Consider the following 50,967-nt stretch of genomic DNA (forward strand, 5'->3'; position numbering starts at 1 on the left):
TCCAGGGCTTCTGCCATCTGCCTGCGTAGGAAATTCTTCTCTGACCCCAAATATGGTGATCAGTTAAACCCTGAGCACGTGGGCAAGACTCACCAGCCAGCACCCAGGAAAATTCTCTATAATAACTCAGATCCCAACCCATCAACATCCATCACAGACCACTGGGCATACTCTTTTGCCCCCACTACTCCCCTCGGAAGGCTGTTCCAGAACTTCTCTCCTCTAATGTAAACAATTGTATAGGGTTGCAAGTGAGAATGAGTGCTATTAAAGTTTGGGAATCCTTGAGTTATATTATTTTTAATGTTACTTACACCAATAGTAGTAAAAGTGTTCAGACAGATGCAATGTTTCAGTTAACAGGGTCTCTAGACACTAGATTGCTAGGAATAAGAAATGGTTAATTACTGTAAATCCATTCCTCAAATTGTAAAAGATATGTCCCTATACTTATGTAGTCTGGATTAATTGTCTATTCTCATATTTTAATCTGACATTAGGCTTCTACCATTTCCCTTGATTGACAATAACATTAAGATATGTTAGATTGTGGAATAGTCTACAATACAATATACAGTCAATTTTTTCCCCTCAGTTTCATTACATCACTCATGAATCACTTTTAACCTCTTTAAATAATTTCATTTCCTCCTTGATGTTTACCCTTGTCACATGCTTGTAGACTTATGTTCTCTCCCACTACTTACCTATCAATTAGCCAACACACACCTAGCGCATTCCACATTTCCTCAAAACACTTCATCTCTCTTACTTTTATGCTCTTCTCTACAGTTTCTCAAATCTGTCTATCTTTTGGTAATGAAGTATCCAAGAATTAGTCACATTTAAAACTGGTGTAGATGATGCAAAATTGCTAGCATATTCCATCCCAGATGCAGATGTATTCAATGGAAGGTTAATATATGTAAAATGTTTAAGACTTATCTAGAGTTTCATAAATAGCATGCACATGCTTTAGGGACAAATGAAGATGAGACTCTATGCTGAATATCTTAAAATATGAGTTAAGACTAAAATTGTAAGTGATAAAGAAGGAGAGCTGAAAAGAAAAATAAAAGTGTAAAGTCATCTGCTTAACCAACCTTTGGGGTGATATCAAAATATCTGAAATACTATTCCCAACTAGTACAAGATTATTTTAATATTCTGGTTTTACTAGTTTAGTATAACACTGTGCAACTAAATCATCCCATGGACAAAGGGGACTTCAGCAACTGAAAAGTAGGAGAGCAGGGAAGAGACCAATGGTGCTGCAGGTGCTGGGAACACACAACCGTTACTCAGAGTAACAGAGGGGGACCCTGCCCAGCCTCTTGCCCCTAACTTTCGGAGGGGGAGCATTACAGAGCCTGTGGCTGGACGCTGGAGGGGAAGCTCAGCTACCTCCAGGCCCCACGCACACACTTTGCTCCCTTCGCAGGCGCTCTGCCGCTGCTGCTGATCTCTGTAGTGCAGCGATCACCCAGGCCCCCGCACAGGGCCCCAGATGCTCGGCGCGGTACAAATACACCGTCCTGCCCTAGGCCTGGCAAAGTAGTTCCCAGCTCTTCTTCGTCTGCAGGCCTTAGACCCATTTCCAAGGGCGGCGCGGCCCCGCGTCGGGACCGGCGGGAAGAGACAAGACGACGGGCGGGGGCGCGGCCCCCGCGNGTTAAGTTCTGGAAATGCACAGTAAGGCACTCAAATAACCTTAACTCTGCCCCCCAGTGACACCATGAAGGGGGTCAAACAAGAGAAAACGTAATGTGTCTTTAACAATCAATCAGTTTAATCCACTGGTTCTCAACCAGGGGTATTTGTACCCCTGGGAGTACATCAGCTCATCTAGATATTTGCCTAGTTTTACAATAGGCGACATAAAAAGCACTAGTGAAATTAGTACAAACTAAACTTTCGTACAGACAATGACTTGTTTATACTGCTCTATGTACTATACACTGAAATGTAAGTACAATATTTATATTCCAATCCATTTATTTTATCATTATATGGTAGAAATGAGAAAGTCAGCAGTTTTTCAGTAACAGTGGCTGTGACACTTTTGTATTTTTATGTCTGATTTTGTAATCAAGTAGTTTTTAAGTGGGTGAAACTTGGAGGTATGCAAGACAAATTAGACTCCCGAAAGGGATAGCTTTGTCTGGAAAGGTTGAGAGCCACTGATTTAATCTAATGTGTCATCTCAAGCATTAGAAGGCACTTATGAGAATGGTCTGATTATTGCATAGGGTCACTGCAGGGCAAAGTTAAAGTTGTGTTGGGACCCTACCTGTGCATTACCAGACCTTACCATGGTTGATGTTCTTTTATATGTAACCCTAACTCTGAACGTCTGAGTTTAGAGTGCCTGATTTGGGGCTAATTACAACATTATTGTGACATCTTTTGCCCTAAATTACTGATATTCAATCTCAACCTTAACTCAATTTTTGCATGCTTTTTGTCAGATAATCAGGGTGGATAAAAATCAATCCTTCCTTCAAAAAAAAATTAGTTTTGTTAGATTTTGCATTTAAATAGAGCTTTTCTTTTAAAAAATAAACCTATTAAAATTATGATAACATATATTGAGGACTAAACTTACAATAACCTACTCAAATAGTTTAGATTAAATAAAAAGCAGTCAAACAGTATCTGTTTGTTTGCTGCCGAAATGTTAAGGAAAGTTATTACTGAACTCGTAGGAGTCGCTGGCTAAGCATGGGGAACCAGAGTCTAATGCTAAACTAGCTTTTGACAGCAGCAGCCTCATCTACAGGTGCAGAGAGAATATTTTCTTCATTTCAGTTTATTCAGCTAGTTTAGTTCAGTGACTTCAAAGGTGAGCACCAGCTAGGAGTTGAACTGGCAAGAAAGTTTGTTTTCCTCATCCAGTCAATGAATAAAAATGAGATGTGAGTGAGTAAGAGCTACTGGTTCTGAAATCTTGAAGGCCAGATGCCCAGATCCTCAAGGTGTTTAGGTGCCTAGCTACCATTAGTTTTGTGGCAGGGAGGCCCCATGGGTGGAATTCACAATGGGACAGAGAGGTTGCAACACTCAGTGTCACGCTGCACAGGACCAACACTGCGATCTGTAGAGCTGAGTTAGGGGCGGGGGCCTCTATATAATCCCTGGGGTGAGAGGCCTAAGAACGGGAGCCCCAGAAGCCAGCACACCAGGCAGGGGGCTGCCTAAGGGAGCCAAAGGGAGATGCGCAAGAGTGTGTGCTAAGCCCCCCAATCTCTCTTTGGAGAAAGGTGCCTAAGCCCAGGCTGCAGCTAGCGAGCCATGAACAGAACCCTGCAGCCAGCAGCGTAGGTGCTGAAGGGGTTTCTTGCGGGAATGAGGTAGGCACCTCGCAGTGTCACGCAAAATGGAGACTGGTGGAGGACAAATACTGAAAGAGTGATCGGAGCAGGAGGAGTGGCCCAGGATCTGTTAGGTCTCTCATTCCCATGCTCTTGCTGGAGTACCGATAACGAGGTTAGTTCGATCAGGGAGGATGAGGCCCTGTTCTAGCAGTTGAGGTGTGAAAACCAAGAGAAGAGAAACTGGTTTTGTAGTTGGCAAGCCATTCACAGTCTTTGTTCAACCCTGAGCTGATGGTGTCAAATTTGCAGATGAACTGAAGCTCAGCAGTTTCTCTCATACTATTAATACCTGTGTATACATAGGCAACAGGGAATTTTACTTCAGAGCAACTATGTGCATTACCTATTCTTCACTCAAGGAAGGCCTGTTGTGTAATCACACTGTCAAGAGTACTATAGTTGCCTGGCAGAGATCTATACAAGAACTCTAGGACCTGGTCCTGTTATCTCAGGTCTGCTTAAGTTTGGACAGGGGAAGATTGAGTAGCAAGACTGAGGTCTCCAGCTCCAGTCTGGACCACCCTGATATTGAACATCAACTATAGTCCTATTTTGGACTATAACCTGATGAATTCATTCTGGAAATAATTTTTGCAGCTCATCATCTCTACTGTGAAACTGAGAACTCTATTCATAGCTGTATGTATAATGATCTTTTAATCACAATACTTGTTTATTGGTTGTAAGTGTGTATTAGGTTAAGATCTGAAATATTCATTGACCTGATGGATATATGTCTGATCTCTTGAGATTTTCAGTAATCCTCATTATATTTGACTTGTCTGCCTGGGTGGGAACACAAGGTTGGGTTTATTTAAGGGAGCTGTGGTTTTGGCTTCTGGGTAAACAGGAAGGTATTGTAGAATCTGTTTGTCACTGGGTTGGTAAATCTAAGTATTCGAATAACCACCGGTTTTGGGGATCATCTGCCTCATTCTCTGCAGTTTGCCCTGATTGAGCAATCTCAGTGTGCGGCCCCCAGTGACAATGGTCACATATATTTTATCTTTGGCTGATTCATGGTCCTCTCACCTCTATGCCTTGGAGACTCCCCTTCAAACTTCTGTGTACCAAGACGGTTGATAATGGGTTTGAGAGGTATTGTGATAGGGTGGGGAAATAGTGGTGGGGTAAAGATGGGGAGTTTGGAAGCATGAAGATTGGGAGGAAGAAGAGAGAAGTCTGTGACGATCTGAAGAACAGGCTGATAGGGAGGTTGAAGAGATGGAAGTAATGCTGAGGTGACAGGGTGATGATGGAGTAGTCAAGTTTAGTGAGTATGTGACTTAACAGGAGCAAGGGGTGGTTTGGAGTATGATGGATGAATGGGAGGTTTTGGTGTTAGGGGGTTATGTCTATTAAAGAAAGCATAAGGGGTGATGGGCGAATGGATGGGGTAGGGTAGGGTGGGGGGTAAGGGCGAGGGGATGGTGGATGCATGAGGGATGAGTGAGGGAGGTTTGGCAGGAAAGGGTGAGAAGAAGGGTGATGGGGGAATGGAGACATGATGTGAGGGGTTGTCAGGAAGGGATGAGAGAGGCCTGGATGGTGGGGTGCAGGGATTTGGATTGGTGGATGGATGGAGAACATGGGATGGATGAGGCGTGGCAGTGTAGGAGGATGAGTTGGGAGTGTCAATGGTGAGGGATATGTGGGTGGGGATGAGGCAGTGGGAGGTATGTGGGTGGTGGCATTGTGAAGGGGTGGAGGCTACATATGATGGAATGAGAGGCTGGGGACGTAAGTGATATATAGAGAGACTATGAAGGGCTGGGGGGTACATGGGCTGGGAGTCCACAGGTGGGGGTACATGGTTGGGGTGAGAAGGTGGGGGACATGAGGGGATACATGGGGGCTATGCAGGGTGGGTGAGGCTACATGGGTGGTGGGGGGGGCATGGTCAGGGGGTGCCCAGGTGGGGTATGAAGGGAGGAGGGTCCGGGTCGGAGTCCATGGGGGTGTATGGGCGGGGACACATGGCTGGGTGGGGTGAGAAAGTGGGGGATACATGGGAGCTATGCAGGGTGAGGGTACACGGAGGGGAGTCCACAGGTGAGTGTACTGGTGGGGTTCATCAGGGGGTGGGAGGTGCACGAGCGGGGGGTGCCCAGGTGGACGTACATGTCTGGGCGAGGACCGGGGGGAGGGGGCGATGCTGCCGCTTGGCCCCGCGCGCCCCTGGCCGCCCCGCCGTGCACTAGCGGCGCGCTCCCGCGCCGCCATCTTCCCTCCGTCTGTCTGTCCAGCCGGCCCCTTTGTCTGTCCGCAGCCCCGCCCGTCCCAGCAGTGGAGCCGGTAAGAGCTGGGCCCGGCCCGTCTGTTGGGGGGCGCTGGGCTGTCCCGGGGGGGGGCGCGCGGTGCTGGGCCGGTTCGGTCTGTGTCCCGGGGGGGGCGGGCGGTGCTGGCCCGGTTCGGTCTGTGTCCCGGGGGGGGCGCGCGGTGCTGGCCCGGTTCGGTCTGTGTCCCGGGGGGGGCACGGTGCTGGTCCCGTTTGGTCTGTTTCCCAGGAGGGCGGGGGGTGCACAGTGCTGGGCCGGTTCTGTCTGTGTCGCGGGGGGCGCGGGGCTGGGCCGATTCGATTCGATCTGTGTCCCGGCGGGGAGGGGGGTAGTGCTGGTGCGGTTCGGTCTGTGTCCCGGGGGGGCAGGGGGGTGGAGCTGGGCCGGTTCGGTCTGTGTCCCGGGGGGGGCGCGCGGTGCTGGCCCGGTTCGGTCTGTGTCCCGGGAGGCGCACGGTGCTGGTCCCGTTTGGTCTGTTTCCCAGGAGGGCGGGGGGTGCACAGTGCTGGGCCGGTTCTGTCTGTGTCGCGGGGGGCGCGGGGCTGGGCCGATTCGATTCGATCTGTGTCCCGGCGGGGAGGGGGGTAGTGCTGGTGCGGTTCGGTCTGTGTCCCGGGGGGGCAGGGGGGTGGAGCTGGGCCGGTTCGGTCTGTGTCCCGGGGGGGGCGCGCGGTGCTGGCCCGGTTCGGTCTGTGTCCCGGGAGGCGCACGGTGCTGGTCCCGTTTGGTCTGTTTCCCAGGAGGGCGGGGGGTGCACAGTGCTGGGCCGGTTCTGTCTGTGTCGCGGGGGGCGCGGGGCTGGGCCGATTCGATTCGATCTGTGTCCCGGCGGGGAGGGGGGTAGTGCTGGTGCGGTTCGGTCTGTGTCCCGGGGGGGCAGGGGGGTGGAGCTGGGCCGGTTCGGTCTGTGTCCCGGGGGGGGCGCGCGGTGCTGGCCCGGTTCGGTCTGTGTCCCGGGAGGCGCACGGTGCTGGTCCCGTTTGGTCTGTTTCCCAGGAGGGCGGGGGGTGCACAGTGCTGGGCCGGTTCTGTCTGTGTCGCGGGGGGCGCGGGGCTGGGCCGATTCGATTCGATCTGTGTCCCGGCGGGGAGGGGGGTAGTGCTGGTGCGGTTCGGTCTGTGTCCCGGGGGGGCAGGGGGGTGGAGCTGGGCCGGTTCGGTCTGTGTCCCGGGGGGGGCGCGCGGTGCTGGCCCGGTTCGGTCTGTGTCCCGGGAGGCGCACGGTGCTGGTCCCGTTTGGTCTGTTTCCCAGGAGGGCGGGGGGTGCACAGTGCTGGGCCGGTTCTGTCTGTGTCGCGGGGGGCGCGGGGCTGGGCCGATTCGATTCGATCTGTGTCCCGGCGGGGAGGGGGGTAGTGCTGGTGCGGTTCGGTCTGTGTCCCGGGGGGGCAGGGGGGTGGAGCTGGGCCGGTTCGGTCTGTGTCCCGGGGGGGGCGCGCGGTGCTGGCCCGGTTCGGTCTGTGTCCCGGGAGGCGCACGGTGCTGGTCCCGTTTGGTCTGTTTCCCAGGAGGGCGGGGGGTGCACAGTGCTGGGCCGGTTCTGTCTGTGTCGCGGGGGGCGCGGGGCTGGGCCGATTCGATTCGATCTGTGTCCCGGCGGGGAGGGGGGTAGTGCTGGTGCGGTTCGGTCTGTGTCCCGGGGGGGCAGGGGGGTGGAGCTGGGCCGGTTCGGTCTGTGTCCCGGGAGGGGCGCGCGGTGCTGGCCCGGTTCGGTCTGTGTCCTGGGGGGCGGGGGTGCGCACGGTGCTGGTCCCGTTCGGTCTGTTTCCCGGGAGGGCGGGGGGTGCACAGTGCTGGGCCGGTTCCGTCTGTGTCCCGGGGCGGGCGGTGCTGGGCCGGTTCGGTCTGTGTCCGGGGGAGGGGCACACGGTGCTGGGCCGGTTCGGTCTGTATTGCTTGGAAGGGGGTGGGGGTCGCACGGTGCTGGACTGGTTCTATACATATTGCTGTAGATGTCTTAGGGGTGCAGGATGCTGGCCAGGGTCAGGCTGTGTCGCTGGAGGGATGATGCTGGGCCTGTTCCTGTCTGTGTCGCTGGGGGTGCATGGCAGGCGCCCCATACCTCTTTGTTCCTGGAGGCCATGCAGGTGGCGCTTGGCCGGCTCTGTCTGTGTCACTGGGGAGCACTGGGCTGGCTCTGTGATGCTGGTGGGGGGGCGCATGGCACTGGGCTGGTTCCGTTTGTGTTGCTGGGGGAGGTGGTGGTGATGGAGCAGTTCTGTCCATGTTGCTGGGGGTGGGCGCAGGACGCTGGGCTGGTTCTGTCAGGGTTGCTGGGGTGGGGGTGTGCATGGCGCTGGGAGGTTCTGTCTGTGTCCCTGGAGGGTGATGGGCTGGTTCCCTGTATGTTGCTGGAGCGGGGAGGGATTGCTGCTTGTCCCAGCGAGCAGGGTCAGGTGTGCCGGGCTTGCTGGGCTGGTGAGTTCTCCTGCAGTCGGTCACTTAGCCAGTGGCCAGCTTTCAGCATGTGCATGCAGGGTTCATCCTGCAAAGCGGGGTTACCCTTACTCTGGGGTTAGCTTGGAAGACTGGGGCAAAGCCTAGCCACCTGAATGAGTTTGGCCGGGGACTTTGAGGGATTCAGTGGGTTTGTGTGATGGTTCTTCTTCTCCTTAGGTGAGCCCTCTGCCGAGGGAAGGACCCCTCTGCTCCTGGGCCAGGGAAACATGTCCCGTCGGAAACAGACCACTCCTAATAAAGTTCATTGTGAGTATTGTGCCCCATGCTATGGTGGCAGTCTTGCCTGGTCGCATTTCCTGGGAGTTGGGGGATGGCATGTGCAGATTGGGGGCAGGGGGGACAGATTGGGGGATGTAGAGTTGCAATGGTCAGACTGGTGCAGTTGTGCTGTGTGAGAGTGCGGAGTTAGGGCACTGGCTGCGCTCTGGCATGCGTGGCAAGGCTAGGGATGGACATGCAGCACACCTGAGTAGATATGTTTGTGCAGGGGATGCCAGCTGCACTGTCATCTCATTTCACAGGTGAAAGTGCCCTAGGAAATGCAGTGTTTGGCTTTTGGGCTCGGCTGGCGTTTTGGGCAGCAAAGGGAATTTTGGGCTGTGTGCTCTGAGAACATGGCTGGGTGCCAGGATCACCTGGTCTGGTCCTTGCTCTGCCACAGACTCACTGGGTGACCTTGGACAAGTCACCCGGGCCAGGTCTGCACTGCTGACCTATATCGGTATAACTAGGTCGCTCAGAGGTGTGAAAAATCCACACACCCCTAGGTTGTGGGAGAGCGTCTCCCGTGTCGACATAGCTACCATCTCTCGGGGAGGTGGATTAACGACACCAAGGGGAGGAGCTCTCCTGTAAGCATAGGAGAGTCTTCACTAAAGTGCTACAATGGCACCACTGTGGTATGTGAAGGCAAGGCTTTAGTCACTCTGTGCCTCAGTTTCCCTCCCTGCAGTAGTGATGATAATGAGATGGGTAGTTTAACTGGCTCATGGCCAGATAGATACTGCCTAGATTACACTCTCTGTTAGCTGAGAGGTCACCCTGTGTTTCTCGAGCAATGTCAGCACCCAGCATTTGGTTACTGTTGCAGTCACTGTGTGCGTCACCACTGACTGTAGGCAGACACGTAGTGCGCCGTCACTGGAGCTAGGAGACAGGCATACAAAGTTTCAGTGACAAAGGGGGCACTGCACAGCTCCAGCTTGTTTCTGCATGACTGCATCAGAGTGCGGGGAGTGGAGATGTGCTGTCACCCACCTAGAAGTATAGTTGGGTTTACATGCACCCCGGGGGCCTCGAGTGAGCTCATCGACGCGTGTTTCTCCTTTGAGAACTGTGAAGCGGGGGATGAGAGGCTGGAGTCCTTGCTAAGAATGGAATGACTGGTAGGAGTGCAAGCCTGAGAGCAGAATGCTGCAGCTAGAACAGGCCTACCAAACACCCCTCTTGGCTGATGCTATCACCTTGCGTGCATGTGTGTGTTTCTCTCTGCTGTCCTTATGTATGGATGAGACGGTAGAAATCTACACATGCTGCACTCTGCACAGCCAGTGGGTGTGTTTGGGGAGATTGTAACAGGGACCCTGAGACTGGGATTTGGAAAACACCAAGAGAGGCATGGGAGTGGGAGGAGGCTTCCATGGTGGCATTGCCGGAGGTGCTAGGGTGACTTTTGGCAGCTGCCCTGCAATTTGTACTGTCTGATTCCTATTCCTCTGTATTTGGCTTGGGACTGGACACAGTATAGCTGTGACTTGCTGCCTGGTGCATTAACTCTTGGGCCTTGTTTTCACAAGAGACGTTTGGGGCACTAACCACTGTGTGGTCTCTCCTAGCATGCCTGTAACACACCTTGCGTCCACACACACAGTTCACAGGCATTACAGCTATCATTTGGGTTAGATTTGCACATGTCAAGGGAGATCAGTGGATGAGAACAGTGACATAACAGCTCTCACAGTACAAATAGCCTTCCCCATCCTGTCCTACAATGCCTAGTTGGCCTGTCTGGTCTGTTTTGCTGCACCCCACTGCACAGGGGTGAAGTTATTCAGAAGCTAGTAATTTGTATTTATAGCACTGCACACACTGGAGTTCAGTTGTGCACTATTTTCACAGTGAACAAGATCTTCTATTTCTGCAATATCTGATTCTGTCACCATGTCTCAGAGGAGACCGTCATATGAACATGCTGCCAGCCGGTATGAAGCTAATATACAGGCTCTGGTATCCATCTAGGGAGAGGCGCTCTGGTACCAATTGAACTTCTTCACACACAACACGTTAATGTATGACCAGGTATCTGAGCAGCTGTTTGACGTGGGCATCACCAGGAGAAGCAAGTGGTGCCACAAGAAGAAAAAGGGACTGAAACGCCTATGCAACATGACCCAGGACAATAACAGTCTCTCCAGCTCAGGATGGAAAACTGACCCCTTTTATAATGAGCAGTACTGAACTGTCGGGACTCCCCCATCCACCCAGCCTGCGGAGAGCCCAGGAGTGCCATGCAGAGCACTTGTGACGGACGAGGAGCATCAGCTCCAAGAACTGGGTGAACTGTCGGTATGAGGAGTCAGAATGGGAGACAACAGGCATATTACTGGGATCTCTTCCTGGGGACGGAGATAGTTTGGGAGGAGGAGGAATTGGGCCACAGGTACGCAGCTTTTTATTGTACTATCTTCCACTCGGGTCTGATTTTGCAGGCTGGGGGCTGGACAACAGTTTTCTGAAATGTTCTGAACGCTGCCATTTATGATTGTAAATGGCCAGATACAGGCTCACAAGAGGGAAGAAGTGTTCACCTCTTCCCCACTCCACTAGTCCCTATTGTCTCCTCACTCAGCCACACTGGGACGTTTGGCAGTTGCATGTCCCTCTCTTTCCTGCCCAGTTCAATCCACCATTATTCCCTAAGTGTGGCACCCCCTCGTTGAAAGACCAGGGTTAGCTATGTGGTCTGTTCTTCCCAGTTAGCGCAGAACTACTAAGTTGTGTGGCTGCACTTAAATGGGTAGAATAGCAGGGGGGAAACTTCAGAAGAGTGCAGAAACCACAATAAAAGTGAGAATGTTGTTTCAAGTACAGTAACTCCTCACGTAACGTCCTCCCACTTAATGTTGTTTCGAAGTTGCGTTGCTGCTCCATTAGGGAACATACTCGTTTAAAGTTGTGCAGTGCTCCCTTATAGCGTCATTTGGTTGACTTTACAAGGGAGCATTGCACAAGTTCCTCTTCTCCGCCTCCTCTCATCCCTTCCTCCCTCCCTCCCAGCACTTCCCTCCCCCCCCGCCAAACAGCTGTTTGGCGGTGCTTAGGACTTTCTGGGAGGGAGGGAGCAAGTGGGGAAGCTGCCCCCCCCCCACCCTCTCGGCAGGCAGGACCACCCGGAACACAGAGTCTTTAGGGGCTGCAGGGCCCTGGGCTAAGAGGGCCCCAGGGCCCTGGCCTGCAGCTCTAAAGCCCCTTTCGGACTGCGGCCTTGCAAGCACAGGCCAGAGGACTTAGGAGGAGCTGGGGCAGCCGCGCAGCCAGTGGCCGGAGAGAAGCGTTGCTTCTCTCCAGCCACTGGCTGCATTTTTCAGGAACATAACTACAGTGTCAAGCGAGGAGTTACTATAGGCAAATATCAAGTACTATGGTCGTTGTATTTACATTTCATTGTATTGCTGCCCCTCCTGCAGGGCTATGGCAACTGATTAATACATGTTTCTTATATAATTCTGTTCTGCCATTTAATGCATGTAAAACAATCCTACCTTGCAAAGTGATGCAAAAATAATACAGGCCATGATGTTAGGGTACTGTAAGTACACAGCCTGTTTCCTGCTGATTTAAGATATGCAGTGCAATTCTTTTAATCCAGTGGGGATACCGGGGTAGTTCAGTTTAGCCTTTATTTTCTCCCAATCTTCAGGATTTATATCTGAAAACCTTTCCCAGCCATCATCCAACCCTGCAGTCAAGTGTGGCAGACATAACTGCCCTGAAGCTCACCCTCCCTCCGTTCAGAGAAGTCACCCTTCTCATCCACTCCAACAGTTCTGCAACAGAGCTCAGGCTTTTCCTCCTGCTTATATGTTGCTTTTCTTTTTGTGCCCAGGACCCTTTGCAAAATGGTATTTTTGACGTTCTGCAATAAGTAATCTTTGCTAGCTGAATTCCAGGGACCACTGGCCTCATTCCCTTCATTTCATTAGCACGTTAATCCTTCCTGCCCACCCACCCATATTCTTATAGCAGAATTCACACACCACTTACATCTTTTAACATCTCTGGGTGGAGGAAGAAAGCACCTCTCTTTCAGTTCCAAACTGAACATTAATTGTGACTTGTACCAAATCCTTTGATACCAGGAGAGCTAGATGGGCTATTGCTGTGGTTATTAACTTCCCTTTCTCTTTTTTCATTTCAGTGCCCTTACAGCCATATGGACATGCCTGAACAGGGATGGGCAGGTGCATTAGCTCCCCAGTGAGCAAGTTTCAGGTCCTGGAAAAGGAAGTGTGGAGAAGACCTGTGTGAACAGGGACTTTGGTCCCTCCTTGAACTTGTCCAAGTATTTAGAGGCTCCTCTCAGAACTCGTGTAGGCTGAGCCGGACAGGGGACTTATGTAAGGCTTTTGCCAAAGTGCGAGAGATGTGAATGGAGGAGGCAGGGTCCCAGAGGTACAGGGCTCAGGAAAAACTCCCTGCCAAGTTGACACCATCTGGTCTTAGCATCCATGCCTTCCCCTCCTGCCCAGCACCATGGGGGCCCTGTACCACCACAGCCATTCTCAGGCATCCCCCTCTTTTACAAGACTGCGGAAAGGATAACTGGAGCCCAAAAGAGAGGGACTATCAGGACCTCCGCATGCTCTCTCTCTAACTCTGGTGACTTGTTTTCGTATTGCAGCAACCTGCAGCCTTGTTTGTATTTAATAAAATTGTGGAAAAGCATCTGTGAGTTCAGTACCAAGCATACTGTCCTTTATCCCCACAAGCCACTCCTCGTGCTCCTTTGTCAAAGGGCGTGCAACACCACCAACGCAGGAGCTATATGAATGCATACAAACAACGAGAGGAAAATCCCACCACCCTGGACTGGTGCGTCTGGCCTATCTGTACCCCATCAGTCCCCTGAGAGGCTAGGTCAGTGTAATAGGGTAGAGCTTAATGAGCGTAACATTGAATTTCCTCCCCTCAGTTCCCCACAGGCACTCCTGGACTGTGTGATGTGGGTGGATGCTGAGCACCTCAGTGTAGCAGCCTGTCTGTCCAGCTGGGAGTGGTGCTGTTCCTTCCTCCACTGCTCCTGGAAGTAACCACCTTGGTTTCACATGTGATCTGCAGAAAGGCAGCTGTTAGCACATCACTCATGGAGACAGAGGTTGATATTATTGATAGGAAGAGCCCCCCTCTGCACACTCTTGCAAAGCCCTGTGCTTAGGAGAATCCTGATGTCACTCACTTGGTCCAGTCACACTATGTGTGTGTTCAGGAACCCACGGCAAGGCCCACATCCCGTGGACTAGGCTGGGAGGGACATGTCCCACCAATAGTGCCAGATTATAGGAATAGGAACCCTAATTATTTGACTCCTTTAGTGATCTCTGGTGCATTCTCCACCTTGCTGTCATAGCCTTGCCCCCCCCCCCCCCCCCCCCACAGACATACGAGTCTAGCATGGTTCCCTGCTCATTAGTAATAATCCAGGAAAGCAATTTACCACAGGAGAATGAGGATCTTATGCTCACAATCTGTTGGAACCAGCTCTCCACAAGTGCTGAAATTCTGCATTCTTTGCTGCTTGCCTCAGGTCTCTCGTACCTTGGTCCTGCCAGTCTGAGGTTGCGATGGGTACCCAAAGGACAGAAGCAGCAGTCCACCCAATGGAAATCATTCTCCAGCACTATTTGGAATCATCCACTGGGTGAGGGGATGTGTGACTGGGAACTGCTGCTTTCAGACACAGGCCTCACCACAATATCCTTTGCTACCTTGCCTCACACACATGGTAACTGCTTTCCAAAAGCTCCAGGAGAAACCGTCCTTGCTGAGCATGCAGCCTCAGCTCCATTTCTGACAAAAGAATTAGGAAATTGTGCTGGCAACCAGAGGCTTGTGGGAATTTACCAGGGGATTATGGGAATTTGACCTCCTTTCCCATAATTCCCCTGGAATTGCTGAAGGCTTTTTGAACTCTCACAACTCACGGCTTCGTCAAGCACGCCAGGGACTGTGGGATAGGTAGTGAGAAGGCAGGGCAAGTGTGGACGTGGGACAAAACTGTAAGTGAAACAGCTGCCTCATATGGACATGCTGTGTCATTGATACCTGTGCTGGTGGCTGTCCCAGTGAAGTTTTTTAACTATGGAGGCACCAGCCATAGCTTCAGATTTAAAGCAAGTTTTGCACTTAAATCGGGGATTTAATTTCTTTGTTATGTACAGTGCATCTTCTCCAAAATTACAGCATTTACAGGTCTGTCGCATCTTAGGTGTATTTAACATGCGCGATTTACGCAGTTGGCAAAAACAAGAAAAAAAACAAAAACGAGAAAAATAACAGTTTAAATACTGTTTCTGTAGTGTGGGCGATTTTGCCTGCCATTACACTCCGTGTAATTTTGACTATACGCGATTTTCGCTTTATGTGCTGACTGCGGAACGTAATCCCAGCGTAAGATGAGACAGACCAGTACTCTGAGTTGTTACTGAATTTCCTGAGAATTTACAAATAAAGCCAACAATTAGTTTGGGTTAAAATGGATTTAGAAATTAGTCCCTTGAAAAATGTAACACCTCATGTCAGGTTTTTGTTTATCCCAAACAATCTCAGCTCGAAATCTGCACAAGTTTGGCAGAGAGGTGAAGCGTGGTCTGGTGCAATAATGAATGTTCTCTGTATAGAGAGGCTGAGGAATCGAAGAGCTGCCCTATCTCGGCATAGTATGGGGAGTCACCATTTTCCTGGAGGGCAGGTTGGCTTCACTTCCATTGGGAACAAAGGATGGCAGTGATCATATTTGCTAAGGGCAGCCAGTGTCCTCAGTCCTGTTGAGAACTGGCCATTTTGAAAAAGGGAGCTGTGTATGAGTTTCTCAGCAAGATAATTTTTCAGGTATGAAGAATAACACACAGAATGACAGTATTTGTTTTCAGAAGCTTACCTGTTACATCAAATCTACTCAGCTGAGAGGCTAGGAATGAGAACTGATGAGGACAGGAAAACACAGGCATTTGGGCGCGGGGCATGTGCAGGGGAATGTGGTGAACTGCAGGGAAGGTGCATTTGGCATGTGTGGATAGGAGAATGTAGCAGACAGGATGGTGGGGACACTAGGGTGCACTCCAGCTGCTTTGTGCTGCTCTGACAAAGCAAAGAAGCTGTAAACGCAGCTTAACCAGCCACTATGCCCCAGCTGCTTTACACGGCTCCATCATGGAGTAAAGCAGCCTGATAGGTTAATTAGAAAAATAACAACAACTTCCAATCATTATAAATATCCCATGGTGGCATTTTTCTTGGGTTTGGAACTTCTTAATAATTTAACAAAGAAATTCACAGACAAAAGCTAGATTAAAATGGAGTTAAGGTCTCATGTTACGGTGCATGACAGTAATTTAGGGTGAAATACATATACAGGGATGTTGTAATTACCCTAAAATCAAGCATTATAAACCCAGGAAATTCAGACTTTTGGTTAAATTTAAGAGACAGCTACACATGTTAAGTTCTGGAAATGCACAGTAAGGCACTCAAATAACCTTAACTCTGCCCCCCAGTGACACCATGAAGGGGGTCAAACAAGAGAAAACGTAATGTGTCTTTAACAATCAATCAGTTTAATCCACTGGTTCTCAACCAGGGGTATTTGTACCCCTGGGAGTACATCAGCTCATCTAGATATTTGCCTAGTTTTACAATAGGCTACATAAAAAGCACTAGTGAAATTAGTACAAACTAAACTTTCGTACAGACAATGACTTGTTTATACTGCTCTATGTACTATACACTGAAATGTAAGTACAATATTTATATTCCAATCCATTTATTTTATCATTATATGGTAGAAATGAGAAAGTCAGCAGTTTTTCAGTAACAGTGGCTGTGACACTTTTGTATTTTTATGTCTGATTTTGTAATCAAGTAGTTTTTAAGTGGGTGAAACTTGGAGGTATGCAAGACAAATTAGACTCCCGAAAGGGATAGCTTTGTCTGGAAAGGTTGAGAGCCACTGATTTAATCTAATGTGTCATCTCAAGCATTAGAAGGCACTTATGAGAATGGTCTGATTATTGCATAGGGTCACTGCAGGGCAAAGTTAAAGTTGTGTTGGGACCCTACCTGTGCATTACCAGACCTTACCATGGTTGATGTTCTTTTATATGTAACCCTAACTCTGAACGTCTGAGTTTAGAGTGCCTGATTTGGGGCTAATTACAACATTATTGTGACATCTTTTGCCCTAAATTACTGATATTCAATCTCAACCTTAACTCAATTTTTGCATGCTTTTTGTCAGATAATCAGGGTGGATAAAAATCAATCCTTCCTTCAAAAAAAAATTAGTTTTGTTAGATTTTGCATTTAAATAGAGCTTTTCTTTTAAAAAATAAACCTATTAAAATTATGATAACATATATTGAGGACTAAACTTACAATAACCTACTCAAATAGTTTAGATTAAATAAAAAGCAGTCAAACAGTATCTGTTTGTTTGCTGCCGAAATGTTAAGGAAAGTTATTACTGAACTCGTAGGAGTCGCTGGCTAAGCATGGGGAACCAGAGTCTAATGCTAAACTAGCTTTTGACAGCAGCAGCCTCATCTACAGGTGCAGAGAGAATATTTTCTTCATTTCAGTTTATTCAGCTAGTTTAGTTCAGTGACTTCAAAGGTGAGCACCAGCTAGGAGTTGAACTGGCAAGAAAGTTTGTTTTCCTCATCCAGTCAATGAATAAAAATGAGATGTGAGTGAGTAAGAGCTACTGGTTCTGAAATCTTGAAGGCCAGATGCCCAGATCCTCAAGGTGTTTAGGTGCCTAGCTACCATTAGTTTTGTGGCAGGGAGGCCCCATGGGTGGAATTCACAATGGGACAGAGAGGTTGCAACACTCAGTGTCACGCTGCACAGGACCAACACTGCGATCTGTAGAGCTGAGTTAGGGGCGGGGGCCTCTATATAATCCCTGGGGTGAGAGGCCTAAGAACGGGAGCCCCAGAAGCCAGCACACCAGGCAGGGGGCTGCCTAAGGGAGCCAAAGGGAGATGCGCAAGAGTGTGTGCTAAGCCCCCCAATCTCTCTTTGGAGAAAGGTGCCTAAGCCCAGGCTGCAGCTAGCGAGCCATGAACAGAACCCTGCAGCCAGCAGCGTAGGTGCTGAAGGGGTTTCTTGCGGGAATGAGGTAGGCACCTCGCAGTGTCACGCAAAATGGAGACTGGTGGAGGACAAATACTGAAAGAGTGATCGGAGCAGGAGGAGTGGCCCAGGATCTGTTAGGTCTCTCATTCCCATGCTCTTGCTGGAGTACCAAGTCAGCTCCATATCAGAATAACCCATAGCTCAGCGGTGAGAGCACTCTCTGGAGAGGTGGCAGAGCCCTGTGGTGGCAGAGCCCTTTCTCTTCCCCTGGCTCGTGGAACGCCCTGGGGCTTGGTGTGAGACAGGCACCCAGACGCCTAGTGGGAGACAGCAGTGCACATGCCCCAAGGCAGAAACTTTGGTGTCAAGTGAGTTTAGGCACCTACAGAGTTGATGGGAGTTTTGTGGATCACAGTGGGGCCAAAGCTGGCACTTGGGCAGCTCCCCCTGAGGCTTAGGCATCTAAGTGCTTTTGTGGCCCTGGGCCCCGGTCAGGTCACTGCACTGACTGCCGCTAATACGGCCTTTCATAGACCCAGTGGAGATGCCAAACAGGGTTTGAGAAATTCATTTTTCCCAGTGTATCTAGCACACTTCATGTAGTTCTGTTTAGCTAATGAGAAATAATGGTCTTAGCCTCCAAGGCCAGAGGGGACCCCGGTGTTCAAGTAGTCTTACTGCCAGCATAACACAGGCCACAGCACTTCCCCAAAATAATCCCCCTGGACATACAATGTCACAATGCTGAGTCTGTTGCATTTTTAATTGGATTCCAATTTCCATCCAAATGCAGCTTGATACAGCTCACCCGGAAAACGGATCATCCAAGAAATGTAGCACTTGTCATTTGCTAACAAAATGTAAAACACGTAACCATTAAGAATCTGACTAAGCTGTGTAATTGCTTAAATGTGTGTAAATATAGCACATCCTGCTGCTCAGCACAAACCTGCCGAATCTAGTGGAACAGCTACATTTAACTGCAAATCAACATGTTTTAATGGTTACCAATACTGAGAACCTTTTAAAAAATGAATTACAAATACAAAACAAGATTAAAAACCAATTCTTAACATTAGTCCACCTTGCAGGCAGTGTGGCCATATGGTGAAAGCATACTCTGTCGGTCCCATCTGGCTGTGGCGTGAGCATATCTTGGACTAGAAGAGGGTTTCTTCTGGCTCTGTGTGCCAGGCAGGAGATGTAGGGAGAGAATGGGCAGGACGCAGTGTGTTTTTGGTGGGGAGGGGTGGCTGGGGTCAGGAGTTTGTCACTACCAGCTTCTAACAATTAGCCCCATGCTAAGCAGGCACAAGGGTGTTGGTGCCATGGGGCAGGACAGTGCAGAGCTTTCAACAGATTCTTGCTTGAGGCTGATAAGAGCGGGGACTCGTGTGTCTGAGCAGCTTGGTGCCTGAATGAGCTCCTGGAAGAACATGCTGAAGAGTACTATGGAAACGCAGCCATCTGACTGTTCTGTCTTTGTGGCTGTCAGGGGAGCAAGTCTTCGCAGGGCTGGAGGAGCAAGCCCGCCAGGCCATGATGAAAAGTGACTTTACTGGAGCCTTTGGAGACCAGCGGCCAACAATTCACCAGCTGCAGGATCAGGACTCCAGCAGCAGTGAGTTCAGCACCTTCGGGTAATGGATGGAGGAGACTGAGTGTGTGGATGGCTGGAGGGTGCAGGGTGTGTGTGTACACCTTGATGAGTCCTGTAGCTATTGACTCTTTTAGGGTTGGCCTTAAGCTGCTGCATAGGGCCTCGAATGATTGGTTTGTGTGTTCCAGGTGACAGTGAGGGTGAGGAAGAGGAGACCACGCAGGATGAAGTCTCTTCTCACACTTCTGAGGAGGATGGCACGATGGTGAAAGTGAAAAAGGAATTAGAAAATGCAGAGCAGCCTGTAGCTGGAAACCAGCGGATTGGAGAAAATGAGGCAAGCAATTCATTCCCTTGCAGTACGTTCTGGTACCTCCCCAGAATGGAGGTGCTTGGGCACCTACTCAGGTCTGGCTCAGTTTTCTTTATGGGGAGTGGTGCTATGTATCTTGCCTTCTCCAAACATGGGCCAAGGCATGTAAGATACTGGTTCTGGGGAACTCTCTGACTGCCAGGAGCAGCTGCTCTGGGGTAGGGGACAGAAGGGGTGGCAGAGGGAATCTGAGCTACATCTGCTCAAGTGAGCCACTCCCAGAACATGGCACTGGACACTGCTCCTGTCCCCACTCTGCTGTCTCTCTGATCCACTTCCATCCACCCTTGCTGTTGATTACCACCCAGGCCCATGCAGTGTAGTTATAGCCATGTGGGTTCCAGAATATTCAAGAGACAGGGTGGGTGAGGATATTACCTTGCTCACCTTGTCAGCCAGGCCCAAGTGTCTTCCGTGTCCAATTTTTCTGCCTTGTACCACCTGTCTGCCCGGCACAGGTCAGAAAACATGCCCTACCTCACTCCTCGCTGACCTAGGTCCTTGGCAGTGGGGAAACTGTTCCAATGGCTCCACCATGCAAACAGGAGGAAAGAGCCTACCCTATGCAGTGCCCACAAGACACCTGTGGACTCTATGGCGTTTCTGACTCTTCTGCCTTGTGGGCTATAGAAGCTCTGCATGAGGTCGGCTTTTTCCTCCTGTTTGCACAGAGGAGCTGGGAATAGTCCCGCACTGCCAAGGACCCAGGTTAGAACGGAGCGAGGTCGGACATATTGTCCGAGCTGTGCAGGCAGTGAGGTGATGTGAGGCAGAAGGGTTTATGGAGGGTCCTGCTGCAATGCACATGAGAGTGGGGTGGGCTGCGAGAAGGAAATCTCTTTTTCTGACTCTTACTGAACTGACTTCTCCTTGTTCTTAGGTGACTGAGGATTTGAGTACAGCGCCCATGCTGGGACTGTCGCAGTGCCCACTCTGCCAGCTGGAATGTGGGAGCAGAGAGCAGGTCATTGCTCACGTGTACCAGGTAGGAGATTTCTTTCCCAGGAGACATCTTCCTTATGAACTTAGATAACCAGGGCTCAGCCCTCTCTCGGGGTGAAAGGAACTGAAGAGATAGAAGGACCTGGAGGAGCCCTTTGCTGGCCCCACGTTCAGACTCGACACTGGAGGAGGGGCTGCAGGGTTATCCTGATTCTGATTTTGTCAGTAGCAAAGACACATTTCCAGCTGGAAAGTAATTGAAGGTGACTGTGGAGGCTGCAAACCAGAATGGTGGGTGAAGAAGCAGCCAAGCGCTCTGGAACGTGGCCTCTCTGCCACGCCCTGTCTCACAACTCCAGGGGCTGCCCTCTGCTAATTTTGGCCCCGGGTGGGAATCTCCAGCTGTTTTCAAACGAGGCATAGAAACAGCTTTGCAGTGTGCATTGGGGCAAGACCCATCCTGCTTGCCTAGCCAGTCCTGTCATGGGTCCCACCCATCGAAACAGCTGCTCTTTTACAGAGAGAGCTGCAGCTCTGCACCAGGCCAGCCCTTGCTGGGGCCTCCCAGAGCCCTTCTCTCCGCGCCTGCCCCCCACCAGGTTAGTGTTTGTACAACTAGTAATGAAACCCTTTCCTGCCCCAAACCAGCAGCCATCAAGGGTAGCCCTGTGGGTATGACCGAAAAGAGTCACCCCTTCTGTAGGCCGTTCATTCTAACCCATCTCAGTTCCCAGCTGCCATTTACAGTGAGGCTGCTTTTGCAGACACCTTCCCTAAGTGAGCATGATCGCGCTTTACACAGAGGAAGCGCTCCCTGAGCTGCAGCAGTGAATACTGCAAGTGGACTTGGTCCAGGCTCTTCCGTTCTAAGAGCCTGAGCCCTAACCGCCTCCCTGTGCACCGACATGAAGCTGTAAACAAGCTTCACCTCCCATAACCAACATGCCTACCACTGCAGTTCATTTTCAAGGGCTTGGGCTTTGCCCGGGAACCTACAGACAAAGGTTCTGGTGGTAGCAACAGAGGCAAGCCAAGTACCAAGCCCTGGGGAGGAGCTGAAAGATTCTCCATGCTCAGCGAGCGTTTAACAGGCAGAGCAGGCTTTCTGGGCAGGTTGGCTACTGAAAACCTAGGGCTTGTTTTGCAGCACACTGCAGCTGTGGTCAGCGCCAAGAGCTATATGTGTCCGGTGTGTGGCAGAGCCCTCAGCTCCCCAGGGTCTCTGGGGCGACACCTCCTGATCCACTCAGAGGATCAACTGTCAAACTGTGCAGTGTGTGGGGCACGCTTCACCAGCCATGCCACATTCAACAGGTGAGACTTTCCTCCCGCTTCGCTTGGGGTGGCATGCAGACACGTCAGGCCCCGAGAGTCACAGGACTGCTTCAGGTGAAGCCACCGGATTGATCACCTCAGCCTTTGGAGACTGGAGTAAAATGTTAACTACTGCTACCCTGCACTTGTGGGAGAGCTGGAACTATTCCCCAAGGGAGCCTGCTTCCAGCTGAACCTCGCCACAGGCAGATCCAGAGTCTATGCTCAGGGCTAGAACTCCCTGACCATGCTGTCTAGAACTGGCTCCCTAAGTCCTAGCCAAGCCATGCAGAACCCACTGGGATTTCCACCTACAGGAAAGCAGTGGTGTTTCCTTTACTCTAGAAATTCCAGTGTCTGGTGGAGCACTAGAGCCAAGCTCAGTCCCATGCTGTTCCCCTGCCCTTTGTCCTTCCTGGAGGGATCGTCGGGCCACCAAGTCTCCGGGAAGGGCAGGTGGCTCTGAGGCTCTGGTGGATGAGCTGTTCAGTAGCAGAATTACAACTGAAGCATGAAATCCAAAGGTGCCAGGGCTGGAGCATCTGAGTGGCTAACTGGGTAATTCCTGAATCCAGTCTCCTCAGCCTTAATTCATTGCTGACATTGCCCCCACATCCTTTATGTGGGTGCTTCTGGCAAATGTGTCCAGGTATGTTAACATCCCCAAAGCCCTTGATACGCACCACCATCGTGGGCTGTTAGTGGCTGGGCCATTGCCTCTCCCCTGTGCTGGGGGCTCCTTGCAGGGCACACTGTGTCAGCAGGAGATCCTTGATTCTGTTCTTTCTGCTTTCCAGTGAGAAACTGCCAGAAGTGCTTAGTGCAGATTCCTTGTCCACCCTGCACAGCGAGGGCCCTTCTGGTGCTGAGGAGAAGGACATTGCCTTTAACACCCCTGTGTATCCTGCGGGCATCCTCCTAGTGTGCAACAACTGTGCTGCCTATCGCAAACTGCTGGAGGCACAGGCTCCTGGCGTGCGCAAGTGGGCGCTTCGTCGGCAGAACGAGCCACTAGAAGTGCGGCTTCAGCGCCTGGAGCGGGAGCGCACGGCCAAGAAGAGCCGGCGGGACAATGAGACGCCAGAGGAGCGGGAGGTGAGGCGCATGCGGGACCGAGAGGCTAAACGCCTGCAGCGCATGCAAGAGACAGATGAACAGCGGGCGAGGCGGCTACAGAGGGACCGGGAGGCCATGAGACTGAAACGTGCTAATGAGACCCCGGAGAAGCGGCAGGCTCGGCTCATCCGGGAGCGCGAGGCCAAGAGGCTCAAGCGGCGCCTAGAGAAAATGGACATGATGCTTCGGGCCCAGTTTGGCCAGGACCCCTCTGCTGTGGCTGCTTTGGCAGCCGAGATGAACTTCTTCCAGCTGCCAGTGAGCAATGTGGAGCTGGAAGGCCAACTGCTGGGCAAGATGGCCTTCGAGGAGCAGAGCAACAGCACGCTGCATTGAGCTGCAGCCCAACCACCACCATGGCTCCACGTGGCCCACTGGACGCCAGCAGCCTGGCCTCTGCCGCTCCCTAGTGGGATGCTCACATATGGCACCTATCTGACCCTTCCCGCCCCCACTTCTCCCACAACAGGCAGATCTAGGCTGCTCCTGCACATGGGAATGGAGCTGGGAGGCGTCTGCTCAGGCAGCACTGGTGAGAGTGGGCTGTTGGGATACAGTCTGCTCCAGTGGCCGAGCCACAGCCGATGAACAGAGGGAAAATAAATTAATTTTTTGTGTAATGAGTCACCTTCCATGCTTCTTGCTTCCTCCGGGGCTTGGACCCTGGTAGTGTAGCTGGCTGCTGTGGTTCCTTTCTGCAGGTGGAAAGCCTTTCCCAAACGGAGGGCAGCCTGGGCCTCCATTCCCATCCCAAAATCCATCTGGCTAGTGTGGGGGGGTCTCTAGTAGCATGAGTAGTGGCATAGAGGACTTTGGCCACAGCACAGGGCAAGTCGTTCACCCGTGGGGTCTGTAAAAAGGATGGGATACTACCAACCTTCTGGGATGAGGACTGTAGCCGCACTAACCCCAGTAGTGTTGTGGCTGCCCTTTGGTTCCAGGAGCACTCATGACATGCTAGGAGAAAAGTCCATTCTGGCTCCTAGGAACTCATTTTAAGCAGACAGCCTCCCAGACAGGGTGGGGAAAGGGAACAACCCTGGGAAACCTGCTCCTCTGTAAGCAGCATGGCAAGAGTGGAGGGAGGCCTTGCTTGTGGACCGGGGAGGGGCTTGGGGGAGGAGTTCAGAGGCTGTGCCTTGCTTAGGGGTGGCCTTGGAGAAGCTGGCAGACATGGAGCACGGTGGAAACTTCAGGGTAATAGAGGGGGCTCCTGTTGCACTGACGGGGTACCACCTCCGAGGTGATGCTCTGCTCCAGTGGACCAGGCTAGGACCTAAACGTGAGACTTGGCTTCAAACCCTGGTTCTATACAATGAGATGCTGGGATCATGGGCAGGTCACCTCACCTCTGCACCACGATTTCCCCATCTATAAAATGGGCCCGATTAAGGTCTGTGAAGTGTGGTATGTGCAGACTAAGGCCAGTCAGCAGCAGGGGTAGGAACTGAGCTGAGGCCCTCCTGCTTCCTAACCCTGGGCTTCATCCATGAGAGCATGAGACTTTAGGGGAGCAATACCGCTACCTCTTTCTGTTATTTTCTGTTAGCATTTTTCTTTGTCACAAGCAGCTCACTTTTCCCAGTAGCCTCCCAGCACCATTAATGTGGTGTAATTTGTCATCTTGTACAAAATAAAGTGTTACACAGATTAGACAGGCACATTGTACAAACGATTCCTTCTGAACCTTTTACCAACTTTAGTGGAAAGTGTGCTAAATGTGTAGACACCACAAAGGACAGAGGATTGCTCTGTGCCCTTTTGGAGATTAAGAACATGGGCAGGAAATAACCAAATGAGATTTATCATAGAAAAATGCAGCTCATACATTTGGGGGAAATAATCTGAAACACAGGTACACCCTGGGAGGAAGAAAATGAGGAGCACTAATGCTGAGAGTGGGCAGAGATATAACTAAACACTATTATACAGCAACTGCAAAGGTTAAAGTCATTTTGGGCTGCACAGGGAAATGTACCACAGTAGAGCAGAGGAGCAAATGGTAACCCTCGTGTATCTGTTTTAGCGTTACTGTGCCTAGTTCTGGCAGGAAAGGGTTCCCTAGCCTCTGTCTGCCACAAGCTGGGAATGGGCAACAGTGGATGGATCACTTGATGATTCCGGGTCCTGTTCATTCTCTCTGGGGCATCTGGCAGTGGCCACTGTCAGTAGACAGGATATTGGGCTAAACGGACCTTTGGTATGACCCAGTAGGGTCATTGTTATGTTCTTATTCTTATGTACTTTAGGTTATATTGCAGGAGTGGTCAAACCACAGTGCTCCGTGCCACATGTGGCTCTTTTACAGTTAAAGTGCAGCTCACAGAGCCGCCCCCTCCCCCCACATCATTCTCCACCTATCAGCCTGGGAAGGGGGGAATGCGGGGCTTTTGCCTTGCAGCAGGTGTTGGGGCTAGGAGCATCTGCCAGAGGACGATTAGTGCCTGCTGTTACCAGGTGGCCCACAATCTAAAGTCCCCCCCCACCCAGCTTGAGTCATCCCCTCCCAGGCACACACCTCCTTTTACTCTCTAGGGACCCTCCCTGTAGCTCTCAGCTGTTAGCTCTGCATGAACAGGCAGCAGCAAATAGCTGGGGGCTGCTGCTTTAGCTCCATGAGGAGAGGCTACAGTAAAAGCAGCAGTTCTCCCTGCACCTCTCAGCTGTTTGCCGCTGCCTGGCCTCTCCCCAGGGCTGCAACTCCCAGCTTGCCGGCTCCAGCAGCTGCCATGTAGGAAGGACCCGACAGCGCATGGCCAGCAAACTCTGGCAAAAATCTGGGTGGGTATGTGACCACACATTCTCTGCCCACACATTGCCTCTGTGGGGAGGGGTTTTGGGGCTTCAGGCCTGCGGGGCATGCCTACCAGGCTCAGCCCTTCAGCAGAAGCCCCAAGCCTGGCAGGCGAGCCCAGGGTCTTGAACTTCTGAAGACTGCCATATGTAGCTTGGAGAGTCAGTAAGTTTGGGCACCCTGTTATATCCAGGGCTGCCCGGGGGGCTGGGGCAGGAAGTGAGGCAGTTTGCCCCAGGTCCCTACAAGAATATAGTATTCTGTAGTATTGCAACTTTTTTTTAATGGAAGGGGCCCCCAAAATTGCTTTACCCCAGGCCCCCTGAATCCTCTGGGTGGCCCTGATTATATCATATCTTGGCAACAAAAACTAAGATTTTTGTAAATGAAAATGTAGAAGTTGCATAGTTGAGCTAGAAGAGTTACAAGCATGACCCTTTTCTCATCCCGATTCCTTAGCCTGGTTAAGATTGATTGATTGTTTTTGAAGAGTTGGTGCATTTCATTCTCACACACACAAATGCACTACGAGGCCAACGGATCAGGAAAAGTCTTAAATGCTAGTCACTGTGCTCACAGATCTTTGCTTCATTAGCCCACTTCTCAACCACAGCTGGGGCTTTCCTCCACATGAGCACTAGGCAGCTGACAGATTTCAAGGTTCCACTGTCCCTGGGGGTGGGGGAAGAGAGAGAAAGGATGACAACACAGTAGTCAGAAAGACTTTCAGCATCAGCTCAGAGGGCAGAACTGGTTTTCCTCAACACTTTTCCAATAAATTGACCTTTTTGTAATGTTGAAGGTGAAAAGCCCCCACCCTTTTAGCACATGCTGCAAACCCCACTGCTGTTCCCCAGAACAGCAAAAACCTCAAGCAACTGCAGGTGATTGTAGCAACAGTAAAGAGCAGGCTTCTACAGGGACAAATTTGGTGAGTCTTAAAGAGGCATCAACTTGAAAGTCACATCTAGCTGAACATTTTGTACCCACTGTAGCTACACATAACACCCTCAATTACTGCAACAGGACCTAATGAGTTTTTAAGACGTTTCAGTCTGGGCTTTGACAGCAGTATAGTCACTCACCCTTCCTTGCCAAAAAGACTCAAACATCAAGGCCCTGATGCTGCAAGGACTGACTTGCTTATGCATCTGTCCAACGTTCCAGGCTGAGCAGCCTTACTGATTTCAGCGGGACTCCTCAGAGCAGAACATTCCACATGTTGAGTCAGTGCGGGGTCAGGATCCCCCCAGCTATCTAGCCTTGGTCCAATGCTACACACTGTCTTTATCTGTGATACTTATACAGCCTCCATCATTGTAGTATCTGAGCACCTTCCAGGCTTCAGGGTATTTAGTTTCACAAACACCTCTGTGAGGCAGGGCAGTGGAATCCCCTTTGTACAGAAGGGGACTGAGAACCAAAGTGACTGGCACAAGTTCATACAGGAAGTCTATGGTGGAGTGAGTCTCCCAGTCCAGGGGCTATGACAATAGCTTGGGCCCATGCATACACTCTCAGTGATCTGGAAGAACTAAATACAATCATTGCTGATGAAGTTTATGGATGACAAAAAGATTGGCGGAGGGTAAACAAAAAGGACAGACCAGTTCTACAGTACTATCTGGATCCCTCGGGAATCTAGGCTTATTTGAACAACATGCATTTTAATACAGCCCGAGGCAAGGTCAAACTTCTAGGAACAAGAATGTAGGTGACGTACAGAATGTGGGACTGTATCTAGAAAGCAGAGACTCTGAAGAGGACTGAAGAGTCATGGTGAAAACCAACTGAACAGAAAATTCCAGGGCAATTCAGTGGCCAAGAGAGCTAACACAACACAGATGTATAAGCAGAAAATATCCAATAGAGGGAGGTTTAATAACACACTGCATACAGCAGCAGTAAGACTATTATTAGACTCATGTAGACTATCCTGACAAATTCAAAAGGGCTCAGAAATGAGCTGCAAGAACGATCTGAGGTCTGGAAAAAACTGCCTTACAGCGAATCTTAAGAAGTTCAATTTCGCTTATCCAAGAGATTCATAGATTCTAGGACTGGAAGGGACCTCGAGAGGTCGAGTCCAGTCCCCTGCCCTCATGGCCAAATACAGTCTAGACCATCCCTGATAGACATTTATCTAACCTACTCTTAAATATCTCCAGAGATGGAGATTCCACAGCCTCCCTAGGCAGTTTATTCCAGTGTCCAACCACCTTGACAGTTAGGAACTTTCTCCTAGTGTCCAACCTAAACCTCCCTTGCTGCAGTTTAAGCCCATTGCTTCTTGTTCTATCCTTAGAGGCTAAGGTGAACAAGTTTTCTCCCACCTTCTTATGACACCCTTTTAGCAGTTTTCAGGTGTCTCTCATGTCCCCTCTCATTCTTCTCTTTTCCAAACTAAAGAAACCCAATTCTTTCAACCTTCCTTCATAGGTCAGATGGTTAAGAGGTGACTTGATCTTGGTGTGTAAATACCTACATGCAGAGAACATTCCTGATACTATAGGCCTCTTTAACCTGGCAGAGAGTGGTATAAAACACCCAGTGGTTGGAAGTCAAAGCTAGACCAACTCGGACTAGAGAGAAGGCACAAATTAACAGCGAGTGGGATTAACCAATGGATATGATGGAGTCTTCATCATTTGATGTCTTTCCAGCAAGACTGATGTTTTTCTAAATCACATACTCTCACTCAACCAGAACTGTCCCTGTCCCAGGAATCACGGGGGGATAAATTCTTTGGCCTGCATTATGCAGCTAGTCAGATGAAATAATCATAATGGTCCCTTGTGTCCCTGAAATCTAACTTTAACATAAAAAAAATCCAGACACAGCATTTAAAAGGAGCTTTCCCAGAAACAGGATTTTAATTTATTGAGAAATGTAAATAAACTAATTTGACAGTGTCCCTTAATTTTGGATTAGGCTCTTCAGATACAAGAGTGATAGATGCGTGGAAACCAATTATGAGAACTGTTTGGAGAGTTGCAAACAACAAAGTATTCGGGAGCCTGAGTGTTTGCTGCAACAAGCATTTAACCCTTCTCAAAGCTTTCTCAACAGTTTGCACCGATCATGGGTGTCACATCCTGCCAAAATGGTTATTTTCTTACCTTTAGCTGAGATATTTGCTTGTTCCATCATGTGTCACTGTGAGGGCTGACTTCCAGGAGCAAGCACTGCCTCTCTGGGCCTTGTCAGATGCACTTCATCCTGTGTTGTCGTTTAGTTCTTCCTTTGCTGTTGGTGCTGATCATCTTCTCTTCTTCCTCTGTTCTTACTGCTATCCCTTTTTACTCCTTTAACAGCCCCATGCACTGTGATGTTTGCCCTTCAAACGTTATTCCTGCTGCTCCACAGTGCATTAGGGGATTAGGCTTTGCTACCGATCAGGACTAGCCCAGGGGAATGGCTGTAGGAACCCGATATGCAGCGCAGAAGGCTTTGAATATAGACACTGATCATAAGCCATGTTTACTAAGAGGCTCTTGCCACTTACTTATCCTAGCGTTGTCAGCCTCCAGATCACTTTGTACAAGAGGGAGCCTGCATCCAAATGCCCAAAGGAGCATGGGTGCCATAGAGAAGCAAGAAGTCGCAAACGCAGAAGGAAAAACTATTGGTTTATATATAGATATAGATATATAGATATATACTGTGTTTACATAGTCAACAAGTTAAATGCAATATTCATAAGAGCATTAACAATAAAAATACAATCTGTGTGTAGCCAAGTACAGACTTAAAATGGTAAAACAGGAAAGGATCTCACCAAAAGTACAAATATACAGTACAAATTGATTTATTTAAAACAGTTACAAAAAAAGCACAACAAAATAGAGATTATCCTTAGAATTATTAATGCTTTGTTAAAGATCAGGTAGGAAGAGAGGGACTGGGACAAGGTTGGAGGGGAGCACCTGACTATTTCTAAGGCTTTAGATACAATGCAGTTGGTTACATGTCAATACAGCCATTACATAACTGGGGATTATAGTTGAGGGTTGAGTACTTATCTACAAGACCACCTAGCTGTGGGTCAGCCCGGCCCATTTTCCCAGCGTGGCACTTCCCTACTTCTTGAGACCCCGAAGCCATTTGTATGCAACAGTCCTTCCCCTGACTAAGGTGCTATGCAAGTGGAGAGAACCTAGGATGTCCACTGTCTGTCTGGAGGGGTCTAGCATGCCTGGGAAGGATGCTAGGGGCTAGCCATGCAGGCCTCACCCCTCAAAGCACACAAATATAAATGCAGCGGATGGGTCTCTACCATGAGCACATTCATGGCACCAAGACCACACCCTGGTTCAGACTCCCTGTACAGAATGCGCATTCAGAGCCATTTTAGCAGCTTCCTCTGCACAATTTCAGGCCCAAGAACAGCCCAAAAGACAGAGTGGTTGTGAGTTTGACACTAGGGAAAGGCACATGCGCTGCTGCAGGCAGGAACTGGTGTTCAGGCTGCTTGAGCTGCTGTGGTTAACAAACAGAACATTTGCTAAGTTATAGGGATTTTTACTTCTTTTCAGGGGAAAGAAGGGTATGAAATGGAACAAACACTTAATGTGAAAAGTGCATTTTACTAGTGCCCCTGCTAGGAAGGGCTGGCAGAGCTCCCCCTGCAGCACTCCTCCTTTCTAGCCAGGGCTTCATCTGCATAGTCTGGGAGTAACAGGAGCTCTACCACTCAGACCTAGTCCCCTGTTCCTGGGGAAACAGCATACACCCTAGCTGCCGGCCTGGCCTCTGCTGGGCGGCTGTCCCCTGGAATGTTTCAGGAGATGGAACAGATGGCTGCAGATCCCCATTATTGCATATTATAGAATCTTCCCAAAGCCCCACTGTGAGCCTGGCAGGGAAGATGTGCCTGAAGACCCCAGCGCCCTGGCCAGACCACCTACACTGGGTGAGGCTGAGACCAGCAGCTCTCCTTCCCTCTGTAGTGTAACAGCAGAAACACCTTATTGCTCTGGTAAGTCTATCCCTACTCTTGCCAACACAGAAGCCCCTGCGGACAGCTCATTCTGGACCCTCTTTCAGATCCTCCCTTCTTGCAAACCAGAGAACCCCAGCAGGCTCTTTCTTGGGCTCCCACACAGTCACTCCTCTCAGCTTCTCCCACACTTACTACCTCCAGACTTTCCTGAGACCAGCTGACACACAAACTACCACTACTACAGCATCCCATAACCAGCTAGGGGAGATTCTGCTGACTGTTGGGGGACCTGGCAGCTTCTGTGCTCCATTTCTGTTACCTGCCTCTGCGGCAGGGGTCCAGTGTTCTACATCCTTCATTCGGTACTACCCTTTGGATGTAGTCTGGGTGCTGCTGGAAGGGCCCAGAATAGAAGAGTGACAGCTGGAACTTACTTGCTGAACTGCGGGATTGTTCAGAGGGAGAGAAGAGGAAAAGCACTGAGAAAGGTCACACTCCTGCTGGCTTCCTCCATTGAGCTGATATCAGCACTGCTGACCATAGATATGCAAACAGGCAGCAGGACAGACTGGTAGACAGGTGGAGAAAGGTGACAGAGCAAACTGTGGGGAGCACAGAAGTTACACTTTAGTCTAGCTGTAGATGGCTTGGAAGGCATCCGCACCTACCCTTTTAGCTGGCTGAGAAAGTACAGTGAAGGGGGCAGGCACAGTAACATCCCCCACTATGAAGCAGACTCTTCAAAAACCCCTTTCTAAGAGTGACAAAGAGTCTCCTGTATTTAGTGAGGCACATGGCGGGGGGGGGGGGGGGGGGTCTGCACCATTCAGCTGCTCAAGTAATCTCCCTCCATGCACACAACCAGCCCCCTTACATTTCTACTCCAAGATGCATGTGTACCTGCCATAACCGTCTCCTCACCTATCAACCCACTACAGAAAACGACCCCTTGGCTCCTTTGCCCTGTGCCTACATCCAGCGTGCAGGCTACTCAGGACAAGCCAGTGTAACAACCAAGATCTTCATGCGGGACAGTCAAGCAAGAAGCAAGTAGGTGAAACAGCAGGGAAAAAGCGTGATGAGAGGCCATGCACCTAGAGCTTGGCCAATCCATTTAAAGCCAAAATGTGCTGTGCAAACATCTCTCTGCTGCTGCAACCAAGGAAGGCCAAAGTTTCCCAGGAAGAAACTGTCATTTTGGTTTTAGTCTTTCAAATTTACTAACGGGACTAACTAAAAATTGCTTATTGCAGAGGAAACTGCAGATCATGCATCCAGAGCCCAGAGAAAAGTGAAGGCAGCTAGAATCTCTGCTCTGGAAGAGACCTGGTGAGGCTACATTGCCACAGGTCCAGGCACCTTCCTGACATCAGAGCAATCCACGAGCAAGACAGGGAAAGTACCTGTTTGCCTTGGAGGGAGAGACAAGAGACATTTCAACGGTGGCGACAGGATAAACTGCCAAGAGTGTTCTGGGGATCCTGGCACTAGAGAGACAGGTAGATGTGCCAGGTGAAGGAACATTCTGGGGACTCTCTAAGCTTCTTAATGCCTAAAACACAGTGTTCCCACATAGTGCACATACACCAGTGCCAACTTGGTTAGGAGGCACGTCAAGGGGAATGTGGACAAACACTGATCTGTTAGGAGTCACAACTACTGCAAGCTGAACAGAATAAAGGTTGTGGAGGAAGATAAAAGGTGCAGAGATTGTTCACCAGCTGGAGGCATTGATACCCAAGCTACTCAGAGAGATGGAATAAAAATAGCGCCCAACAGCCAAGCACTCCAGGGAGCAGTGTTTGGGAAGACGGAAACTGAGGGAAAAAAACAAGAGAAAGAGAAAGCAAGAAGATGTGAAATAGAACTGGAGTGAGACACCATCAGGAACCCAGCTCGAAGCTTGAGGTGCATGCACTCCTCAAAGATACTAACACCTCTACGCAGGCATGTTCTGAATACAAAAACTGTTGACTGTAATACAAGGAGGAATACTTAAAAGTCAGGATATGCCAAAGTGAAGGTTCTCTCATTCTCACCACCTGGTTGGCCTATTCTGGATTTCTTCTTGTGCGGTCAGAGGTGACTTGATACTAAGAATGTCCAGAGTGAGCAAGTTAGTGTGAATATAAGTACTTTCACTTGGACGGAGTGTTATTACCATAATAATCTATTACACTGTTCTACACGTCATTGTTTAAGAAAAAGACTCATCTCTCAATTTCACTGTGTAGTTCTGCAGTGGAACTCCACAGCGAAGCACCAGAGCATCCAGTGTAAAAGGACACCTACGAAACTGCCCAAAGATACTGCGCGTGTTATTCCATAGTCCTGTGATCAGTAGACTCTGAACTTTGTAGAAATTTTGTACCGTGCCTGCACACACATTTTTCTCGTTTATAGTTGTTATACTTAAATAAATTACCCTGGAAGGAGCAATTAGCCACCTGGAAAGTTTTTGTCTGGAGTAGTTCAGCCAATTTTGATTTATTGATGCACACAAGTGTCAGTCTTTTCACAGTGGAAGAATACATTTTCATCCTCATCTAAAGAGCAACTTAAAAGCATTTTGGCTCAGTTTTCCTCTCAAAAATTCCGCTAGTCTGAATCCAAGAATGGAAAGTTTAAGCCCCAAAGGAGATTTTTTTTAAGAAAGTTATGACCATGTGAAGAAAACTTTAAAATGCAGTCTTCATATCACCTTTATTACAGCAATTACCACTAGGAAATGCTATAATTAGACTTAGCTTTGGTGACAAATAATTACATAGGTATCTGTATAGTGGGGAACCAACTACGACTCATACCCTATTCCAGCTGCTGTAGGCCCTTCCCCAGTTCCCTGTTCAATTACTCCCTACCCATCCTCTAGGACCTTCCTCTCCAATTTCTAATATTCACTGCAGTCTCTTTCTACAGATGCTTTGCTAGAAGAAAGCCCAATAGGATTCAGTGGAGGAGACACATCAAGCAGAGGCCACCAGAGCAGCACCTGCGTCTCCATCCCCACGTCACAAACAGCTCCATTTGTGAAGAAGTTTCCTTTTAAAGTGCATGTGTGAAGAAAGGGGGTGCTGAGAGCAGTGTCCTCTGAATCCCAGTGAGGACTCACCCCTTCCCACCATGAAAAGAGGAATAAGAACTTCAGACATTTTATCTGCTACCTTAAGCTGTGGCTTTTTGGGTCTGCTCTTCTTGACTCCCCCACCCATCCTGAATGCTCAGACTCTGCCCTGCAGGAAACTCGGGCACTAAGACAGATGTGTGAAAGTCCCAACCTCTGGAATGCTTCTAGTCACACGATCACAACCACATCCCCTGTCCTCCATCCTTAGTTAGCCCATTGCTGCTGCTCCCTGAGGACTGGAGCCCTCTAGATTCCTCAGTGATCAACAACTGAACTGGAACAAATCCAGCTCTGCACGGCAAAGAGCAGCTGGGCTGGTGAACCCACCACTCAATCTGTGCAAATTCTCCACCTGAAAAAAGCAAGGCTCACTCATGGGTGACATCCCAGGTCGTGGCCTCAAAGAGATCACTTCCCTGCATTAGAACGCCCTTCGATGGACAGCTTGACCTCCTGTGGAATGAAAGAGGGACGAAGCAGGGATAGATGAGACTCCTCCCCCTGCAAGCTATATCTTTGGAAGCCTGGGCCTGTCCAGCAGTGCTGAGCACTAGGGTCAGGCTGGGAGGACTCTGCACAGGAAATCTGGGCTGCACTGTCCCTTTCTGTCTGATTCTCTCTCTCACTGGCTGTGTCAGATGGCTCTCTGGGTCCCTGACCTGTTCTCTCGGGCCTCTCTCTGGTGGGCACCAGCTGGTCTGCAAGAGGGCAGTTAGCCTGAGAAGCAGAGTTGCCATTCAAGCTCTGTAAACTGATTGATATGCAGACATCGCCCACCTGCAGCCTGTGACAAGGCAGAGCAAAGAGCTGAGCGGTCTGCCCTGGGCTACAGGAGGACCAGCCCTGGCCATACACGAAGAAGGGATGCTCAGGGGGTACGTCAATGCTCACTTTACTCTGCTGCTCCCCAACCACAAAATGCAATGTGACAAACCCAGGCCACTGGCTCTCCTGGATATCCACCACCGTGCTGGAGTCAATCTTCAGGCCCCCGCTAACCTCAGCACTCCGGACAAAGTCCTGGGTCTGCAGGTCTTCCACCTTCTTCAGCTCCCCTGTGGCCAGCTGTATGATGGCTCCTTTCATGAAATGGGAGGGCAGATGTGAGGAGCTGGGGGGATGCAACTGGGTTAAGTCCTTGTCATGTGAGCTTCCACGGGTCTGTGCATCTGGACTCTGTCTCATCAGGACTTCTGAAGCAGAAGACCTGATGGGCTCAGACCCAATACGCACCAAGACTGGCTTGCCATTGGCTACCACCATTCCTTTGGGTAACTGTCTGTGTCTAACCGGTTCCTCAGGGGACATCACATATGGACTCCTGGCCTGGTTTTTCTCAGCTGTTTCCACTGGGTTCCTCAGCAAGCCCCTGGAGTCCCCCTGCTGATCAGGGATATTATGGCAAAGGTTTAAAGGGCTCAGGCCATCCTTTCTCTGGGCTGCCAGAATCGAGTAATCCTGAGAAGCCAACACCCCAACCACTCTCTGCACCTCCAAGTCAGTGTCTGGCGTGCTTCTGTGAGCTGGTACAGAGTCTTCTGTTCTCAGAGTCTGATAACCTGAAAAGAGCTGTCCATCCACCACACACTGCACTGCAGCTCCAGGCTGCGGGCCTTCAGCTTTATTGCTGGCAGAGGCCAAAGCCTCATTGGCCCTCCTCACCACACTATGCTCCAGATGTCTCTGTCCACCATTGGCAGAGGCTACCTCTGAACTCAGTTGACTTTCTTGCAGAGGAGGATCTGGGCTTTGTCCTACAGTGGAGGTCTCATATGCTGAATAACCTGGTGGGAGCCGAGACATCTGGTAATAGACAGGAACTCTACTCTGTGTGATGTCCAGTGGCTGGACTCCAGCATGGTGCTGCATTTGGCCTGAAGGGGAGATGACAGCGGCAGCTTTGCTGAAAGCATGGGAAGGAGAGGTAGTCTGAGAGGAAGGAGTGGCATCTTCTGTAAAAAGAGAGGCATATGGCACAAAACGGGGAACATGAGAGGCGGTGAGGCTGGTAGAAGGTGATAGAAGAGGACTAGGGAGGAAGCTGGGGGGCACAGCATAGGGCACTGTGTAATGTGACCCTATAAACTGAAGAGACGTAGAGGGAATCTGAGCATAGTGGATGGGGGGATATGGAATCCCTGGATGCTGAATCAGGGAAGAGGTTACATTAAAGCTAGGGGGCAGAGGACTCATGTTCACAACTGGGTGGAGGCCAGTGGGAGAGAAGGTGGCTGGAGGCACAGACACTTTGTATAACATGCCATATTGATCCACAGTCAGGCCAGCTACTGCTTGATCACCATCACTGCCAAGGCTGTATCGTAACGGTGCTTGGCTCTGTCCAGTTACCACCACGCTCCTGCACCACTCTGGGGTAGCGCTCACTGGCGTGTGATTGGTAGAGCAGCTGGCTACCCTCCCCACATCCTCACTGGTGACAGGAAGGTCTCGTTTCTTTGGGGGAAGGCATTCCTGGCTTCTCTCATGAGCAGGTTTCATATTGCTTTGTGGTGTCCCAGGAGAACTAAATGGCACTGCTTCCTCATTTGGGCATCAGCAGGGGCTGCTCCGCGCTGGCTTTGAACTCCCCAGCACTGCTGGCTCCCACAGCCTCATCTGCAGAAGAACAAAGAGAGAAGTGAGAAGTCACTGCGAATGTAAAACTAAGGCAGAGTGGCCAGGGAGTCTCCTCTTGACAGGCCACAAACCAGAAGTGAAAGAGGAGGAGAAAGCAGAGTGGGAACACTGGCTGGGACAAGCAAGTCTGGAGAAGACTATAACACAAGGGGTGATCCAGGAACGGGAAGAAACACCCCCTCCACCCTAAGAATTATGCTGGAAAAAGAAAAAGGCCCTACCCCGAACAGACAGCCCGCGGGGGGGGGGCGAGGGAGGAGGAGGAGGCGCCCCCCCCACAGACTGGGGCGGGGGAGAAAAGGCTCATTCGCCGGGTCCGGGAGGCGCGTGGGGGGGGGACAAGGACAAGAGGGACCCGCCCCCCACCGGAGCCCCACTCACGCCGTTAACTCACCCGCCATCTCCCGGCTCCTCGGCCCCGACCCCCATCGGTCCCGGCGCCGCCCGCAGCCGCCTCCGGGGCCCGGCCCGGCCCCTCCCGGAGTGCGGCGCGCGGCGATGACGCAAAACCTACCGCGCGGCGGAACTTCCTCACCCAGGCCGCACGGCGCGTCACCCTGGCTCGGCGTGCGGCGCGCGAGGATGATGTCAGCGCGTGCGTTTCCGTACAGTCGGGTCGGGGGCTGTCACCATAGCGACCTGCTCGCGGGACCCCGCTCCGCCCCCCCCATCCAGCGCCCAGCCTGCCTTGCCCCAGCCCCTGAGTAGCCCCTCCCCCCGCCATGCGCCCCCAAAGCGCCTAGCGGTCACATCCCTCCTGCTGGCACCGTGTCAGTATCTGAGCGCTGCAGCCCCGTTGGTCCCAGCACATCTGAGAGACAAGGTGGGCGCGGTCATCTCTCTGACTGGCCCAGCGCCTGTTGGCAAGAGCCTGGAACAGGCACTCGTACAAGGCCAAGCAGATCACTACTTGTGCTAAACTAAGGGGGCTCTTGCCACTGCTGCAGTCATAGAACAAAACGGGGGGTGTAATGAGCTATAAATCCCAGCTCCTCATTAACACCATGATTTTTAGTGTACAGAAAAGTTACAGCTATAAACCCTCGGGCTTCAAGGTTTAAGCCATTCGCTAATTATTAAGGGTAAACCAACACTTCAGTTGAGATATTTGCTTGCTTTGGAGTTTCTTGCACTTTTCTCTGAAGCAGCTGCTGCTGCCACTGTTAGACACAGGATACTAGACTAGATGGACTCATACTTCTGATCCCCTTTGCCAATTCCTATGTTCCCAAACTAAAAGCAGGGAGGTGTCTCTCAAACAGTTATTTGCTTCCATCTCTTTCCCTGGTACTATTCTCAACATCATCCCTGGAGGAGACTCTCTTCAGCAAGTATAACGGTTAATGTGACAGAGCAAATATTTCTTCTCCAGAGCTTTTTGACAATGGGAGCATTCCAAGATAATCTGAAGCACATTGTCTGTTTGAGCTCTTCAGGACAGGGGCCTCTCTGCCCAGCACTGAGCACACTGTTGCTCCAAAAATCATCAGTTTTATGCTCACTAAATATTTTACTGCATTGTATCTACCTTATACATCCAAAAAGCCTTTGAAAAAGGAGGTGGTATGGCTCCTCTATTTCCTCTAAAACAACATTTCTCACTTGGCCAGCAATGCTGATGTCTAGCCAAGCAGTAAAGGAGAGAGGTACTGAGACAGGAGGTGGGACTCAGGAGGGATGTATCTCTCTCTGTCCACCTGCCATCTAAAGAAAATGGAGAACCAGTCACTCTATATGCATTCAATTGATGCAGGGACTTGAATTACAGAGACAGACATCAGGAAAAGCTGGGGAAAGTATGATTAGTGTAGGCAGGACCAAGTAAACCGAGAACCTTCCCTTACAGGTGTTTGTCTGACCTCTTATTAAAAACCTCCAGTGATGGGGATTCCACAACCTCCCTTAGATGTCAGTTCCAGAGATTAACTATATGGTTAGACTATTTTTTCCTAATACCTTACCTAAATATTCCTTGCTGCAGATTAAGCCCATTATTTCTTGTCCTACTGTCAGTGGACATGGAGCACAATCGATCACTGTTCTCTTTAGAACACCCTTTAACATATTTGAAGACTGTTAGTAGGTCCCTCTTTAGTCTTCTTTTTTTTTTCAAACTAAACATGCCCAGTTTATTTTAACCTTTCCTCATAGGTGAGGTTTTCTAAACTGTTTATCATTTTTGTCGCTCTCCTCTGGACTCTCCAGTTTGTCCACATCTTTCCTAAAGTGTGGCATCCAGAACTGGACACAGTATTCTAGCTGAGGCCTCCAGAGTGCCTCCACATAGAGTGGGACAGTTACTTCCTGTGTCATAATACAATGCTCCTATTCTACACCCCAAAATATTAGCCTTTTTCACAACTTCATTATATTATTCACGTATATTCAATTTGTGATCCTCTGTAACCCACAGATCCTTTTCAGTAATATTACCACCTACCTAGTTATTTTTGAGTTTTCCTTCCTAAGTACTCATCATTTATCTTTATTGAATTTTATCTTGTTAATTTCAGACCAATTCTCCAATTTGTCACAGTCATTTTGAATACTAAGTCTGTTCTCCAGAGTGCTAGCAACCCCTTCCAGCTTGGCATGATCTGCCAATTTTGTAAGCATACTTTCCACTTCATTACAGATTGATTCACCTGTGCCTGTTAGTCATTACACACTGAGATCTTCCTAGTCTTATCTGATATTAAATAAGAACATAAGAATGGCCATACTGGGTCAGATCAGTGGTCCATCTAGCCCAGTATCCTGTCTTCTGACTGGCCAATGCCAGGTGCTTGAGAGGGAATGAACAGAACAGGCCATCATCAAGTGATCTGTCCCCTCCCAACTTCTGGAAAACAGAGGCTAGGGACACTCAGAACATGGTGTTGCATCCCTGCCGATCCTGACTAATACACATTCATGGACCTATCCTCCAGGAACTTATCCAGTTCTTTTTTGAATCCTGTTATAGTTTTGACCTTCACAACACCCCCCTGGCAAGGAGTCCCACAGGTTGACCGTGCGTTGTGTGAAGAACTACTTTCTTTTGTTTGTTTTAAACCTGCTGCCTGTTAATTTCATTAGTGTTATGTGAAGGAGTAAGTAACATTTCCTTATTTGCTTTCTCCACACCAGTCAAGATTTTATAGACCTCTACTATATCATCCCCCTGTTAGTCATCTCTTTTTGAAGGTGAAAAGTTCCAGTCTTTTTAATCTCTCCTCATACAAAAGGAGTTCCATCCCCCTAATCATTTTGGTTGCTCTTCTCTGTACCTTTTCCAGTTCTAATATATCTTTTTTGCTATGGGGTGACTAGATCTGGATGCAGTATTCAAGATGTGGGTATACCCTGGATTTATATAGAGGCACTGTGATATTTTCTGTCTTATTATCTATCCCTTTCCTAATGGTTCCTATCATTCTATTAGCTTTTTTGACTGCCGCTGTACATTGAGCAGATGTTTTCAGAGAACTGTCCATGAGTTCAAGATCTCTTGCTTGAGTGGTAACAGCTCATTTAGACCTCATCATTTTGTATGTATAGTTAAAATTATGTTTTCCAACATGTATTACTTTGCATTTATGAAAGAAATGATATTCCATATTATGGAAACTGTGCCACTTATCTGCCTTAGGGAAAAACTCATTGAAAAGAACCCTGCAGCCAAATGGAACATGTGCATGAGTAGTTCTGCTGGTCCAGCTGCCCAGTTTCGTACTGCTTTGTGCATTTCTAAACCATCCTCCACTGTAGTGGTAACAGTAGTGCAGGGGCCTTGTGTCTGCTCTAGTCTGGCCAGGGCCGGTGCAACCATTTAGGCGCTAGGATTTGGGGGGCGGCATTTTCTTCGGCAGTGACCGTGGCGGCCAGATCTTCAGCCACCCCGGTCGTTGCCAGCATTTAGGCGGAGGGAGTTAGGGCAAGGGAGCGCGGGGAGGGCCGCCTGCAGCATGGGGGCGGGGGGTAGCATGCAGGGAAACTCCCCACCCCAGCTCACCCCTGCTCCGCCTCCTCTCCGAGCACGCCATGGCTGCTTCACTTCTCCTGCCTCCCAGCCTTGCGGCGCCAATCAGCTTAGGTGCCGCAAGCCTGGGAGGCGGGAGAAGTGAAGCAGCGACAGTGTGCTCGGGGTGAGCTGGGGCGGGGAGGGGGAGCTGCCGCCGGGGGGGGTGTGCCTCAGGATGGAGCGGGGGAGCTGCCAGGGTTGGGCCTGCATGTGATACTCTGTCCCTCTCGCTCACTATCCTGATACAACTGGCATGGAGGGGCAGGCCCATCCCTTGTGTTGTATCAGGGTTGGGTGCAGCCTCACCACCAAGTCCGTGTCCTGGGTGGGGCTGGAGGGTGATCTCCCACCTCCATGCAGCTGGTGGCCTGTGCTCCCCACTGCCATGCTGGAGCGTCCACATTTATTTATTGACAAATAAAATATGCCAAATTTTAAAATATTGTGCGCATAATTTTTAATTTTTTTCATAATTTTGTATTGTCTGCCAACTTTGCCTCCTCACTGTTTACCCCTTTTTCCAGGTAGCACTGTCTGTAAAATGCCTTATTTAAAACAAACGTTAGCCATACCAGGCAGAGCGTAAAAGGATCTTATGATGAATGCATCTGGTATGAATAAGTGTAGTGGGGCGGATTGCCCCACTCCTTGGGAGAGTGGGCTGGGGCAGGCCAGGGAGCCTGCGCTGCCCGGGAGCCAATCAAAAGAGGGCTTATAGTGAGCCAATCAGGGCCCAGATTGCAGACAGCCAATCGGGGCCCGGCTCAGGGGTATATAAAGGCTGCCCAGAGCAGGAGCAGTCAGTCTGTCCCAGGCCTTCAAAGGGAGAAGGTCAGTCTCCAGGGGGGAGACTAGCACTGCGGACAGTGCAGTACTGGGCAGGCTCAAGGAGGCTAGAAAGCTCTAGCCCCTAGCCGCCAGGCTGCAGGCCTTGACAGAAAGGGCCTAGCGGGTGCAAGGGGCCATAGGGGAAGCAGCCCAGGGAAACAGACGGAGGAGGAAAAGGAGGACGACAGCGAGGCTAACGCCAGAGGGTCCCTGGGTTGGGACCCAGAGTAGAGGGTGGGCCTGGGTCCCCCCCCTTCCTCCTGGCAGTACATCCAGTCACTGGCCATTACGAACCACGCCAGATCCCTGCCAAGAGGGATTAGACTTTGAGGGCGGGTGGTTGCAAACAAAGGCTTGACTGGAGGACTGCTGACGATCGATCCCCGAAAGGGGATGCAGATGGACTGAGGGGCACTGCCAGAGGGCAGTGGCCTCGAAGAGGACGCCACCGAGCAGGGAGCAACGCGGGTCCAGAGACGCCGACAGAGGGCAGAATAACGGACAGGACACCACCAGGAGGGGGCGCTCCACTGGAAATGAGCTAATTCCCAGAAGTGACCAGTAGGAGGCGCCAGGTGGTGAGTCCCGACCCGTTACAATAAGCAAGCTCTGTAGTCATTCCTCATCTGGTACAGAAGTACATAACCTGGTGTCAGGAGTAAAGTAAGACTAAAAATGGAAAAAAGCAAAAAATGTAGCAGACAGAACAGCAACAAAAGTTGTGGGATGTCATCAACATGCCACTCTTCAGTGCCCCAGAGAACTTCAGTTTTGACAAACCTTTCACAATGGAAACAACATTTTACAAGATTTTGCATTGGTATCAAGCTGCACAAAGAAACTGGAAATATACAGTTATCTTCTTTAATGTATGCTTTGGGAAGCAGGCGGATCATAGCTTTACATCCTTTGACTTTACTGAAGACAAGTCACAAAGATGACTATGAAAGGGTTCTGGTTATGTGTGATGCATACAGTTTATACTCAGAGAAATGTGGTTTATGAAGAGCATGTTTTCACTAGAGAATTAAAGAAAGGGAAAAATGTATGTTTTATAAGAACTCGGCATACATTAGCTGAAAACTGATTTGGGGAATGTAATCAGAGACATGCTGGTTATTGGGTTAACAGATAAAAAACCTTTCACAGCAGCTACAACTGAAGACATAGTTAACCCTAGCACAGAGAGCAAAGCATTCTGAGCTGGGACAGCAAAACCTGGAGCAACTTGACAAAACTTCAAAAACAAGAAACGAGCTTAGAAACTGTAAACAGACACTTGAGTGTTAAAAGTCATTACTATAAAACCTTTGAGGCAAGGAGAGAGAACTCCCAGGCTAAGAGGGACAAATTCCAGCCTATATGCACAAAGTGTGGAAAAAGACATATCCCAAGAGATGATGCATGTCCATCCAGAGGCACATGGTGTAATACATGCATGAAATATGGACACTTTGCAACTGTTTGCCACTTTAAAGCAGTCAGGGAATTGACCCATACTACAGACAATCAAGAGCCATTATTTCTGGGATCTAGCACTTGTGATGCCATAGAGCCTGCCTGAAGCGTGAAATTGAATATTCATGGCAAGACTAATGAGTCTTTGTGGCATCTTAGGTCTTGGCTACACTGGCGCTTTACAGCGCTGCAAATTCCTCGCTCAGGGGTGTGAAAAAAACACACCCCTGAGCGCTGCAAGATACAGCGCTGTAAAGCGCCAGTGTAAACAGTGCCACAGCGCTGGGAGTGTGGCTCCCAGCGCTGCAAGCTAATCCCCATGAGGAGGTGGAGTACGCGCTGTGACCACACTCATGCTTCAAAGCGCTCCAACGGCAGCGCTCCTGTGGCAGTGCTTTGAAGTTTCGAGTGTAGCCAAGCCCTTAGACTAACAAATTTATTTGGGCATAAGGTTTCACGGGTTAGAACCCACTTCATCAGATGCACTGAATGGAAAATACAGGAGCTGGTATAAATACATGAAAGAATGGGAGTTGCCTTACCAAGTGTGGCATCAGTCTAACAACTATTTACTTTAAAATTGACTCAGGAGTTGATGTCACAGGCATGAGAAGGGACTTACAGTCTCGTTAAACCCCTCCCAGAACTGAAGTCACCCGATACAACTCTGACTAGCCTTGGAGGTATTATGAATCACATGGACCAGTTCATGACAGAAACAACTTACAAAGACAAAATCTGTGCATTCATAGTTAGGGCCCTACCAAATTCACGGCCATGAAAAATGCAGCCTGGACTGTGAAATCTGGTCTCCCCCTGTGAAATTTGGTCTTTTGTGTGCTTTTACCTATGGGTGGAGGGTATAATATGCCAGGGGAGGCTCTGCCGAACCCCCGTTGCAGGGCTTTGGGGGGAAGCTTTTGATTTATTATGCCCCATGCAGCTTACAGGATGGCTGAGGAGGTGGTATGTGCTACTCAGCTTCCCAGGTTCATCAGTAATCTCCCTGGACTACTGATGAACCCAGGAAGCTGAGTAGCAAATATCGCCTCCTTAGCTGCCCTGGAACTTACATGGGGCATATCAAAAGCTTCTTCCGGACCACAGCTGTTTTCCCTTGGGTGGTTTGGGATCTGGGAAGGCGAGACACAGCACGGCTGCAACTGGCCCTGGACTCCTCTGGGCAGGTGCGGGGGGAAAGCTCAGGGCTCCTGCCAGCCCTGGGTTCCTCTGGCCAAGGCGGGTGGGGGGCAGCTCAGGCTCCTCCAGGCAGGAGGCATCTCGGGCTTCTGGCTGCAAGGGGGTGGGGGAGGGTCTTGGGACTCCAGCCCTGGGGTGGGGGTGGCGAAAGGGGCGGAGCTGGGGCAAGCCTCCCCAAAGGGGGACTCCACCCACCGCCCATGCTTTTACCCTATACTATACAGATTTCATGGGGGAGACCCGTGTTTCTCAAATTGGGGGTCCTGACCCAAAATGGAGTTGTAGGGGGGCCACAAGGTTATTTTAGGGGGGTTGCAGTATTGACACTCTTACTTCTGTGCTGCCTCAAGAGCTGGGTGGCTGGAGAGCGGCGGTTGTTGGCCAGGCGCCCAGCTCTGAAGGCAGCACCCCCCCAGCAACAGCACAGAAGTTAAGGCAGCAATACCATATCATACCACCCGTTACTTCCGCACTGCTCCCTTCAGAGCTGGGTGGCTGGAGAGTGACGGCTGCTGACTGAGGGCCCGGCTCTGCAGGGAGCAGCGCAGAAGTAAGGGTGGCAATACTAATATACCATGCCATCCTTACTTCTGTGCTGGTGCTGGCGGTGGCCGGCCAGCAGCCGCTGCTCTCTAGCTGCCCAGCTCTGAAGGCAGCGCTGCTGCCAGCAGCAGTTTAGAAGTAAGGGTAGCAGTACTGCCACCCCGCTACAATAACCTTAGGACCCACCCACCCTCAACTCCTTTTTGGGTCATAATCCCTACAGTTACAACACCGTGAAATTTCAGATTTAAATAGCTGAAATCATGAATTTTTTGATGTTTAAAATCCTATTGCCATGCAATTGACCAAAATGGACTGTGAATTTGGTAGGGCCCTATTCATAGTGCATATGGTCAAAGACCAACAGCCTTCTCAGCCGCAGTATGGCAGCCACAATGGGCCTAATGAGAAAGGTGGAAGAACTTGATGTAAGATTTGATATTGGACATTTGAAGGGAGATCCAGTACAAATCAACTTAAGAGACAATGGCAATGCTGACCCAAACAAGTGCACAAACACTCCTACCACTAAAAGCAGCAGAGAATCCTGTGGCACCTTATAGACTAACAGACGTTTTGGAGCGTGAGCTTTCGTGGGTGAATACTGCGTCTGACGAAGTGGGTATTCACCCACGAAAGCTCACGCTCCAAAACGTCTGTTAGTCTATAAGGTGCCACAGGATTCTCTGCTGCTTTACAGATCCAGACTAACACGGCTACCCCTCTGAGATACTCCTACCACTGAGACCTTGGACGAGACTAACTGCAGATTTATGCAAACTCAGGGTGTTACCCGGGTTTCCTAAACCCAAAGCTATTGTAACTTTACTGTCTGTGAGGCGGTACCAAGAAATAAGCCAAAGGAGACGCAGCACCTCTGTCTGCTATGTGTTTGCACAAATCCCAGAAAGACAAGTGCTTTCACTTAAAGCCTTCACTTTATTAGTCTCCAGCACTCTCACAAGAAGGCATTTACTCAAAGTAACTGCTTTATTTAGTTTCAAGAGCATATACACACAGAATAGATGATAACGCACCCCCAACAAATAGTTACCTATGGTCTGGAGGGGTCAAACAACATGGTTCAATGGCCAGCTATCCACCTGTCTTTGGGATTCCAAGAGATGTCCAGAAAGTATTCCTCAGACCTGTCTACCCCTTTTATGTTAGTAACTGACACATTTACATCAACAACAATGAGCAGCGACAGCAGAGGCTAACGGAGGGAGTTTGCCTGGGATCTGTCCGAGAGGAGGCATGCAAAGTGCTGCATTGGGGGGCTGTGTTGGTGAGTATCTGAGTGTCTCTGGCGGGGACAGTTTGTCAGTTTGACACACACCAGAAGTCAAATACAGATAGACTTCCTGTTTTCACAGACACTTACCCCAGCATATCAGGGAGGACATAGAGTCAGGCTCACTCCTTGTGATCATCCCTCCCTCCTGGATTTGCCTTAGGGTATGGCTATACTGGAGGTGTGCAGCGCTGGGAGTTACAGCTGTCTTTGTACAGCTGTGTAGGGACAGCGCTGCAGTGTGACCACATTTGCAGCGCTGTTGGGAGTAGTGCATTGTGGGCAGCTATCCCAGCGTTCAAGTGGCTGCAACGTGCTTTTCAAAAGAGGGGGGTGAGGGAAGCATGGGGAGAGAGAGAGAGTGGATTTTTGGAGCTGTCAGCTCCCTGCCTTGAAAGTTCTAAGACTGGAACATACACATCACCAACCTGCAATCAATTTAAAAGTTTCGAGCCTCCCTCACCCCTCTCTTATTCACTAAATGCAAATTATGCACTCGAGCTCCAACATGGACTCCCCCTTCCCCCTCCGCCCTGCGGCTTCTTTACTCAAGCAAACTTGTGAACATTCCAAAAGCAATTCCCTGCCTCTTCTCGAGCAAACAGGAGCTGTGTTTGTTTTTAGATAAGCAGCTCCAGGAAGCCTGGTCTTTCCGGAACAGGTATTCTGGGATACCTCCTAATACCCTGGAGGCCAATTAAAGCGCTTTGGGTGGCCACTCGGAGCAGCGCTGCATCACCAGCGCTGCAATCGTTATACCCCCAAGCAGACCAGGTGTACAGCCAGCGCTGCAGCCAGGGAGTTGCAGCGCTGGATGTGCTTGCAGGTATGGACAGTTACTAAGTTGCAGCGCTGTAAACCCACCACACAGCTGCAACTCTCCAGTGAAGCCATGGCCTTATTTATGGTAAGTTCCTGCAAAGGCCTACTAAATAGCTACTCTTGGCAATAAGCAAAATAATCAATATTCCAGTACTAGCAGTTGGCAGTGACTTGGGCACCCGGATGGTTCTAAAAATGCCCTTCACAAGAGGACATCATTACCTGGTTATAGTGGAACTATTTTTCCAGATATATAGGAACAATGTACTTGAAAGCAGGGCTGTCCCTAGCCATTTTGGTGCTCTACGCAGCTCCCCTGTGGGGGGGGTGGTGGCCCCAGACCTCTGCGGGGGGGGGGGCAGGAGCAGGCTTGGGGGTAGGGGAGAACTGCCCCCCAGCACAAGCCAGCAGAGTGGAGTGGATTGGGTCCGGGTCACTCCACTTCCTGTGGCCTGTTGAGTGCAGGGCAGGCCCAACCCCTGCTACAGTCCTCAGAGGAAGAGGTGGAGTGGGGGCAGTGCAGGGGTGGAGGAAGGGCAGGAAGAGGCGGGGCAGGGAAGGGGCGGGAGCCATGGGGAAGAGGTGGAGCAAGGGCTAGAACAGCACAAAGCTGCGTAGGGCACCAGGAAACATAGCTGTGTACTTTGCGTATGGGTAAGGATGGCCCTGCTTGAAAGACATAACATGTAGCAGTGTTATCGAGAAACTGAAGTGTGCTTTTGCTCATTTCAGTGTTTCAGAACAACTAGTGAGGGACACTGGCCTACAGGTTCATTGCATCAGAATTTAAGTAATTCCATATGAAGTATAATTTTGATCATATCAGCAACTCACATCACCCACAAACAAATGGAGAAGGTGAGAGAACTGTACAGACAGCAAGAAAATCCTACAACAGAAACATCCATTCCTTGCTCTTCTGCATTACAGAGCAGCACCAATAGCAGCTAATGGCTATAGTACAGCACAGGTCCTGATTAAGCTACTGTTCCAGCTTTGGGAAAGGACATATTTCCAGAGTGGCCAGACACGAAGAGAGTAGTCAAATTGGTTAAGAAGACTAAAGAGATTATGAACGCTTTTACAGTAGATGTCATGCAGTGAACCACCAGGTCTAGAACCTGGTGACCATGTTTACATCTAATAGGATGGACAACTTCAGCTGCCATGAAGAAAAAAAAAAATCAGCATCAAGCTCAGTGGTCCCCAACCTTTTTGGCTGGCAGGCGCCAGCCGAAGGACCACCGCGGCGGTGGAGCACCCGCCGAAATGCCACTGAATTTCGACGGCATTTCAGCGGAGACACCTCTCGATGATGTCACTTGCTGTCGACAAGCGGCGTCATCGAGAGGCGTCCCCGCCGAAAATTCGGGGGCGACGCCTCTTGATAACGTCACTTCTCGATGGCAAGCTGCGTCATCGAGAGGCATCACTGTCGAAATTTGGGAGCGACGCCTCTCGATGACATCACTTGTTGGCGACAAGTGTCGTCATCGAGAGGCGTCCCTGCCAAAATGCCGCTGCAGCATTTCGGCGGGTGCTCTTCCGGGGGCCAGGATCATATGTGATTTTGAGACTGACAATGGAGAGTTCAACAGAAACAATTTACATCTACACTTTGTTCCTCGGAAAGAACAACAATTAGCATAGCAAACTCTAGAGATCGTAGATGCAGAATAAGAAGATGACAACTCAAGGATACCAACCAACCACAGCTAGTCATAGTATCTAATGGACAGCCAGGTGACCAAGTTGTTATGCATTCGAGTTGTGTAATTAGAAAACTAGTATTATTCAGAGACACTTAACAGACTGATCCATACTGAACTTCAAAGACAGTAATAATGTAAATATTGTAAATGGTAGAAACGTAGAACTTAAAGGGGGATATGTAATGGAATGCTAAACTGTGTTATCCTATTTAGTGTCTAGGTGGTACTGTGTGGAAAATACTTGATTTAAATAAACCTCAGCCCAGGGCCATCCTTACCCATATGCAAAGTGCGCAGCTGCATAGGGCACTAGGAAATTTGGAATTTCATGGTGTCCTACACAGCTGTGTGCTGTGCTCCAGCCCCTGCTCTGCCTCTTCCCCATGACCCTCGCCCCTGCTCCGCCCCAGCCCCGCCCCCACTCCACCCCATCCCCATAGCCCCACACCCTGCTCTGCTCCACCAGCGAGTGCTGAGGGGCAGTTCCCCCTGCCATAGAATGCAGCTCCATTCAGATGTGTTCTGAAGATTTTAGAATTCTTGTCCTTTGGGAACAGCCTGAATGTTAGCTCCTTCAGTGATGACAAGAGCTATGGAAGCTACCAACATCTTCACATATTCATCTCCTTGTCCTTTTGAGTTTTTAGTCAGTGATATGGAAGAGGAGGAGAAGAGAAAAGGGAAATTAATGGCTTCAAAATACAAAGACCCAGACTATCTACCTAGTAGCAATAAGATTAACTCCAGAGTCCTTGGTTCTAGGACTTTAGTCTGAGGAAGCTCTTGACACAGAGACTGTCATTCACTAAATATTTTGACAGTGCCCTAACACAACAGGGCCCAAACCAGTTATCATCAAGCACCTGTTGGGGTTCCCATGGAGTCTAGTATCAGAGGTAGCCGTTGTTAGTCTGGATCTGTAAAAGCAGCAAAGAATCCTGTTGGCATACTTATGACTAACAGACGTTTGGGAGCATGAGCTTCGTGGTGAATACCCACTTCGTCAAGATGCATGTAGTGGAAATTTCCAGGGGCAGGTATACATATGCAGGCAAGCTAGAGATAAGTTAGATCAGGAGGATAAGGCCCTGTTCTAGCAGTTGAGGTGTGAAAACCAAGGGAGAGAAACTGGTTCTGTAGTTGGCAAGCCATTTACAGTCTTGTTTAATCCTGAGCTGATGGTGTCAATTGCAGATGAACTGAAGCTCAGCATTTCTCTTTGAAGTCTGCGTCCTGAAGTTTTTTGTTGGCAGGAGTCTTGAATGCAATTGGAGCCACGTGATTCAGCGTGTCAGTGACCGTGCTGCACTACAGTAGCTTTCTTGGTGCCAGCACCTTCTCTGTCAGTGCGAAAGAGCTCTCTTTAGAATTGTTAGGCTCATGCTAAAGTATAAGTGAGAGGTTAGTTTGTTTGTGTAGGAGGAAGGGATATGAAGAGTTTGTAGGGCAACCTCTCCTCACAGTGTAGGGTAACTATGCCACCACCCGCACCTTCCCTCCTGGTTTCCTATTAACCTTCCACAGGTCAAGTATTTCAAACAAGATTTCCTTTCCACGGCTCAATATTCGCTTTTTTAGTTTTCAGTGGCCCTCCAGTTCCAAAACTTCCTTCTAAATAAGGGATTACACAGCCCTACTTCCAGGGTTTAGTGCTATACTTATCCCTCATCTCTTTAAATAGCCTCCAGAAGTTCCCTGAAGCTAGCAAAAATCTTCAGAACCGAACTCAAGGCAGAAACTTTAAATAAATGCTTTTTCCTGCAAGACATATCTGCTAGGGGTGGAAACCCCACTGCACAGCTTAGAGCCAGATCACCACATCTTAGTCCTAGCTTCACTGAACTCTCTTTCCTGATGCCTCAAGGACACCTACAAGTCAGGCCTCTACTTCACCTGAAGTATCTCCTAGGGTTCTCCTCTATTACTCAGAAATATGATTGGTGTCCTATGACTCCCTGGTCACTTGCACATTTTCCCACCTGGGGAAGACAGAAGGCTGTATCAGAGCTGGGCGGAGACCAATCCTCTTTAAAGGGCCAGCCACATCTCACAAGAACAGCACCACGAGTCTCACAACAAGCTGTGTAGTGGGAAAACAGGGCTCTAGGTCCAGAAAAAAGATAGGGAGCACACAGCCAGGGAGAAATAATTTTTCTACTTTATTGTTCTTACCTAGCAATGCTCTCCAATGGCTTTCCCCTATGCTATCTCTGCAGTCTCCTGTTTGTTTCCCTCCCACTTCTTTCTTGGCTCCTCCATCTACTGCTCCTACCAGCTCCAAGTTCTCCATCTCTGCCATGATGCCTACAGAACCCAGACACTACCAATGGGAAGGCAGGTGACAAGCCATGCTTCTTTTCTTGCTCCTTCGTTCCCTGTATCTAGCCCCAATTAAAAGAGAAGAGAACCAAAATCTATGGCCAGTACACAAAATTAACCAAGATGATCCAATTCTTCCCCATAGTCATTTGCTTGTATGTTGTATCTACACCTCCTACCTTTCACACGTGTAACTGGATTGTAAGCCCTACAATTAAATTGTTACAGATTCCTTCCAAATATTTTGCGTATCAACATCGTGCTTGAATTCCATAGCCCAAAGTCCTTCTTTCTGTGAACACGGAGGCCAGACCTTTTCACACCATCCTGGTTGTGAAGGAGAGAAGGTTTGAATGCAGGAATTTCTTCTTCTGAAAACACAAATAGTTAAAAGAACAGAAAACATATTTTCCAATGGTAATTTGCCAATATTGTGTATGAATTCAATGTACAAAAATATGCTGCCATGGACATTCTGA

At 49.8% G+C, this 50,967-nt stretch overlaps 3 protein-coding genes across 3 annotated transcripts; 2 read left to right on the forward strand and 1 right to left on the reverse strand.

Annotated features, from left to right (window-relative positions):
- Positions 1-5,592: 5,592 nt before the first annotated feature.
- ZNF821 (zinc finger protein 821) lies at positions 5,593-20,325 on the forward strand. The gene is made up of 5 exons (XM_075073858.1): positions 5,593-5,669; positions 8,270-8,359; positions 18,960-19,085; positions 19,253-19,423; positions 20,318-20,325. Exons 2-5 carry the CDS (start codon positions 8,320-8,322, stop codon positions 20,323-20,325), a joined length of 345 nt encoding a protein of 114 aa, XP_074929959.1. The 5' UTR covers positions 5,593-5,669; positions 8,270-8,319.
- Positions 20,322-23,429, forward strand: LOC116838690 (zinc finger protein 821). Its single transcript, XM_032804071.2, has 3 exons — positions 20,322-20,422; positions 21,527-21,693; positions 22,491-23,429. Exons 1-3 carry the CDS (start codon positions 20,345-20,347, stop codon positions 23,143-23,145), a joined length of 900 nt encoding a protein of 299 aa, XP_032659962.2. The 5' UTR covers positions 20,322-20,344; the 3' UTR covers positions 23,146-23,429.
- Positions 23,430-29,215: 5,786 nt separating this feature from the next.
- Positions 29,216-36,790, reverse strand: ATXN1L (ataxin 1 like). The gene is made up of 2 exons (XM_032804061.2): positions 36,704-36,790; positions 29,216-36,288 (listed from the first exon to the last, which is right to left on the reverse strand). The coding sequence occupies exon 2, from the start codon at positions 36,169-36,171 to the stop codon at positions 34,081-34,083; it is 2,091 nt and encodes a 696-aa protein (XP_032659952.1). The 5' UTR covers positions 36,172-36,288; positions 36,704-36,790; the 3' UTR covers positions 29,216-34,080.
- Between the last annotated feature and the right edge of the window lie 14,177 nt (positions 36,791-50,967).

The sequence above is a fragment of the Chelonoidis abingdonii genome, chromosome 19 (genome assembly GCF_003597395.2).
Source record: "Chelonoidis abingdonii isolate Lonesome George chromosome 19, CheloAbing_2.0, whole genome shotgun sequence".
In the NCBI taxonomy this organism is placed as follows: Eukaryota; Metazoa; Chordata; order Testudines; family Testudinidae; genus Chelonoidis; species Chelonoidis abingdonii.

Excerpts from the sequence above, each read along its gene's own strand:
- ZNF821 (XM_075073858.1), top strand. The coding sequence starts at position 8,320 with ATGTCCCGTCGGAAACAGACCACTCCTAATAAAGTTCATT. Across the intron at positions 8,360-18,959 it reads CACTCCTAATAAAGTTCATT|GGGAGCAAGTCTTCGCAGGG; the intron begins GTGAGTATTGTG and ends TGTGGCTGTCAG. Across the intron at positions 19,086-19,252 it reads GGATCAGGACTCCAGCAGCA|GTGACAGTGAGGGTGAGGAA; the intron begins GTGAGTTCAGCA and ends TGTGTGTTCCAG.
- LOC116838690 (XM_032804071.2), top strand. The coding sequence starts at position 20,345 with ATGCTGGGACTGTCGCAGTGCCCACTCTGCCAGCTGGAATGTGGGAGC. Across the intron at positions 20,423-21,526 it reads TCATTGCTCACGTGTACCAG|CACACTGCAGCTGTGGTCAG; the intron begins GTAGGAGATTTC and ends CTTGTTTTGCAG. Across the intron at positions 21,694-22,490 it reads AGCCATGCCACATTCAACAG|TGAGAAACTGCCAGAAGTGC; the intron begins GTGAGACTTTCC and ends TCTGCTTTCCAG.
- ATXN1L (XM_032804061.2), bottom strand. The coding sequence starts at position 36,171 with ATGAAACCTGCTCATGAGAGAAGCCAGGAATGCCTTCCCCCAAAGAAA.